Consider the following 72,089-nt stretch of genomic DNA (forward strand, 5'->3'; position numbering starts at 1 on the left):
TTCCACTCGTTCCAAACCATCGAGCTGGCATGGCGGAGTGGGTCTGCTTCCGGCCATAGCGTCATTATCAAGGGCGTAATCAGAGACCATTTCAGTGACTTGCTGGGACACACGCGAAGGGCGGAGGGCAGTTTCCATAACGATTTCCCGCCGTTTATGCCAAGGCTCGACGATGAAGTCAGAATTCGTCTTGAACAGCCCATAACCGTTACAGAGCTAGAGGAAGCAATAGATCAACTGCCATTGGGTAAAGCACCCGGTCCTGATGGTTTAGGAGACGCCTTTTACAAATATTTCAAGTCAGAAATTGCCCTAATTCTGCTGAAAGTTATTATCGAAGCGTACGAGAAAAAGCCTACGCCATTGTCATTCACAACATCGCACACTGTACTCATACCGAAAGTTTGCTGAGCCAGAAAAACGTCTGTTGGTGGGGTCTTATCGCCCGATAAGCCTCACCAACGAAGATTATAAGATATTCATGAAGGTTCTGGCAAAGCGAATTCAGTGCGTCATAACCATGCTAGTGGGGAGTCATCAAACTTGCGGTATCAAGGGTCGGAGCATAGCCCCTAATATACACATAGCGCGAAGTGTGCTTGAATACTGCGATGCACTAGGCGACAGGGTGGCAATGATGCAGCTAGATCTCGCAAACGCCTTTGACCGTGTATCTTATGAGGTTCTGTTCAGCTTGCTAGATCAGGCTAATGTGGGCTGTGTAATAACGGAGGGCGTACGAATGGCGTACGCGAACTGCACAACGCGCGTCATTGTTAATGGGGAGCTGACTGAAAGCCTACACCTACGATCTTCAGTGAGGCAGGGATGTCCTTTGTCACCCCTATTGTTCGCAATCTATCTTGAGCCCCTTTGTCTGGCTATACTAAACTCTGAGTGTATAACTGGCTTCAGGTTACTGTTAGCGCATGTTAAAATCTTAGCTTATGCTGACGACATCGCCATGTTCTGCTCAAGTAAACAGAGTATCTGTGAAGCCACGGCTGTTGAGAAGTTTTGCAAATGCGCCGGGGCGCAAATAAATTGGGAGAAAAGTTATGGATTCTGGCATGGTGACTGAGAGGAAACGCCAGACTATTACTCCCGACTTCGGTGGGCCACAACTTCGACGACGTATCTTGGAGTACCGCTGAACTCTTATAGCAACCCTGAACCATACTGGAATGAACAAGTGGCAATAGCAAAGGAAAAGGCCAGTGGGTGGCAGGGGCGACCACTATCAATGTTCTCGCGCGCCACTGTGTGTAACCTGTTCCTCATCTCCAAGATATGGTATGTCATGAATGGGTTGAGCGCCTCGCGGATCAATATTCAAATGATCCATTGGGTTTTTGCTGTATTTATTTGGGCGTCGACATGGGAAAGAACTAGTCGAACAAACTTATTCTTGCCCGTGAAGAGAGGGGGTCTCGGTCCTGTTAATTTATTTGTACGACACATCGTGTCCCGCTTTATGTTTCTTCGCGACCAGAACGATATTTTTCTTCGCACAGTTATGCAAGTTCGTTTATGTCGATTGCTACCAGGAGTTGTAGTATGCTCTGTTGAAAACATGCGTGGTACAGTAAGAGGTTATCTTCGTGAAGTTGTGCTTGCGTGCAGAATGTTACAAGTGCGATTTTCAATGCAGTACCTCTCCAATGTCACTAGAAAAAATCTGTGTAAAGATTTAATTGAATCAATGCTCCCTGTACCCATTTACCGATTGTCAAACTGCGGAGGCCCAGGAGCAGATGTGCTCCAAAGGGTTAAAAGAATGCCAGTTTACCCATCTTTGAAAACGTTCTTCAAACTTCATACCGGAACTCTGTAGGTCAAAACATGGAAGCATGATAAAGGACTCTTTGTCCCTTGGTCAACAGATTGCTTTCTATGTAAAAAACCTGATTGTTGGGATGCAGTTTTTTTCTGGTATGTGCTTCAAAGAACATTAAAGAAAGATTTACCGCTACATCCCCGTGGCATCAGGTTCTTACCGGTAGGAAAACAGGACATCCCTTATGACAGTATTATGCTCCTTGGCCTCCATAGTTTATGGAAAACAAGGACACAATTCAACAATGCAGAAGTAGTTGTGAGATCTCCACGCGAGCATTTCATTGAAGGTGTCATACGTCTGAGGGAAGTGTATCAGGCACTGCCTGATCAGCCAACTTTGTTAAATGTGTTGGATGACTTGGTTGAACTGAAAAAATTTTAACCTGCTGTGTCAGTGCAAGTGTTGCTGACAAGTTTTACTTCTTTGTACCAGTTGTGAAAATGCAATAAAGGAAAAAAAAAGCTGGCATGGCGGAGTGGTAGCGTGCTCGTCTCGCACTCCGGCGACCCTGGTTCGATTCCCGAACTCGACCAAATTCTTTCTCGGTTTTATTTATTTATCTGGTCTGACTATACTCCGTTTCACACATAGCAGTCAACGCAGCCAAGGCTGCGGCGCCTGTTCGCGCTCCTCGTCCGCATCGTAATGTAGTGCGTCAAAAGTAAAAATCACAATGAACCCAAAATTAAAGTAAATGTTGGTTGATATTGCAGTATAATAATAAAGGTGTTTTATTTTGCAAAAAGGTTGCTTTTTCTTTTATGTTCTACAAAACAGAGTGCCTTAGTTTTTTGGTTTTTTTTTTCCGGTCCCTACTGTAGGAGGTTTTCGCAGCTAGGCCGGCCGCGCAGGCCGGCCGGTCATGTCGTCTGCTTCAGTCATTCACTTGAAGCATTTCCTTCCTTCGATACCTGGTGCGCTGTTCTCTTTTCTGTAAAAATCACCGACCGTACAACCGCTGTTGGCCACTCACATGATACTCGTAGAAAATCTTATATATACCATTCCATAACCTACAGCACCAGTTTCTACACCCTTGTGAGTTGTGGCAGCAGTGAAAAACAACGATAGTAGATTACGATCGAGCAAATGGACAACTTTAGTTACAAAGATGATATTTACAAAGATTAAAAACATGAGAGCGGATGTCAACAATTAAATGCCAGCCACAACGTTCACTGACGCTGCGCTTACATCTCATTGGTGTGTAAGAAGCCCGAATTTTTACTCGTTTATATTGTTACCGCGAGAGGACGATGACGAGCTACTGTGTGGAGAACGAACAGCGAGCTTCGTCAACCTCTTTGTGCGCCCTATTCAGGAACCACGGAACCTCGTCGTCGGCTTCTCACAAAAACAATGTCAACTGCAGCGGCAAGTGCGCTAATATACGACACCATTTGTTGCGTTCGATGACCTGCGAAGCGGAATCTCTGCTCACGGCCCAAATACACAGCTTTCAACAATCCCCATCTCACCGCACTAGCTCACACCCGTAACACACCGAATCCGACATCTAATACAAAACATTACTACGAACGGAAGCACTTCAAAGAATTTTTCTTTTGACAACAGCTCAAAAGTGGAGACTTCCCGAATCAGACGCCGCTCACTTTAAAGCCGCTTAGTACGCCGATCAATGCCGGGTTGCCGCTAGCCGAGGCTGCTCGGAATAATCGACGCCGCACTGAATTCTATCACCACACAATTAATGATTCATTGTGTACCGCATGCAAAAAGTCACTGAACGCCTGAGAACAGCACTTCGCAGTCATGTCCGTCGCCAATACACTACACTGCTTTTTCCCTTCGAAACAAGTAAGCAGCGCAAGTAAATAGCGCAGTGTTTTTCAAAGTAGGCATTAGAGTTTGACAGTTTCGACTTTCTACCTAATGGTAATTATAAGAAAAATAAAAAAGAAATGAAAAAAAAAACCAGCCGAGCCGGGAGTAGAACCTAGGCCCTTCGTAAAGTGAACAAACAGGCGCGCGCTTCGTACCACTCAGCCACGACACTAGGCGGACGGATACATTTTGCTTGTTTTTTGCAGCGGACTACTTTCGTAGCTTTGGCAGCGTTGACAGCTAAGTATGAAACGGAGTATAGAAAGCTTAGTTAGGCTAATTGGTTAATTAAGCAATGAACTAAACTTTGTCCCACTTAGTTGGAGCATCACTATACGATCCCTCTAATTGGTTTCATGGTTACTAGCCAAAGTACAATTGGCCCCGTTTGAAATTCACCCTGTCTGGCGTCAAGACCATTTCGACCAATTGAAAAGCGTGACATTTCTGTCGACAACGCCTGCTTACAACGATGAGGCATTAAAGGCTTCCGCCTTAAAAGAGAAAATTGAGGAGGAAAGACAAAGGCAGGGCTGGAGATGATGGTGAGGCCGCTGAGCCAAATTGAAGAAGGGGTCCAGGATGTACTTTTTGATTGCTGGATTGAATCGGGAGGCTAGATCTGCTGTACGGCACGTCACACGGTGATTGCCATGAATCACGCCACCCGCTAACATGGAACATGGCTTCAACCCGTCAGGTGCAGAGGCTGCTCCGTCCGATTGAAACACTAGTGCAACGCTTACACTCGGTCATAAATAGTATAAAGGACTTATTACTTTTAAGGCGGAAGCCTTTAATGCCTCATCGTTGTAAGCAGAAGTTGTCTACAAAAATATCACGCTTTTCAATTGGTCGAAACGGTCGTGGCGTCACAGTGCGCGAATTTCAAACGGGCCATTTGTACTTGAGCTAGTAAGCATGCAACCAAATAAAGGCATGGTATAGTGATGATCCAAGTAAGTGGGACTGAGCTTAGTTAATTGCTTAATTTACCAAGTAGCCTAATTAACCTTTCTAGTCAGACCAGATAATTAAATAAAACCGAGTAAGAAAGTGGTCGAGTTCAGGAATCAAACCCCGGTCTCCGGAGTGCGAGACGAGCACGCAACCACTCCGCCATGCCAGCTCGATGGTTTCGAATGAACTAAGGCGCACATAGTAAATACGATGTCTTCGTTCACTTCCACCTATCTCCCTTCCCTTTCGGCGAGGTTCAGGTGTACACCAAGATATGCGAGACAGATACATTTCCTTTCCTCAAAAACCAATTTACCGACGAGCAAGGCGTAGAACCGAACGGGCGATGGCGTTCTATGTACTGCCTGGCAGCGTTGCCAGACACTGTCGCGTTTCAGTCTTAGAGGCGAAGCCTAACATCTTAACAACGCATCAGTGACACAAGCAGCAACATTGCGCTTAAAGCTTTCGCGTCACCGCACTTTAGGTCAACAAAGCGCCCCCTGAATTTTTTAACTTGCAATTTAGATTTTCTGCTGGTTCTCTTTGGTGTCTGCACCTCAGGTGCTAATAGAAAAAGCAGAGCAAAAGGAAATGGTGCTTTCCGCTTCAGGGTAGAGGAGGGAAGTAGAGTGAAATTTGGAGAACTGCAAAGAAGAATGGGAGAGGCATGTAACTGGGTTGCAAGTCAGGGCCGGTCTCCTGTCCCGTAGTTTTGCCGTTTGATCACAAAGGAATAACCAACATATCCAAGCTGCTCTCCTCAATTGGGGAAAGTGGGACACCGCGGCTGCAAATCAAAGTGGAGAGTTGGGGAGATTGGAGATTTGACTCATTGTGCGTCGCGCTGGTTCATCGAGTGGATTGGAAGAGTGGAGCGCGGGTATGGCGTAGAACGCGGTGGTTGATTAACTGGATCAGGCCACTCGCTCTCATGCTCCGAACCCGTCAGTAGCTGTTCTAGAATTGGGTACGCTCCGCCTAGAAGCTAGATCGGCATCAAAAGATGCGGCTTGAAAGGGGAGCGCATCATTTTCTCTGCGCATTCCTGAATGAGAAGTGGATGATGCTTTTCTTGTCTAATCTAAAATGGAGAGAGGAGGGGATTGGAGAGGAAGGGATTCTTAGCTATGTGCTCATACATCACCAGACATGGTGCGGTGAGAAATTCAGGGTGAACTGTAAGAGTCGTACGATACGTATAATACACTTTTTGTGACATCCGTAGATACCAGAACCTCGAGACATACCCTAAAAATCAAACACAACAGCATCAGAGGCAAGACCCTCTATTCATAATTTATGAACACCATTCTATTGTAAACGTACTTAACCATTTCGAGGAGGCCAGATCTGTTCGCCTGGAGAGAATTTTTTCATTACAAAATAGCATAAATATCTCACTTAAAATTTATGTGACGCAGCAGCCATCAGAATTTCATGCTTTATGTGCGAAAGCGAGACGCCTACCTTGCCCAGAAGACAAAATCCAAGTACAAGTAAAGCGTCAAGAGGTTTAAAATACTGTCTACCATTTGTGCAAGTGTTCCCGAAGGACACAATATGACTTTAGTCTATCTTGCCTCCTGTGTGCCGATGGTGAGCTTTGCTTCGAGAAGCCACCATCCACCTCGTGCAGCAATCGATTCTTCACGACTTTTCGCCTACAGGGGCCATATTGCACGTGACCTTAGATACATCAGAAATTGTTCCCTGTAGCAGGTGTGTGGCCGTCATTTCAGACTGTTACGTGTCAAGTCAATTTTACGTACTGTGCTTTGTAGCGCCAAAGGAGAGGCATACTTCTTCATACTATTACATAGTGCCCGTGATCGTACGAATATGCACGAATACGCACCAACAAGCCCAGCCGCAAGAAGTTCTCACACAGTGCCCCTTTCATTATAAGCAGGCCTTAAGGTAATCGCGGTTTCGGTGGTTCTCAGATTCTCCGCCAGTACTGAAAAGGGATCCGAATTTCCCTATCCACGTATCCTCCAATCACTAGAGGCCGCCTTTCGAATGGAGCCGGAATTTAAGCGGCGGTTATATGTGACGTTTTTCGTATTCTTTTTGCTAAAGGTTGTTGAGAATATAAGGATAGAGCTCGCATCGGAAGGTCAATATGGCGTAACCTTGCCAAGTTACTTTTTCAATGACTGTTTAAATTTTGTACAACTTCCTCTTCAGCGCCAAATTTTTCTGTTATAGGCTTGATCATTACTTCGACCCATGGATTAAACTGATCTGGCTACAATCCGTTATTCTCACTTCTTTCTTTTCGTCATGCACGTGATGCACTCCTGTTCACTAGGGTACGCCGCGTCTGTCCTGTCAGGTGTGAGCAATGAGTGAGGACGAGGATGTCGGAAAAGAAGGAAAGAAGGAGGATGAGGAGGATGACGAGGACGCCGGGGCCGACGACGGGGCACCTAGCAAAGGAAAGAGGCCACCGGACTCCATCATGGTGCAGCGGAAGTCGGCCCGGGGGTAAGTAAGGGCAACCAGATCAATGCTCTGGCTTTCCACGATGCGCGCCAACGGCTTCTGGAACCTAGCGATTAAGAGCAGGCTTTTACAGGCGGTTTGAAGTGTGATATAGAGGGCTTGTACTCCATTTACTTTGGTGGGAACATTTTGCAGCCCATCATGGCATATTCTCTCGAAGCTCACGCAAAAAATGGGGCAATATTAACTACTCTCTATTCAGCAAGCAGTGCTCTCTAGCAAGAATTTTGTTTTAATCAGCAAGGTTGTTGGATTCTCCTCGTGACATCAGCCTTGCGATTATTCCCCCAAAATTTTTTACAACGTTGCGAGGTTTACATAACAGCGAAGCTCGAGCGTTTGAGGTAGCGATCTGTATCCTAGTACGTCTTCGTTGTCACGCAAACAATCGCCCACTGTAGCAATCAATCGGTACTGTCCACCATGTGCTGTCCTGGGGAGAACCTAGAAGTAAATTTTTAGCAAGGTGGGACGCATCCCGCCTCAATGATCGTCTTCCGAGCGAGTAAATAATGTCTCCAGTTCAACTATCTTGGGGTCGTGACCCCTGATGAAAGCCAGTAGGACACATCACCCTGCTCTTAAGAAAGAGCAAATGTTAAAATTATGCTCTACAGCCGCTGCACACACCACATGAAGAATAGAGTGGACTATGCCAGACCCCTCTTTGCACGAAAGTGGAGGTAGCAGCAGAACCGGAGCGAATGGGGTGCACTAGAGTGGCTCGAGATCTCTATAGACCCTTGGTCGCACACGGCTGGTTGGGTGTTGGGTAGGCACCACCGGGATCTGAAATGTCCTAGTCCTGTTTTATTGAAGGGTTGTTTTCTCACATCTAGCGATTTTCCTTGATGGGTTGCCAGACAGCAGTGGATGGGTCACGCTGTCCACCACCTCACTGACTAAGGTAGCTATGTGAGAGGGTCCGTGCTGAGACGTGTAGACGACCATCTGCTGCGCATATTGTGCATCAGGAGCAGATAGCAAATGCGTAACCCTTTCGCCTAGCTCCCACGCTGCAACTTTTAAAGGGCAGATTTCGAATCTGTCAGGGTGAGAATACGTTGAGCCAGGCAAGACCTTAGCTTTCCTAGGACAGCCTCAAAAGTAACGGTTTCAGCTGCTGTGTAGGACTCGACTCGAGTAACGGCAGAGCAGGAAGCATACAGGGAAGAAATGTTGAACGCCGCTAAGGTAGCTGCGGTGTTCTTGTACGCATAACCATCGGTGAAAATATCGAGATGGCGATTATATTCTACCTCAAGCCTAAATTTATCCATTAGCGCAATAGCAGGACTCTGCACACCGCGAAAACGCGATACCATAAACGTTGGATTGAAACTCTTATATGACCAAGACGGTTTTCACCACTACCTTCAACTCAAAAGGTCACAGATTTGGCAGTAAAAGTGTTATGCGCCCAGTAAGTCCGAGTCTAAAACCTATTTCGAAGTCATTGCAGAAGAGGTCGGTCGTGGTCGGTCGTCTACTTTCTCTCTGAGGCCACCTATTGCATTAGTATCCTTTCTGAAGCCGAAGGATAAGACGTTTTGACATTGACTTTTTAAGAATTTGAATCCTCGCAGCCGCCAGTAGAAATCCACGGGTTCCCTTCAAGTGTCATGTTTGGAAATATTTCATATGTACAAACTGTGGTGCTGGCAAGATGAATAACTGCAAAATTCCGTGGCTCTCCTCCAGATCTTCATGGAGTAGAACTAGTGAGTATGGACGATTTCAGTACTGTGCACTTCAAATTCTACGGTTCACATTGAGGCACAAAAACAGATGAGGCATTCGTGTCCAGAGCTTGTCGCACTGCAGACGGGAATTAAAAGAGCGCCCAAAAAAACAAACAAACACGGTAGCGTATACCAGCAAACAAGACAAAGCCAGTCTTTTGCGCTCGTACACACTTCTCTATGAAACAAGGATTCGTTTAGCTATCAAAGCCAGCCGCTTGCGTTTGTAGCAGGGTAAATCAAATTTCAGCCGCCATACATGATATACTGACCCTCAAGGAATTTTTTTTTTTCGGAAGCAACACTACGCTAGGTGTCAGCCATTTCGCACAGCCCCGGAGAGTCCCAACTGCGCATACGGGAGGAGTGACTGTGAGACAGTTAATGCGGAATTTCCTTTCCGCAAATACAATTTTCATTTTCTTCATTACGGCCCCTCTTTCTTCTTTCACTCCCACTTCCTCCCTTCCTCTACAAACGGATGACGAGTGTCCACCGATAGATGTGCGACAGTTACTGTGTAATTTCGTTTCCTCAAATGCAACTTTAATTTCCTTCATTACGGCCTCTCTTTCTCTTTCTTCCTTCATTCTGACTTCTTCCCTTCCTGTACGGTGCGGTTCAGGTGTCCACCGAGATCACAGAGAATTATTGCTCTATTTCCTTTCCTCAAAAGCTTTGCGTTCAAAGCGCAAGGCATCGCGCCGAACGGGTGGTAGGGTTCCGTGGACTCCCTGGCAGCACTACAACACGCTATCGCGTTCCACTACTAAAGGCGAAGCTTAAGGGTCATTAATTAACAGTTAATTAGTATTTAGTCATTAATCAGTAATTTTTCATTATTTAGTCATTTGTCCTACTCAGTAATTAGTACTTAATTATGTGTGGTGTCATCGAGTGGTGACGTCACCAGTGCCAGAGAGGCAGTCTAGGTGGTGCGCAAAACGGTTTCGCCCCTACGCACTTTGGACAGTCAAAGTGACCCCTTCGATGCCGTCGCCGCTGCGATTGCCGCGCCGTTGCTTCCGCAATTCTACTCGGGACGGCCATTGGTCAAACCAGAGCCATTTTTTTGCGAGGCCTCGATGAACATCCATCCCAACACAAAATAAACTGGAGGAGATACTCCAGCTGCGCTTTAAGGCTATGAAGCTATTGACTTAATAGGTGAATGCCCTTTTATGTATTTGCACAATTTTCCGTTCACAATCACAGATCCATGGGAGTGCTCATAACACACCTTTCGATGTGGTGCGGTGATTTAGGGAAGCGCCACTGCCCTGTCATCGCATTTGGTGCTACCAGTGGGGCTTGTGAGATCAACGTTTCCCTTCCCGACAAACCTCTTGCGGCCATTTGTTAACTACCACCTGCCACGATGGGCACTTTGCTACAATCCGGTGGGAAAGTTGTGACATCACAAGATCACGTAACCTGTATGGCCCAATTGCGACCGGGGTTGCTTCTCTATGGATATTTCGAGTTTTTTTTTTCACTTATGGCCAAAGGCGCGACGCGGATGACGACTGTGGCTTTTTTTTTTGGTGCAGTGGTTTTAACACTCTGGCGTTAAAATCACGGATGAGCAAACGCTTCCTTCAGGTACACCTCGATTCCTGTGCATCAAATGCTCCCTAACCGCACTCATGTCGAGGGAGCACAGATGAAAGAGAGTAAAACGGGATTGTAAATGCCTCTTGATAATCACGCTTTGCGATATATTTAGTATTCTGCTTTTAAACCCCTCTGGCAAGTTCTGGCGAATTGAAAGAAAATGGCATACGTCCAAATGCCAAAATGTCATGTTCAATGTCGTTTGTCGGGTTCAAGACGCATTCTTGTGCATGCAAACCTGGGCTTAGCTTAGTCATTCATGACGGAATGGCCTGCGTTTCTTCTAGCGACCACGATAAGTGAGCACATGCCAGCTCTTCAACCACCTTAGGCACTCGCCATTTTATTGAGGTAGGAACGAACTTAAATGACCACGTACGTAATGTATTTTCCAGGGTTAAGCAAAGCAACTACGCAAGGCACTACGTAGCCGTATTCGAAAATTTGATTATGGGAGTTCTGGAGTTCCTTGGTGTGCAAGGACCACGTTGTGCGGTATTTGGTTGATGATCCTGTCGCGACCAGGTGCACACCAAAGCGGCAGGCCAGTCCTGGCCGTCTCCAATTCTCCGAGCGTAAATGGGGCTACCATGAAATGTGCCGACGAAGCAGAAAGTGAAAGGGCACAATTATGGAGTACGCACAGGCCAGGGATCTGCAAAGTCATCATCCACGCACGAGAGAGGCATCTAATTGCGCAAAGTGAAAGCTTCAAAATGCCTCTGATGACGAGGCGCCCCAACAGGGCTCACAGTGATGGGTAATATCCTTTTCATTGAAAAAGTGCACTCTAGCCAGCTCAGATAAGAGGCCACAGTGACCTCCAGATTTTGTTTGTGGGCCGTTGAATGACTGTATTCAGCCTATTTAAGTCTGCCTTCAGGGCTCCGTCGTTATTTTTGAACATAAGTTGCCGGTCCACTCTGCTGCCCTCGAGCAACTCCTTTGAGTTCCTAATAGTACGACACTTTACTTGGACACTCGTGAGTACGAAACTTTATCTGGGCACCCAAGTCTATATTTATGCCTAGCTTACCTTCTATTATTTTGAAGCTCGCCTGTGTCTTTGCGACTGGAACAAGTCGAGCAGACTTGCTCACGTATAAATACACCCGGTCTATGCATATGCCTGGGCCATGTGGCTTGACCCACGAGAACTGAATGCTTATTACGGCTCGTGTGTCCAAAAACAAATTCTCCAAAGGTAGCGCATAAACAAAAAATGCAAATGAAACATGTCTCAAAATGAAGACAGAAGTTAGTTGTAATGCATTAGATGACTAAATAGGAGGATTCTTCTCCTATTCTTTTTTGCTGCCGCGAACATATGATAGAATCCAACAGGCACTCAAAGCAACAAAAGCTGAGCAGAGTGTTTATATATATGCGGTGTTGAAGCAGAGGAAAATGGAAGTTTTACCATTTCCTACCTCTAACGTAGATGGATAGATGTACAAGGATGAACAACGACCGACAGATGTAATGCAAACCCACTACCTCCACATTACGCCTACCGTGCCGTACTAGCGGAGCTACGGCCATGGCTGCACTCTTTACATTTACATTTACATGTTTACATTTACTGTGTATTTATGTTGCGCGCAGCATAACCATGCGAGAGTACACCACAGCCAGCATCCACAATAGCGGCGGACATAAAACCTGTTAATTCCCGCTAATACCACGTGGTGCGTGATATCGAGGGCTGAGGGCGGAAGTTGTGCTAGGTCGCTGTTGTGGCACCTGTGGCGTCATGACTGCTGGATACGATGCCATTTTTAAGCTACTGAGTGGAAAACCGCGGAAATCTTGGACCCCTTATGAAATGATGGAAGCGAGCAGCAAGAAAAACCAAGTAATGTATATAGAAAAGTTTTTGTGCTTTTTGCAAATTATGAGAAATTAGTTTTATAAACATCTATTGCGTAGAAGATATTTCATTGCAAAGGAAATGAAGATCGAGTACTGTGAAGTCAATGATACATGAAATGTGCGCACCAATGTAAACGGGCAATCAGCCGGCGCAGAAGCTCAGTTGGTAGAGAACCACTCGCGGCATTCAGAGGTCGTGGGCTTCGACACTACTGACGGCATGTGGTTTGCGAGTTTTCTACTACATAAACTGCTATCTTTCACGTATGATGTCTGCTAATTTCTCATTATTCAAGGCCAGAAATAAAAACTTCTTCCTTCATTCATTTAAATATTTGTTGTGGACTTCACATAAATACATCGTTAACATGCCCGAAAATTCCCCAATTGCGTTTGCTGACTTACTATAACAAAGTATTGGGACACCACTTTTTAAGGCGGCAGCGCTTGCTGCCGGAGTTTGTTGTATCCACGGAAGAGCTTTCGGGTGGGATTTTCGATTACTACAAAGAGATTCTAACAAGTGTTAATTTTTCCAGCGATTATTTGTACAAAACTAAACGAGAAAAGCAGTACCGTAATCTTTGTGATATAGTTTTCCCTGAGCCCACGTACATGACCTTCCACAGTAGAGGCCTGGGCAGTGATGTTTTAAAGAGGAGTAAAGACCTTTATTTAAATTTACTCACCTGCACGCTACCAGTCAAAAAGTTTTTAGAGGAAAGGGATTTCAGTTTACTGTGCGGAAGGAACTGCTTAACTTGTAAAAAGCCGGAAACATTAGACCACGTTATTTTGCCATGCTGAGAAGGGGCTTATTGTTCGGATGTAGTACAAAGCGCAATAAAAAAAAAGGGCTACTACTCAACGCGCAGGAACTTCGTTATTTAAGCCCTGAAAGTCAGGAGGCGGTACTATTTGATCTCCTAAAGCTCTTGGGCCTCCACTGTATATGGCATTTGAGAATGGCCAAATATGACTGTGGCAAAGATGCCATACCGATAGGATTTATTTTCAAGAGCATGAATTTATTTGCAGCTCCGCAAAAATTGGCCGCGGAACCTCCTTAGTGGCTGTCAAGAGTAAAGCCGCTTGTGTGGTTGCGTGAATTCTAGTTGGATGGAGTCAGCTTTTGGCTGGTTGATGGCGGTGCCTCAATGTGTACATTTTCTATTCAAAGTATATTGTGAGCTCGGTCTTACTGTGATTGTTGTTTTGGTACAATTTTTGCAAAAGCTAGGCAATCAAAATAAAATAAACACACGTGGCGTAGTAAAAGCGTCCCAGTCTTGAATACCGCAGTCCCGCGTTTGAGTCCCATTTACACCATAATTATATTTTGTTTTTTAATTGAGGCAGCTCGAAGGTCATACCTGCGCCACGACATGACCTGGAAGGATTGTACGCGAGAGGTCCAGCTTTCGCTCCAAATGCTTTTCCTTTAATTCTGTATACTTCTTATCGCAAACAATTTTCACACAAGTCCATCTTTCAGGGAAACGCTAATATCGCTTTGCAGGCGTGAATACCTTGATGCCACGTAGGGAAAGGAAATGACTCATTTTTTTTATATTGCAGCGAAGAGATCTACATAGCAAGGTTAAGCCTGAGAGCTCTAAGTACGGGTAGGGAAATATTTAGCAGGAAGTTTACTTTGATAGAAGATCATCAGGCTGGAGAAAAGAACGCACATAGGTTACCAGGGTACTTTCGATTCTGATAGCGCAGATTCAGTCGCACTCTCAATAGCCAGGCGCTTTCTCGCTTGAGTTTACTGTTGTCTTTTTTTTCTCATTAGGCAGCCCTTCATGCTTGGATGTCGGCAAAAAGTTGCAAGACAGGTGCTTTGCTGCGTTAGGCCACTCATTTCCCTTTTGTGTGCTGTCGGGTATTAACCCGCCAGGCGTAAAACTGCAATTCGCCCACAGCTCACTGCGCCTTTGGTACTTGCGTGCGGCGAGATAAGGACGCATTCGAGATGCAAGAGCTCGGTGTTATTATCTTCTGTATTTTATTCTACAGAGTAAATAACTTTTCTTGCAGAAACTGAGCGCTAAGGGTGATACGAAATAAAGAAAAACGCAAAAAACTATCTTGTGCGGTACGACCAAGGAATGAGACAGACGAGTGCTTTATTTTGCGACGTAAAGTACTGCATGCTGCGCTGCACGACGAGAATGCGGCAGTACAGGAGGACCGCTCCATTTTCCAAGTTAAAGGTCACAGCACAGATGACGTTATTGCAGGGGCGCCAGCGGCGCCGGCGCGACCGCGAAATCGGACAGCGACAACAAGTCGGCCGCCTCCATGCTCATCACCATCGGAGGCCTGGTCGCCTTCGGCGCTGTCGTGCTGGGCGGAGTCGGCTTCATCGTCTACAAGGTCACGCAGAGTGAGTGGCCTCTTTTTGCCCCGATAGCTCGGCCAGAATATTTAGGTAAAACGTTAATTGAAAATTTGTTTTTGCTGTACGGAACTGGCGTAGTTAATGAGAGGAAACTTCGTGGACACCCGAAACACGCCCTAAAGGGAGCGAAAAGCAGGGAATGAAAGAAGAAATGGATTAAGAGGTGTCGTAAGGGAAGGCTCAGAAATACTATCGATCTCTTGGGGATTTTTAATGTGTACTGACATCGCATTCTGAATGCCAACGCATGCAGCGCACATCTGTCACTACCGCTACGTAGCTTAAAGCACGACTCTTCAGAAGGGCCCGCTGTCCAAGGGAGCCAGTTACGCGCCTTTCCTTTGCTTTCCAAGGTCCGGCTCTTCATCGCTATCGTAGCTTCATCATCATCATCATCATCAGCCTGACTACACCCACTGCACGGCAAAGGCCTCTCCCATGTCTCTCCAATTAACCGTGTCCTTTGTCAGTTGCCGCCACTGAATCCCCGCAAACTTCTTAATCTCATCCGCCCACCTAACTTTCTGCCGTCCCCTGCCACGTTTGCTTTCTCTTGGAATCCACTCCGTTACCCTTAAGGACTAGCGATTATCTTGCCTTCGCACTACATGCCCTGCCCAAGCCCATTTCTTCCTCTTGATTTCAACTAAGATGTCATTAACCCGCGTTTGTTCCCTCACCCACTCCACGCTCTTCCGATCTCTTAACGTTACACCTATCATTTTCCTTTCCATAGCTCGCTGCGTTGTTCTTAACTTAAGCTGATCCCTCTTTGTTAGCCTCCACGTTTCTCCCCCTTAGGTCAGTACCGGTAGGATACAGCTGTTGTACACTTTTCTCTTCAGGGATATTGGCAAGCTACCATTCATGATCTGAGAGAACCTGCCATATGCGCTCCACCCCATTCTTATTCTTCTAGTTATTTCCCTCTCATGATCCGGATCTGCGGTCACTACCTGCCCTAAGTAGACATATTCTCTTACTACTTCCAGCACCTCGCTACCAATTGCGAACTGCTGTTCCCTTGCTAGGCTGTTGAACAATACTTTGGTTTTCTGCATGTTAATTCTTAGCCCCACCGTTCTGCTCTGCCTGTCTAACTGATTGATCATGCTTTGCAGTTCTTGTCCTGAGTGGCTTAGCAAGGCAATGTCATTAGCGAATCGCAAATTACTTAGGTATTCTTCATTAACTCTTATCCCCAACTGTTTCCATTCCAGTCCCCGGAATATCTCCAGTAAGCAGGCAGTGAAGAGCATTGGCGAGATCGTGTCTCCCTGCCTGACACCTTTCTGTATTGGAATTTTATTGCTGACTTTATGGAGAACTAGAGTAGCTGTGCAATCGTTATAAATATCTTCCAATATTTTCAAATAACACTCTCCTACACCCTGATTCCACAATGCCTGCATTACAGCTGAAGTTTCCACTGAGTCAAATGCTTTCTCGTAATCAATGAAGGCTATATATAGGGGTTGGTTATATTCTGCGCATTTCTCTATCACCTGATTGATAGTGTGAATGGTCTATTGTCGAGTATCGTTTACGAAAGCCTGCCTCGTAGCTTAAAGCGCGCCAAAGGTGTCTGCTGTCCCAGAAGCCACTCATGTTCCTCTCCTTTCGTTTGCTTTATATGAAGATGAAATGAAGGTTGAATCTCCAGAAGCGATGACCTTGGTTTTACCTAGCGTAGTGAAGCTTTCACTTCAAAAGGTGCCCTTGTGATGTGCGATGTCATTGCACGTTAAAAAACCCTAGGTGGTAGAAATTTCCGGAGCACTGACATGGCAGAGTACATGGGCCTCCAGAATTTGGCCGCCATTGAAATTCGACCGCCATGGCGGGGAACGAACAAAGGTCTTTGGAGTCAGCAGCCAAGCGCCATAACCACTTAGCCATCATGACGGCGGGAAAAAAATCGTATCATGCCATCCGTTTGTCGCGGTGTGCTCCAGATGCCATCATATGATTCAGTGTTTCGTGCATCATAAACATACTTGATAAATGAGTGCCCATCTCACGGCAGGGATTCGAACCGGTGAACTCTAATAGGGGGAATCGGCAACCTGTAATCGGAGGCTGCGACTAATCCGCGGATCGGGCGTCCAACAAGGCAAGTGAGACTGTGATCTGACGGTTTCAAAAAACAAATTTTCTATTTCTCCAACGGGCAAGGCGTCGCCACGATCGGGCGATAGCGTTGTGTGGACTCCCTAGCAGCGCAGCAAGACGCTGTCGCATTCCACTCTTAAAGGCGAAGCTTAAGCGCCCTCTAGCTTTTTATCAGTTTCCTCACCGTCCATATTTTACACAAAATTAATTTTCATGGGAATGCAGTCAATTGTGTGTCTCCTCAGTGAGAACAGGGTGGAGTTTTGGCTGCTTTCTTTTCTCGTGGGCATATTTTGCCGCGCTGCTACGGGAAAAGTCATCGGATGCAATTTGTATGTTTTTGAAGCTTTGTGGTGTCAATAAAGACTTGGTGAGTTTTATGTGGTATGAACTAAACACTCGAAATTGATATTTCTCTGGCATGAGCCCTTGGCATGAGCGTTTGTGCATGAGGTTTCGCATTTGCGGTGCTGTGGACAAGCAGCAGTAGTTAATATCGAGATAATCGTTCAGTGGCAACTGACAGTTATTATCTGGTTTACCCGACCGCCAATCTCATTTCACGAGCTCAGAAAATTTATTTAATAAGCATTGTTGATGTTTTATTTGGGCTCAAAGATGCGTGCCATAGCAAACGATATACGCTGAGAGTACAGCGAAGTGAATCAGTATTTTCGCACTGAAAAGGCAAATACTTGTGCACAGTAGCACAAAGCTCGTTCATTACTCTGTGAGAAAAACATTAATACCTGGCTGAGAGTAAGCAACTCGAGGTTCGAATCAGAATATCTGTGCTCCATAACTAAAAAAAGAAGCTATTAAACAGATGGCGATACACTGATAGAAGTGAGGGTTGCTGACCCAGACAGCGGCACATGAACTGCGAGTTCTGCCATGCCCTTTCTACTCCGATGCGCCGGGAGGAGAAACGCCTCAGCGATCGGACGCGTGGGACCGCGGGTTCGTCAGTTTTACACATGAGCCATGGACGAATTCATCGAAACCCGCGAACAGAGGGACGCCACTTTCATGACAGTGGGTAAATTTTTCGCGAATTTAGAGGGGATTTTCACTCGCGCTAGGCAGTGCCACCGGTAGGCCTAACGGCTGCGCCGGCGCCCAGTGCCGAGGAGGCCGTTCTCCGCACCAACATGGTGAAGTCCCTGCCTCAAGGCGGCTAAAGCCTGGCCGTCATGGCTTGGTCGACGCTACCACAAGCCGAGAAATCGAATTCGAGGCAATCGGACCAGCCCCGGGACGCACATCTCCGTCTCGTTGAGAGGCGCTCTCAGCGCCGGAAACCCAAGATAGCGGCAGGCGCCACGTCGACATCTGACAATTCGACCCCGCCTCAGCACGGTCTCGTCTCACACGCGGCCAGCGATCTCCCAAATCATCATGGCGGCCCAAAGCTCTCCGCATGTGCCACCCCAACGATTTTGTCGTGAACATCAAGCCCCGAACCTCTCTTGCTATCGGGACTGCCTTCCAATACTGTTAGCTAGGCTTAGCCTTGCGTGCCTACATCGATGCTCAAATGGAGGCCGAGCACTAAGAAAGGCTTTGTGGCGGACCGCCTGCTCGGTGATTTCATGATCGAATCGGCTCAGGGGGGGATGTGCCACTCCGGAGAGATTTCAAGCACAATGACGAAGAAATTTCCTATGGCGTCATCACTATCACTAATCAAGAATCAGCGGAGACCCTTAAGAACGATGTCCAATGGAGGCAGGGGACCATCTTGGAAATTCGCAAATTTGGAACCTCCAATAACGCTGGTCTGACTTTTGCCAGAAAAGTGAAGCCGCGGATGGTAACCTACTACTCATAAATCGTCCAAGTGCAGCCCTACCTGCACACTATCCTGGCCTGCACTGCGTATGACATCGTGGGCCACAGGGCAGACTCTCTCCAAAATCCGAGGCAAGAAAAGTGCGGACTGTGTGGACTACAACGTCCTTTATCGGAGAGGGTGCAGGGCTCTCAAAAGCGCAAGCTTAAATATGGTGTTTGTGGTGGAGACTATGCAACAAACTCCAGAGACTGTACCTCCAAGTAGTGCCTCGACACCAAGATGGCTCCTTAAAAGGGCGGAAAAACTGGAGCGACGTGGAAAAAACCACGCCACCAGGATCCCTTCACTAACGATGACTCATCTCCCCTCGGTGACGTCGCCAACTACAAGAAGCAAGCACCCCAAAGCGGGCGTGACGTCAAGGGCGAGCAAGCGCCACTTCTGCCCCACACGACACATCGGTGAAGCAAGCCCACTTCCAGCACAAGCAAGACGAGACCGCTGCCTCGTCAAATGCGGCCAAAAAGCTAACACACGTGAGCGGCTCAGGTAAGGTTGCCCATTTCTCCCATCCCCTTCTCCTCCCCACGCTCGGTAGCCGATTCTCTGCTTCAAAACCTGGTAGCATCCCTCCGGGCCCACAACGCGATGCTACTTGCCAGTGTTGAACCCCTCGAAGCCAAAACCACTCCTCCCCACCGCCCAAGCAGAAGCAATGGACAGACTCGCGGCGCCAGTGATTTCGAACTCTTCTGTGGACAATCTGGGGGCCCGCCTTCAAGCCAAATTTGAGGCCCCTATCGGGACGGCAATCTAACACGTTCTTGCTAAGGTCATGGAGGCCCTTCCCACCAAGATCGCCTAAAAGGTCGTGTATTTCCCCCCCAAATCTCGCCGGACCAGTCCTCTTCAAGTTGAATCTGGCCACCCCTCTAAACTGTCGCTCGAGTAATTGACATCGAAGATGGTAAGGACGATGTCCCCTCCCAGGAGCTCAATTTCAGCCCCTGATTGATAGCTCCGGGCACCTCCCTTCTTTCCTCTAACATGTAATTCTCAACACGGCGGGACAACATTGGTGTAGGCGTTCTCCGTTGTCTAAATTGGCCTGCCCCGCCACTGTAAATACACGGAACTGCTGAGTACTACGGTCTCGCACTAAGCGGGCCGACCGTCGGCTTTTCCTCTCGACTTTTGAGTGTATGCCCGCCGTGGTGACCCTTGAGAAACCAGGAAGGGGCGTCACCCTAACCAACTATACGACACTTCAGCAGGACCCCCTTGCCTTGACTATGCGTTCATAAAAATTACATTGCAAATCTGGTCGACTTAGACCTCCGACTTCAATATTCCTATGTAATGGTGACTCCGCTCCACAAACAGAACCCGCCATTGCAGATTCTAAATGTCTACGGAACATCCAATTGCAAAATGTATCATTCTCTGACCTTTTTAGCCGTGCGCTAAGAGTTGCTGGTCGGGACCCCCTCCTGAATGTGGGCGACTTCAATGGGCCCAGTCGAGTCGGGGGGTACCGCCGTGAAGAGAAACGGGGACGCAAGTTGGCTGAGCTTGAGCCAACGTTGGGCCTCATACTTCACTAAAACCCCGTGCACGCAACCCGTATAGTTAATTCTGTGACTAAGGATATGTGTCCGGATTTTACCTTTACCAGCAGCCTTTAGTAAGCAGACTGGGTCAACACCGAGGAAACCCCCGGTAGCGACCACTGCAACTAAACGCTGCAGTTCAGACCGGACCATTAGAAAAACCCAGAACAGGAGTCCGACTCCCACACTTTTAAAGTTTGCGCAAAATTTCAACACAGCAACATCCATACTCGAGCAAGGCTACCAGTCATGGTCCCAAGAATTGGTTTCTAGCCTTCGCTCCCCCAAAACCCAAATTCTGCTTTCGAGGTAGTATCGGACGAGGATAATCAACGCCTCCACCTCCGGGTAGTACGGCATTGCCTTGTCCGCCGGTGGCGCCGAACAAAGCATAACAGTAAACTTTACGCTCGAATTATCGAGCACGCCCTGCAGGCCGCCGAGTATGAGGCCCAGCTTGACTGGGGGATCGTTACAACACGGCGACGCGGCACATGTCCAGCAGGAACACATGGCGGCTCGGCCGCGCCCTTGTCGACCCAACGCAAACACGCAGAGAAACTCAGAAATGTTTACAACGTGTCATACACAGCTTTCAGGGCAACACAACTCAGCTAGCGCACAAGTTGCGGGACCTATACTTGAGCACCACCCAGGACCGCCCGGACTGGCGTAATCATATGCTCGACAATCTGTGCGCGGCCCGGCGTAAATTGAAACGTGGCACAGCTCCGGATCAGGAGAAAATTAGTCAAATTGCTAGCTAACTTAGACGCCCCCACCAGCAAGTCTTTATTGAATTACGTGAATATAGTCTTGCTTGGGACACGTCACATACCATCAATTGGAAGACCGCTCCTGTCACTTTCATGTCCAGGGCTGGCAGGTCCATCAACACGGACAACCCCCTCCCTATCTCTATCGCCTCGTGTGCGGGCAAACTAACGGATAGGAAGGCGCACGACAGGATGTCCGAGTTTATAGAAAAGCAGTAGTAGTAAAAGACCTTTATTCGACCATAATTTACAGGCCAAGCATGTCGACCGCCTGGGCGACCAGAAGTCGCTGTTCTTCCTCTCCTTCAGCGCCAAGCCATTCGAGCCAGGTGACGATGAATAGAGAAGGCGGGGGTAGGAAACCGACTTCTCAGCAGCCGGGCAATAGAAGAGAACATGGGCCAGGTTCGCATAGATGCAGCGGCAGTGAGACAGGACGGGTCCGATCGATAGCGATAGAGAAAGAGGCGAGACGGGGTGATAACTGCATTCATTTGGATGTGCCGAAGAAGCCGAGCCTCCAGCGCCGTGAGCGAGTGATGATGGGGGGGGGGGGGGGGTAAAGGCGTTTGTCGAGGCGGAGCTCGACGTAGACCTCTTTTACAGTGCGACGAAGGGTGTGTCTCCAACCGTCCTCCGAAGGCTTTGGGACAGGGGATAAATGGTGCCCGGACATGGAAAACCAACACATCTTCGCTGATTCTGTGTTCGAATTTCACCCGCAGAGGTCCGTACAGGATGTCCTGCTACAACTCAGTCGGAACGTCCTTGACCGGGTTTAACGCCTTCACAACCATAGGGTCGAACTCTTCTTAGACTTGAAAGGGGGCCTTCGACAACGTTACTTATGAGGTAATACTCTCTCATCTTTCACAAAAGTGGCTGCGAAGGCAACACGTTCAGATACATTCGGCAATTTTTCATAAATGGCCAATCCAATATTAAGATCCAAGACACTGAGACGGCCCGTTTCGGCTTGGAACGAGAGGAACACCACAGGGTGCACTGCTCTCTCCTCTGCTACTCAATCTGGCTATGATACACCTGCCGCCCCAATCGGGTGTTAGCGCTGGTGTGCAGCATGCACTGTATTCCGATGACATCACCCTATGGGCCACGCAGGGCTTCCTTGAGACAATGAGGCCAACCTGCACCAAACGGCGACCATAGTGGTCCGATGCTCGCCGCTGACGCCCTCTAATGCTCCGCTCAAAATTCTGAATTTGGACACATACTACCCTCACCAATGAGTTACGGCTAAACTTGAGCTCTCTTTGGAGACAGGACCAATTTCTGAACAAAGTCTGGGTACTGCGGATTTTCAAACATCAACATAGACGGTCGGACACTAACGCAAGGTTTGGGACCAGGTGGGCGGATGGTCCACCGGGTTTGCAGCAAATTTCGAGAGTTGCGGTGCAAAGACGCTTTGCGGCTGGCGCATGCATTTTCGATCAGTCGAATCTTGTATTCAGCTGCTTACCTCTACCTTCGGAAACAAGACGAGGAGGCACTCGAAGTCATTCTCCGCAAAATTATTAAGAGAGCCCTCGATCTCTCCGTGAGAACCTCCAACCAGCCTCACCTGGGCATGGTGACCGCATTCCGGAAGCCCCGAAAGGCTCACTCAAGCAATCAATACCCATGTCTCTCTAATACACAGTCGGGTAGCTGCCTCCTTGCCTATGGGAATGTCGAGCAAGGATTGGCACCATACTTAGCCTACCGACTACTCCGAATTGCTCCTACGCTCGGGACCCTGCTCACCAGAGCATAGTATGGGCTCATGCTGAAATGGGTAGAGTCAAAGGAATGAGGCAGCCGACGCCGCTGCTCGGGCGCTATTTTCCGGGCTTCCTTTCTCCATCCCCTAGATCAGAATCTCAAGTTCAATCCCGCGTATATTTTAAAGACATTGTCCTTCGTTATCAGCCTCGCCATAGCCGTTACCCTCGCCCAACTAAAGGCCTGGCTAAGACGGAGGAGCGGCTTCTACTTCGTCTCTTTATCAACACTCTGCTGTGCCCGGCAGTGCTCTAACATTTTGATCCTTCCGTCACGGGCAGTTGACCGCAATCTGTGGAGAACTCTTCAGACATTTACTACATGGTGTGGGCCTAATCATCCAACCCAGCTTTTTCCCCGCACCACAACCCCACTGGGGAGGACTACGAGGTGAGCCTGCTCGGCTGGTAGGACCTGAAGGCCCAAAAGGACTTGGTCGAGCACGTCCGGGCAGCCGCTGACGCCTCTGAGGATACCGTACTAGAGGCCCCACCTACCCAAGCAGCACAAATTGATTGGTCCAACAGTGGCAAAAGAGTGGCGGAAATTGGCATGAATATTGGTCCTACACTGGCATTTGAGCAATCCGAGACTTTTTCCAACAATGGCCTCTTTATTCATGCCAAGATTGTTCCTATACTCAGCCAGTCTAGCTACCAGCATTGACCCAACATTCAGCCAGTCTATCCACAAATGGCCAACGTTCGTGCCAAGTCTATGCCCATGTTCAGCCAATCTATGAATAATGGCCCGACATTCACGCCAATAGTACGCTCACATTCAGTCGATCTATGAATAATGGCCCGACATTCACGCCAATAGTATGCCCACATTCAGTCGATCTGTCAATAATGGCCCGCAATTCGCGCCAATAGTATGCCCACATTCCGCCAGTATCAATAATAGCCCCAGGTTCGCTCCGACTTGTGCCCACTTTTCCACCCTTGATCTAACTTTTATAGATGGCATATCAATTGCAAGGCCAGTGGGAAATTGTATGCGATCGGAGGTCCCACCTAGTTTTGTACCACACCTCTTGCTGGCCAGCAACAATGCAGACATATACCGCTTGTTTTCCACCAGCCGGAGCTTGTATGTGTAGCATTTTACATATAAGCAGTCAGCAGACATACAAAAAAGAAAGAACGGATTCAAAGAAATAAATTTATTGCATCTACGGTGCCAGTACATCGTGAAATGCACTGTGCCGGAGCCGCTGAATCGATGAGTCATATCGGCACTAATCATTGCACTCCTCTTGTAAGAGAACTTTTGCAATGCCTTGAAACAAATTCCTCGTCAAGCTCTTGCACGATGACCTGGCTGTACATCGCAGCCGCAAAGAGCTGCATGATGTGATCATGAGTGTAAGTACAACCATCGCAGAAAAAAGACAAGAAATAAAATAACACATTAATCTTAGTGGCGCGCAGTGTGCGAGAAGGTACTCGCAACTTATGTTGAAAGTATATTTTCTAAATGACTCTTAATATAAATCCCCACACTAATAGCAAAATGTTGAATTGAATTTAACAATTTTTTCCCATCGTATTACTAATTTCGAATCCCAATTTGCCGTGTCACACCCTCAAATACATATTAAAAGTAACAAAAAGAGATAAATATAGTGTTTAATACAAATCAATCTATTTTTATATTTCCTATCAAAATTATATGTCTATTGCGAGCTGGTTGTTTGCCTTTTTGTTCCAGCAAAGTATGGCACAGGTGGTAGCAGCTCCTCCCCATTGAACAGCTGTGAGCGATTTTTTTCGCTATGAAATATAATATTCTATGCAAAGACTGCTTGCACAGTTTTACGAAATGCGCTGAACGCAGGAGACCGAATACACTTTTTTAAAGTAAGCAGATTATCGATGCCGCTTGGCATGCATGTAACGGGGCAGACGGAAATCTTACTTGAAAACCACACGAAATCACTCTTCCGATAGTCCATGGGTGATTAATTCCGAGACAACATGGATAAAGTTCGCTGGGACCAGGAATTCCGCTTTTTCTCGTGCGCCTGCAACTGGCCAAGACAAAGGTACCCGGCACGGGAATATTACACGCGGCCAGAAAACTGCTGCAGTGGAAGAATAAGCGCTTCTGGTACTCATCTTGCACAAACGATAGACGACCAATGTCGTAATGAACGCAACATGAGTCGGTCCACACAACACTCCGCCACGGTAATTGAAGAGATAGTCAGCGTTCGGTAAATCCATTTCATCAAAGCTGAAAAATAAAGTTCTCACCATTCTGTGCATGCCTTTGCGCTAGACATTTCGCTGTGAAAGTTGGAATTCAGAAGTTGGCGCCAGTGCTTTGTCGCTTTCTTTTTTCTTGCCGGAGAAAAAAAAGGTCGGCGCTGAGTCAAAGCGGCAATTACGCCATGAACCATATTCATTTCCGAACACATTTCAATATAAAAGTATGGTGGTACTCACAAATAGAATCTTGCAGGCCAGGCTACTGAATTCCGTCATAATTGTCAAATCGTATCGGGTGTGGATTCTCGACAACGAACAACGTCAGTTTGAGCGCGCATGCTTCGTCGGCACGCTGGTTGTGTGGCTTTTCGCCGCCTTGCTAGCTACAGGCGATACTCGTTGGGCGAGTGTTGGGGAAAGAAGGAGACGACGATGGGACAGGTTTCTTATATTTTTTCGGAGAATTTGCTGCAGCAAGAGAAACGGCAGCTGTAAAAGGGGTAGAAGAAAATCTAGGGAGGGTGGATGAGCGGCGTTGCGCTTAGTTGGGCGCGAGGGGAAAACAGGTTAGAGAAGGTCAGTGTACCTAAAATCACAAAGAAAAAAATAACTCCTAGCATGGTGAGGGGCAGCGCTCTTCCAACAAAGAGGCTCGGCCCGGCAAAAGGCGGCTGTATGGGACTTCAAAAAGGGGGTGGAGAGGGGGGGGGTGAAATGAGTGAAAGAATTCCGGAATGTCCGGAGGATGCACCATAGGCAGTTGAGCACGTGAAAAGCGGCAAGGAAACGACAATGCGGAGAGGTTGGAAGTGGAAACGTGGAGCTTGGGCATGAATTTCGTCAAAACGGCTCCAAACATTAGCGTAATCTCTGCGGTCGTGTGCCTCTTTGGTTGCAGCTGAGATAAATGTGTTACTATAAAAATACTGGAAATATAAAACAGTAAATGAAATTAGCGGGAACAATGCGTGTTCTTTGAGTGTTTCATATATGATACTTGTGGCGGACAAAGTAGGATGACATACGTCCAAGCAACACCATTCATCAATATAATCCAATGATTCGCTTCTAGAGCGACGAATACCCTACATTTTATACACACCAGTGTAGACAGGTCGGTCTAAGCCATAGTCATGCGGCCCACCCGTGCGTGTCTGCGCTAGCTCGAAATGACGCGGCGCGCTACTCACCAATGCACCTGTTATGGCTCATTGGTATTAAGGAATGTTGTCACCCAGACTTCGCGCACTTTTACGTGGGAAGCTCCCAGACACCCTTAGAGCGTGTGGGGGTAGCGGTCTCGGACTCAATGGAGATGCCCTCGACTCAGCGTGGCAAGCTCAGCGGAGACCAGCTACCAAGTGACAAGAGGTTTTTGGGCGTTCGGTGCCCAGCTTTCGCTGGTCGCAAGCCAGAGAATGGGTCGGAGCCAAAAGGTTCACAAACAAAACAAAGTTTATACAGCAAAGAGACGATACAGAGGATTTCACAATCACTAGTACAAACACATACAAAGTGATTAGTAAAACAATGCAACTCGTGCACAGTTAAACTCGAGAGAGAGTACAATATATAGGCAATATTGCACCTAAAGTGCACTAACACAAGAGAGAGATGTAAACAAATAAAACACAATTTGTTCACCGGGCACTGCGGCAGTCCGACGACCAGAGTTCCACGAAGACGCCGTCCCGCAGACTGGCGAACGTTGCCTCGTTGGTCCGATGCTGGCCGAGTGGTGTTTTCCCGGGAGTTGATCGGGCGCGCTTCGATGAAGCTTAAACGGCGGTCCGGACTGACTGATAGCGGTCAACGTCCTCTTTTATAGGCTCGCTTCCACGTCTGTTTGTTCAACGCGCCAGAGTAGGCGCGCACATACACGCAGCATCTCCCGTGTAGTTTCCCTTCCTTTCTCTCGCCGGCCGCGCGTCCTCATTGGTTAAAGTCAGGAGTCGTTTCGCGAAGGTTCCCGCGTGTTCTAGCGTGGTGCCGTCGTGGCGGCGTAGCCGACGTCCGAGTGCAGAGGAGGGGGACATGTCTGAGCGCACGCAAGGCTTCCCCCTCTTCCCCCCATCATCTGTAGAAGCGACTCGGATGTTCTAGAGGAATCTTCGTGCATGACTCATTCCCTCGGCGCACGCCGTGGCGGTGAGCGGTGGTGGAAGAGAGAGAGAGCACACTGACACAGGCTAGGCGCTCCGCGGGGGTTTCCTCCTCCCCCGTTCGTCTCGCGCCAGCGAGACGCGTCCGCGCGGCGCTGTCTTTCTTTGTTTGCTTCAAAAGTGCGCCGAATTTTGTGACAAATGTCCTATGCCAAAAAAGGACGAAACAGGAAGGAAATACAAAGAACAGGAAAGAGGCGCAACTTCCAACTTTAATAACAGGAAAGGAAACCAGGCGCTCTTTTATAGCCGCTGAGCTGCATGAGGGTGCGTGAACTAAAAAACAAATGCGGTGGTGGACGAGTGAAAACAACACTACAACACAGCACAACAAGTCATAGGGAGGTCGCTATTACAAAAAGCATGTTGATAACTCATGCGAGCGTGAATGATAGCACAGGTTGAACGATTATGAATAAAGATAAGAACTACCTCTAAGATATTAACAATCATGAAACCAATTGAAGGAAGCAGGCGGACTTTGCAAAGGGCATCTAAACGAAACCGTCCAAAAAAGCTAGTTCCTTTCTGGTGAGGAGAACAGAAGGCGTGCTAACGCAGTTGTCTTTTCTTTGATGAATATAAAAAGCCTCAATGACTTCTCGTTCGATTTTTTCTTTTGCCCTGGCTAGAAACCTGCTCTCTTGAAATTTCGGAAAACAATCTTTACACCTGCTACAATGTAAAGCTAGATTGCTTCCCGTCTTGCTTTTTAGGGTCACATTGTGCTGTCGAGCACGCTCATTGAAGCACTGTCAACTTTAACCCTGCGAAGCAAAAACGTGCGGCACTGAAACTACTGGCCCGAATGAACCTGGATCCATTAGGAAAGGCTGTCAAGAATGCTAAGACAGGACACCTTGAGATCTTCTTTTCAGGAAAAATGCACAAGCCGGCATGCCCTCTACGAAGCATTGTGTCTGAAAGAGATACGTGGCAGAAAGCCATGAGTGGATTTCTACGACGCCATTTGGACAGAATAGCGGGAGGGGATCCCTACCATGTCCGAAGCTCAAGAGAAATAGCGCAGGTCTTAGAAGAAGGAAAGCTTGCTGCTACTACCGGATTTTCTATAGACATAGTAGACCTTTTTTACTCTGTGCCTCATGATGGTTTGTTCGCGGCTGTTAGAGAACAACTGGAAGAATACGGGGAAGTAAAGTTTCAAAATGAAGTGGGGCTCACAGTAGAGAACTTTTTAGAACTCTTAGTGTTCTATCTTAATTCCAAAGCTGTTGGTTTCGAAGAAAATGTTTTTGTGCAAAAGCAAGGAATCTGTATGGGGTCGTCAGTTGCTCCAGTTTTGTGTGAAATTTTTCTGGCTTCATTTGATCGACGACTTGAATCCAGTTTTTGCGGCACAGCTGTCTCATGCATTTTTAGATACGTTGACGATTATCTTGTTCTGCTTGATGTGCCGGCCCAGTGTGAATCAGATACGCATATCGAAAACGTACTGACCGCTTTTAACTCGAAGTCAACGTCCCTGAAGTTCACGCATGAAAAGGCAGATCATGATTGTATGCAGTTCTTTGATTTACAGATTTCCTTTACCAACAACCACGTCTGTTAGATGTATCAACCTCGCTCAAAGAAGTCTCTGTTAGCCTACGAGAGCGCCCACTCCAAATTAGTAAAACGAGCAATAGTTTCTCTTTGCATTAGGTCGGCCCTAGAAAAAGCTTATCCACACAAGATCAGTGAAAGCTTCCAGTATGAGATCAGAAGAGTTATGTCAGCAGGTTACCCATTGCAACTGGTCACCAGTGTGTCTGAAAGCCTCCTTCAAAAAATGAAGAAACCGGACTACAAGCGGTACATTGGAAACAAACCTGTTCAGGTCATACCTTACCTGCATGGGTTTTCGCACAATTTGAAAAAAGTGGCTTCCAGGCACGGAGTGCGGCTGGTTTTTTCAGCCCCCTGCAAACTGGCAAGCATATGTCCGATGGTGTCAGGTAAGCGGGTCAAAAAGGCCTGCACTGTCAAACATCAAACAGTGTTCACCAAATGTACCACTAATGTGGTATACGAGATCCCTTTGACGTGTGGCAAAGTATATATGGGGCAAACGGGACAGTGCTTCAATGAGCGTGCTCGACAGCACAATGTGACCCTAAAAAGCAAGACGGGAAGCAATCTAGCTTTACATTGTAGCAGCTGTAAAGATTGTTTTCCGAAATTTCAACAGACCAGGTTTCTAGCCAGGGCAAAAGACAAAATCGAAAGAGAAGTCATTGAGGCTTTTTATATTGATCAAAGAAAAGACAACTGCGTTAGCACGCCTTCTGTTCTCCTCACCAGAAACGAACTAGCTTTTTTGGACGGTTTCGTTTAGATGCCCTTTGCAAAGTCCGCCTGCTTCCTTCAATCGGTTTCATGATTGTTAATATCTTAGAGGTAGTTCTTATCCTTATTCATAATCGTTCAACCTGTGCTATCATTCACGCTCGCATGAGTTATCAACATGCTTTTTGTAATAGCGACCTCCCTATGACTTGTTGTGCTGTGTTGTAGCGTTGTTTTCACTCGTCCACCACCGCATTTGTTTTTTAGTTCACGCACCGTCATGCAGCTCAGCGGCTATAAAAGAGCGCCTGGTTTCCTTTCCTGTTATTAAAGTTGGAAGTTGCGCCTCTTTCCTGTTCTGTGTTTTTCCTTCCTGTTTCGTCCTTTTTTGGCGTACGACATTCTTTCAAGACAATGCACCAACTAAGCCGTCAAAAAGTTCTACTACCGGTACTAAGGATACGCGCAAAGAAAAGGCAAAAAAAAAATAGTGGAAATGCGACCGGGAAAAGTTCCGATCTTTAATTTGATAAACGTGATAATTTAAAGCAAAAACGTATGCTAGAGCCATCGTTATAGAATACCCGAAAAGCACAGCAGAATAACAAAGCCATTTGCGACATTAAAAAAACCTAGCCCCCTTAGCTTCGCGGCTTCAGGAAGCAGAGTCGTTTGTTCGCTTATTTTTTTTTTCAATTTAACATACATCTACATTTTCTTTCCCGTCTGCTGCTTCTTCACACAGTAAATGTGCAGCAAGTTGTTCACGTCAACTGTTTATTTGCGATAAAACCAAAATCCCATTTTACTCAGATCGTTTCTTCTCTCCAAATGCGCCACGCAATAATTTGTGACCTAGTGGAAAAAGCGATTTATTTGTTTTTTTCTAGGGTGAGCATCCCGTGGGTGAGGCATTGTGTTCCGGATTGTGTCATACGATTCAGCGTTTCGTGCAGCATAAACTTATTAGTTAAGTTTAGCCTATATCTTGAGACACGAATTTGAACCGGCAACCTATAATCGGGGGCTGTGGTATGCGAGGTACGCGAGAGATATGCGAGGCAGTACGTTAATTAGTGCGTTGTTATACCATTCCTCGAATCGAAATTTCATTTTCTTGATTGTGGCACCTCTTTCTTTTTTTCTTTGCATACCATAATTACAAAAGACGCCGCTTTTCAAAATTCGTATACCTTCGTAAATGAATCTGACCTCTGCTCACTTTCGCGCGATCAATTACATCGCGCTTTTTATTGTAATTTCGCGTCAGAGTTCGACGCTAGCGCTGTTGTTGGTCATAAAAAAATAAATAAATAAACAAGTCCGAATATTGAAAAAAAAAACGGATTGAGAGAAATAACCAAAGATAATCACAGGGACATCCTTTGGTGTGTCGTGGAGCGGCACTGCCAATACAGGGAAAACAGCGGACAAGTAGGGCCAACGTTAAGGGTGTAATGAGGCGGCACTGCCAATATGGGGACGACAGCGGACATTTAGGGCCATCGTTGGAGGTGTAACTAAGTGGCATTGCCAATATGGGGAGAACATCGGACAAGTAGGGCCAATGTTGGAAATGGCACATTGTGGCCGTGCCAATATGGGGACAATGAAGGCAACATTGGCCCTATATAGGGCCACACATAGCCAACAGACTCCCAATATTGGGCCAACGGTTTGTGCTGCCTGGGTAGTGTTAGCAAGGGCCGGAGGCTTAAGGACCGGCTCATGCATACGTCCACGTACTTGCCTTTGAGAGCAATACAAGCTTTCACCACCACCATAACATCTGTGAATTTATCTTTGACCCGTTCAAAAATTGTCATTTTTTTAATAATATGGGATAAGATGGCGGAATTTGTCTAGTTACTGACTATACCAAAACACATAGCTCTGTCGAATATATAGAAAAACCGCAGAGAGAAAGAGAGACCACGAGAGAGACCACGATCCGTAGTTGGTAGTCGTAGTGCATGAAGTGCCCATCTCTCGTTTTCTCCCAGTCCCTGGGGAGATCGTTGCCAGCGCGGGACGAGAGGTGTTTTGTGGCACGACATCCCGATCAGCCTCAGAATATTCTGGTGTGCTCTTCGCAAGAAAGCATTTTATTTCCGTCTCGTGCACGGACAGCACTTTTTTTGTCTGCGAAAACGAAACAGCAGAATACTGTGTGCTCTTGTCGCTGCCTTTTCAGTGGTGTGGTTCCAAGGGCCTTCCGAACCAAGCGAAACACTTCAAAGCGCAAAAAAACTTTTGCAGCCTGCGTCCTACATGGATCTGCAGTAAAAGCAGAACGAAAAAAATTACTGACGATTACGTTACTTCCTAATGCGAAATTTGAGCGCAGCAAATAAGCTGTTTCACCTTTTCGATAGATTGAGGCAAAGAAATCGAGCAACACATGTATGCGCTATCACAGAATTTTTTTTTATTTTTCACACGTATTCCTTTAACAAAGACTCCACTAACAGTTCTTGACAGTCATGAAGGAAGCTTTGTGGTCGGAGAAATAGACTGATATATGTTCGACTTGGTACACCAATGCTTGATTCTCAAAGACGAGATCTATACAAGTGCCTCGCGAGGTTGTCACAGCCGTGGGACGCGTTACGAGCGAGAGGAACGGGATGTTCTCCCGCATAAGTGTTAGGAAATGAAACGAGCAACGTCTTACTCAGTGGGGAAGTGCGTGGTGGTGGAGGGAACGCGGCTTCGTACTTATCTGTTTTTTTCAGCAGCGTCTCCTTCCGCGGACGCTGTTGTCGCTGCGGCGCGCGTCTTTCTTTTCTTTTCTTCTGACCTCTTCATTCTCCTCTATATTAATTAGGCTAATTGATTAATTAAGCAATTAACTAAACTCAGTCCAACTTAGTTGCAGCATCACTATACGATCCCTTTGATTGGTTGCATGGTTACTAGGCAAAGTACAATTGGCCCCATTTGAAATTCGCGCACTGTGACGTCACGAGCATTTCGAGCAATTGAAAAGCGTGTCTTTCTTTTCTTTTCTTGTGACCTCTTCAATCTCCTCTATATTAATTAGGCTAATTGGTTAATTAAGTAATTAACTAAACTCAGTCCAACTTAGTTGCAGCATCACTATACGATCCCTTTGATTGGTTGCATGGTTACTAGCCAAAGTACAATTGGCCCCATTTGAAATTCGCGCACTGTGACGTCACGAGCATTTCGACCAATTGAAAAGCGTGACATTGGGGGCGGAGCTGGTTACGAGGCCGACGCCGACGCCGACGCCGACGCGAAACCCAGGAACGGACGCCAAAGAGCTGCGCTCTAAAATAAATGCGGTGCTTTGAGTTCATGCCTTGTGTTCTTCTTTGGTTTTCGTTGACGTCCTTCAGCGCTGCCACTAATTCCCCCTGTGCCATGTGAACAACATTTGGTTAGTACGAGGGAAGCCTCTCAAGGCCGACATTTCTGTTGCGTTTTGTTTATTTTGCGGGGCTCGTTGGTAACAAGAAGCGTAGGGAGCAACGCTATGGCGTCCGTGACACCAATCTTGTCGCACAGTTTCCGCTATACACATCTGGAATTGCGTGCCTGAGATCAATGCCCTGTGTGTTGTCTAGGGGTCCGTTCTGTTGCCGAGGAAAAATATTGACCCCAGCGCTGGTGCAGACCAAAGCGCCTTTCAAGAAGAGGAGGAAGTGTGTGTGGAAGTGTTCTAGAAGCGCACGTCCCTGGCTACGCTGCTGTTGACCCTAGGCCGCTTATTACCAACGTGACACCTGGTGGAGGTGCTGGGTACGTCGTTAATGCAACGTACGCCCCGTTCAAGCCGCAATTCCAGCCCCGGACAAATACCGAGGGTAGACACGCCAGTCCACCAGGGCAGTCGCCGATTGCATGGCTTACCTCCAGAATTTGGGCTGCTCCCTGCTTCCCATTGTTCTCGGAGGTCAAGTGCTACAACAATGAATCCTCCAGCTATAGTACCGCCGGTCCTGCTCCACCACCAGCGAGAGCCACCCCATTTCTACGGTCAACCACACGAGGATGCCGAAGACTGGCTGGACCAGTATGACCGGATGGCCATCTACAAAGGTTGGGGCGCATCCTGCAAGATGCGGCATGTTTATTTCGCCCTTGAAGACTACGCGAGGACCTGGTTTCTGAACAACGAAGCTGGCCTTCAAACGTGGGATACGTTTAAAACACAGGCCCTCCATGTCTTCAAGGACAGCACGTTGCGCAGGGAGAAAGCTGACCTGCTTTTAAAGGCCCGGTATCAACTGCCCAACGAGAGTGTGACGGTGTATGTAGAGGAAATGCAGAGACTCTTCCGACGTGCGGACCCGAGCATGTCGGAGGAGAGGAAGGTGAGCTTCTTAAACGGATGCTGAAAGGTTTCCCAAAAAAATTGAGTGAAGAGATGCACTTTACAGTTTTCCACCCTCGGAATTCGAATTTCTCATCGAAATTAGGCAGAGGAAAGCGTAAACCTGTTTTATTTTGGCGAAAAGTGCAGCAGCAGCCTCGGGCCAGCTCGCGCGCCTCGTTGCCGCCTGTGATTGGTTGGGCGCCTCGCGACGTGAACACTGGCGTTGGCTCGGTCGCCGCCGCCGATGTAGTACAAGAAGCGCATCGCGCGGTGGTTCGGGCTGTTGGTTTGATGCTTATATCACAATGGAACACATCGAAGATTACCAGGAGGATCTTGGCGTCATCCCCTATATGTACGAACCAATCGCAAAGAGCAAACCACTCCAAGGAAGCAACGATGCTGGCGCAAGCGGTGCTTTTGGCTTGAACGAAAGCGAAGCGTCAGCATATCCACGTGTTGGAAATGTCCTTTCGTAAGCATGCTTTTCTAGCCAAACTTCATTCAGAGATACAATTAATTTTGAAGCGAGCAAATGTTGTATAGCACTGCTCCACGAAATTTTCCTAATGCAATGTAAGCGGGATGCGATCGTCGGCACTGTTGTCTTGCCGCTTGTCGGTGCTGCCACAAATCTGCTTGTAATCCACACAGACCACTGACATGCGCAAGAAGTTATCAGGCTCTTTTTGCACGCAAATTTTATGCTGGCATCGCTTCACGGTCGCTGCGTGCCGGCTCGGTTCATAACACACGCGTGAAACAGAAGTTCGCGGCGCTTTGCGGAAGAACTCGTCGAGGTGACACACGTGCGCCTTCCGTTCTGCGTGCCAAGATGGTATCTGGCAGTAAATTAAAATCCTTGTTTAGGCGAGTTGCTTCATACTGCAAGCCCTTGTAGGAATATCTCCATCCGTTTGCGGCCGCCTTTATCGTGCTGTTCTCAGATCAAGCGACAAGTGATTTTTTTTCACTAACTCGATGGCCTCGGGCTGCAACCGAGCAGGCCGAATCGCAAGGCTGGCTGTAGCACACGTGGCGCACAATTATATATTATTATTAATGAATGAAGCCATGCTGCATTCGACAATTTTTTACGACTACATGTGTTATTATAAATGTATTCCTGGCAGAACACTTTACTGGTATTGGCTGCATTAGAACTTGAACAGACTTGTCAGCACTTTTACATAAGTTCAGTGCAGGGTCCTCAGCAGCATCTGCCAGTGGCATTCGACTTGTTGCACAGTCCTGATTTGTATTGCTGTTTGGTGTGCATTCTTGACTGTCTGGTGTGCAGCCTCCAGGTGTGATGTCATTTTCCATGCACTTTTGATTTGCACTATCGTCTGATGTGCAGCCTTGATCTTGCAGCAATTCGGCAAGAACCTGAAAGGCATAAGCCATATGATGTTATTGTTGCAAACAGAACAAAAGTGTGCTTCAGTATGAGTAAAATCTTCTGGTTTATTTCACAAACCATTTTGTTGATTGGCGAGCTCCGTGCAAAGTGAGGTCATTTATTATATACCGGGTGTTTCTTTAGAAGGTCCAAAATTTATTTTTAAAAATGGGCAACTAACCATGTATTAATTTTATCCCTGGGGCTATATTGGGGGATATGGAAGACACCAGTAATAGGCAGAAGGCTTCCATTAGCTCACTAAACTGCATATCTTAATTAAATTTTTATTTTCATATTATGTTGTATTTGCAGATTTTGAGCACCTCCTGCAAATACTATAGCCACGCAAAAAATATCTCTCTAAAAACTTACACCCTGGCAGGCAACTTCACGCGCTAACACAGCGCCAGCGGGCGCGTCCGACGTAGATCGCTAAAAAAAAAAGTACGCTTTGGGGCCGGACTGCAAGCGCCATGACTGCGCACATTGGGCTCTGACGAGGCGGCTATCAGCCAGGCCCCAGGCGAAACGAAATTGAAAACGAACCGCCGCGCGCCCGTATACCAGAAGCATCTGCAAAGAGTTTTCTCGGCGCTCCGAGCACGAAGAAAAAGTGCCGCGTATTACTTCCTATGTTCTCGCCACTGAGGGCTACGCATGAATCCTAGAATATGTGAGCTCCAACATAATTGAGTAAAGAGGCTGCATATAACGTCTTTTCACATGCTCGCATACCGAACGAAGTTCTCTGCTCGGGCTCGGTGCGCAGTCTCCGGTTGTGAGGCGCACTTCGCGTCGCTCCAGCTCTTGCTTCAGCCAAAAAATTTAAGGCCGAGCTCTGATATGAGTAATGCTGTACGAGATGCATGATGCATGCCTGCAAGCATAAAAGTTAAGCACTTATTTTGTAAGCTGCAGTTTGCTGCCGTCCTGACGTTCTCATTCCAGCGCCGTTCATCTCACTACTACCGAAAGTCTTGCATCCACGAAATAACGCGCCATACACTACACAGAACACCGGTTTGCGCAGTCAAATTCTCATAGAGTTAATACACAAATTCCTACCTCGAGCTTCCTCCTTTTCGCGAAAGCTGGCCTCGGTGGCGGTAACGAGCTCCTGTGCGCGAAGACAGACTGTATTGCGCCGGATTTCAGTCGAGCTGACTTTGTTGACAGGCCCAATGAACGCATTATCGACAGGCTCTGGTTATAGTCGTCATCACGAAAGTGGTCAGATCATAGCACTGTAGTCTTTGAGGGCTTGAAATCCCTTCGCTTCAAAGCAGCGACCCACCTCGCGGAAAGCTCCTTATTTTGCGGGAAATAATGAAAGTCCACATCGTCGCGGCCGCTGGTGTTAGCGCAGCCGAAGGCTGCGCAGAACGCCGGCATGATGGTTCACCGCTTCACTCGATGCTGCACACGTTTCTGTACGTCACCACAAACATAAAAACGCACAAATAAAGAAACACACGGCAGCTCGAAGCAGCTTATGATGGCACGCACGCAGAAACAAGCACGGTCGCGGAGGCTGCCAGGCGACGGAACACCAACGTTTACGTCACCACCCCACGGTTTCCGGTTTCGGCTCGCGTCGTCAGTGTCATCAGCAGCGCTCGGCGGACAGCGGGGGGCGGAGCTACCGCGCAATTTTAAACGGCGATTACGTCGCTCCTAAGGGATTAATGTGCAAAAAAATTTCACCCGCATCCATACGTGAGCATCTTAATGAATTCGAAAATCTCTTCAGCTTCCCTTTAATGAAAGGTGTCAAATAGCAGCTGTTCACCGTGCTGGTTCGAAGTCCTCCAGTGACTCTTGCTGACTTCGTAAAGGAGGCGAGCACTATCGAAAAGTCTTTGGACATGAGGGCCCGGCAGTACGACCGTACAACAGCGTCGATGCTCACGGCCACTGTAGAGGGCGCCACAGTGAATTCGGCGGACTCGTTATGAGAGATTATCCGATGCGTCGTGAGGGAAGAACTGGCGAAGCCCTTCCCGGACAAGGAACAGCCGCAGGTTGGCACACTTGCTGACGTTGTCCGTGAGGAGGTGCAGCAGGCTGTTCCCGGTCCTGTGCAGCCTCAGCCCCCGAATCTCAGCTAGGCCGCCGTCACATGCCGTTTTATTCCATCTCAGCCGAACCCACGTTACGACACACCTGCCGCCGCCGCTGCGCGTACTCCACCTCCGCAGCCGAATTCTCCAGTGCGGGTAGGACGCCGCAGGATGGATATCTGGAGAGCGCCAGACAATCTGACGCTTTGCTACTATTGCGGTGAGGCTGGACATGTTTGGTGCCGTTGCCCATACAAGGATATGGGCCTTCGAAGATACCCCGTCGGTTGCCATCGTCCGATGTATGGAGAGCGACCGCAGGAGATCGCAGACTACATCTCGCAAGCGGACTCCGTACAGCGCCGTTTCTCTCGATCTCCATCACCGCGTCGGTACAGTTCCCCAGGACGAGGCCAGTCTCAAAGTCCCCGTAGGGGAAACTAGATGCAGCAGCCTCTCGAGGTGGGGCTGCTCAACGACGAAGTATACAAGATCCTCCATCGCCACAAGACGGTTCTCAAACAAAGCCGAATTCCGTAGCCGTGTCGACGATTCCTGAGCCCACGTACCTCAAAACTAGCCGATGTCCTGACGCACCACTCCGTGGCCACGACGCCATTCCTGGATGCCGAACTCCTTCAACGCACCGCGGCCGAGACAGAACGCCACGACATCCCCATAGTAAGACACCATCAACTGCCGACTTGGAGATTTCGGTTGACGGCGCCGATGTTACCGCGCTTGTGTATACTGGTGCCAATTATTCTGTACTTAGTCGACAATTTGCCGCGGCGCTAAAAAAGGTAACAACCGCTCGGGACGGCCCCCAGATGCGTACTACAGGGGGACATTTGGTTGCACCTACGGGAACGTGCACGTCGAGGGTAACCTTGCAAGGCCAAACATTCTTGGCAACGTTCGTAGTGTTCGCCGAGTGCTCCCGGGACGTCATTTACAAATCACCGTCATTTACAAGTCCGGTAGTCCACACGCAGACGCAGACTGCTTGTCTCGTTCTCCTCTGCAACCAGCTCCGGATGACGCTGCTGACGACGATGAAGTATTCCTGAGCGCAATACATACCAACGATTTCGCCGAGCATCAACACGCCGACCCCGATCTTTGCGACGTCATTCGATATCTTGAAGGTGCCAGCAGCAGAGTCCCTAAAGCCTTCAGGCGCGCTTTGTTGTCTCTCTGCGTACGTAACGATGTTCTCTTTAAGAAGAACTTGGCTGCCAACACTAGACCATACTTGCTGGTCGTCCCCGTGTCCGTACGCAATGAAATTCTTCACGCCTGCCATGACGAACCCGCTTCCGGCCACCTCGGGGTTGCTAAAACACAAGCCAGAATTCAAGAAAAGTACTACTGGCCTCGCCTGGGCCATGACGTTGCATGTTACGTCCGCACTTGCCGGGATTGCCAGTGCCGTAAGGTTCCGCCCGTGAAGCCAGCCGGATTCATCAAGCCCATTGAGCCGCCTTCACAAGCGTTTCAACAAGTCGGCATGGTCTTGCTGGGGGGACCCTTCCCTACATCAAGCTCAGGCAAAAGGTGGATAATCGTAGCCACTGATTATCTCACGCGTTATGCCGAGACGGCACCCTTCCGGGTAGCACCGCCCTCGACGTAGCCCAGTTCTTTGTGCATAAAATCGTCTTACATCATGGTGCTCCACAAGTTTTGATTACGGACAGAGGGGCTGCCTTCTCCTCTGAGCTCCTGCACCATATTGTAGTTTTTAGTCACAGCAGTCACCGTAGGACGACTTCTTATCATCCCCAAACTAACGGACTGAGGGAACGTTTAAACAAGACGCTTGCAGACATGCTTTCCATATACGTGGACGTGGAACATAAGACCTGGGACGATGTCCTGCCCTATGTTACGTTCCTGTATAATACAGCCGTACAATTAATTAACCACCAATATGACGCCGTTTAGCATGGTCTGTGGCCGTCAGCTGACGACAACACTGGATGCCATGCTGCCCCATGACGACGATCACCCGGATGACGACGTTGCATACTTCATACAACGCGCCGAAGCTGCCCGCCAAATCGCACGGCTTCGCATTCAGGACCAACAGGGCCAGGACGCGCAACGCTACAACCTCCGGAGGCGGCTTGTTGAATACCTCCCGAGTGATCTTGTCTGCGTTTGGTCCCCGATCCGACGACGTGGCCTAAGTGAAAAGCTCTTGCCCCGCTATTTCGGTCCTTACCGGATTGTGCGACGCCTTGGAGTCCTGAATTATGAAGTCTTCTCTGACGGGATTCAATCAACAGTCTCGACGACACCCCCGCCCCGAGGTGGTCCACGTTGTTCGGCTGAAGCCCTACAACGAAAGGACGCACTAACTGTTCTAGCGACCACCCCTGCGTTCGTGCCGGCATCGGATCGATGCCATCGGAGGAGGGGGGCTAATGACGCCAGCGCTCGTGCAGACCAAAACGCCTTTCAAGAAGAGGAGGAAGGGTGTGTAGAAGTGTTCTAGAAGCGCACGTGCCTGGCTACGCCGCTGTTGACCCTAGGCCGCTTATTACCAACGTGACAATATGTGTCCATAAATCGGCAATACAAAAGCGTGTTTTCTGTGCAAGACGATTTTTTTTTCTCCTACGCAAATTTTGAAGAGAAAAAATTATAAAACGAAAATATGGGTGCTGGCTTCCACCATTGCCGGTATAGTGTTGTAAACTTGGGTACGCACCTTAGGAGACGACATCAACGTTACTTAGTCTACGAGATCCTGAACAAGCTTCGTCAGGCAAATTTCAAGGAACTTGAAATCTCATCCTGAGTGGTTAATTTATCGTCAAAATGACAGGAAGACCTTAAACTCGGCATTTTAATGCGGTTTAATTTGCCTGAATATATTACCTTACCTAGCTGCTGGCATAGTTCATTGGGTCGTAATAGTAATCTGTATGTTCTTCGAACACGTTCGAGGATAAAATTATTAGTAAACATAACTGGGTGAGGCATGGTTACACAGATAGTGCACGTGGCCCCTGTTTTAACGTCTGGTGGTCTCATGCTCCCATCTGCCTTTTTTTTTGCAGGCGAAGATAAGACTACGACGATCGCCGACACCCCGAGCAAGTATACTACTGCCTTGCAGTAGTTGTAGAGCAAACTAATTCCTTATTGGACAGACCAAGCAGCTGCGTTTATTGAATTACAGGTGTCACAGTATCCTCAGAAAATGATAAACATTGCAATCGTAATTTTTTTTTGTTACGTGGTTGCAAGCGAAAGAACAAGAGGACATCATGCCATAATGAAAGGCGATTTATGGCTGCGGGCCTAACGCGAGTGCTGCGTCTTTCGCCACTGCCCGGTTCTTCGTATTCCAGGTAGCAATATCACTATGAATATTATTGATATTTTAACCTATGGTGAGCTCCCTGCGGACAGAATGGCAACTCTCCCTATCCACTGAAAGCGATAAAGGGATTTGCAGCAGGCAGCCTTCTCTCATAATCGCGGCTCAGAATCAATTTTTAGCAAGGCCAGTTTGAATCTTGCTGATTTTTTGAGCAATGCCTTTTTGGTGTGTTATCAAAAGAAATTAGTAAAATACCCTTATTTCTTCTGTTTAGTTGTTTGTATTGCTCTCTTAGACAGCTGCGCGTTCCAGCTAGAGACGGAGAGGCAAAGTATAGAAATCATTTCCTTTTCTAACTGACTGTCTACTCTACAAACTAAAAGTTGGGTGCCAGAAGAGGGACGACATTTAGTTTATATTTAAAATAATAATACACGAAATGAAAAAGGGATAATGATGCTTCGTGGGGAAGATGTTCGACTAAATTCTTGCTTGCCATATACGATACCATTTTGAAGCGCCATATAACTCAACGTAGTGCTGAAAACCATGTAACCCTCGCGTGACCCTCTTGGTTGCCTTTCACCGCGTTGTTAGGATCGCGCGATCAAGAAAGTTTTACTGGGACAACGTCGTAACGTAAAAACGTTCTATTTTATCGAACTGATATGATGACATATTCCTGAACCGAATATGAGAACAGCCCCCTTGCTTATTGGAAATAGTATTGTTTTTTGTTTTACTTGTGTTTTTTTTCACATTTTTTCACTAGCTCTCGTGAGCGGAGTGTGAGGTTCGGGCCGTTCATACTTCGCACAGATTCACCCTCCCGCTTTTCAAACTCTACCCTCTAAATGTGCGGGCCTTCCACAGTGGCGATATCTCATTTTCTCTCTTTTTCTCTGTGCTCTTATTAAAGGCACGACAGGAGAGGGGAATACGAGCGAGGAAGATGGCCGCGCCGTGATGGTCTTCTTCCATAAGGTCGCCCCACAGAAAGGTTCGGTATTAAACCTATTAAGTTCTCACAGCGGCTAGCCAGTGCGCCTCGCTTAGGAAACGGGCACTGGTCACGTCAATTCTCCACAGGCACTATTCCGTGCATAGCACATGCCGCGCATGAACTCAAAGTGAGCTTTCAGGTTCTACTCAAGCCCAACATTCACTGCAGTCGATCTGCATTCTCTCGGCTGCGTATTCCGCCAGCATCAGTGTTTATAGGTATGTCGCAACTGCGACTACTACCTGAACCTTGCCGCAAAGAGGCCTCCAAAAGATCTTCTTGAAAGGCGTTCACCACTCCCTTCTTTCCGATTGACTTAGGCTTTCTTTCTCCTCTTGATGTCAGAAGTGCGGAACATGCCTGAGAGCTGCTTTTAGTGACCGGCTGTTTCTTTGCTGTCATTGACGCTTTTATTTTTGTGAACGAGAGTGAAGCGCGCTAAGCATGTCCGGTTTGTACTGTCGCGAATCTCTCTTACGCTTAGCCCGGTAGCAGATAGCGACAAACTCCACTTCTGCTGGTACACGGCGGCCATTTTTCGGAACGATGTGGAATGTGTTCTGGAGCTTAGTGTGCTCCGGGCTACCCCACAAGCGGTGACTTTTTTCTTTTTCAGCCGAAAGCTTGGAACCAGTTACTTTTTAATCATTTATTTCTAGATACTACAATCACCGCACGGTGGATTTAGCAGGGAGGTACAAGCATGATTTAAAACAATGGCATGCTAATTGGATTGCATAGCAAGGAAGAGCTTAAAGAAGGCTGGCTCGTGTAAAAGAACAAAATAAGGACCAAGAAGAAGTCATATATTCTTACCTGCTAGACAACATCACCAATTACCTGAGCTCCTATCCTTTATCACTCTCATCGGCTTAATCATCGTTATCGCTCACCTGTGTTATCAATCTGAAATGTTCCACGTCTTCAAGAAACTCCTCTGCCAGCAGCTCAAACAACAGAATCTTTTTACCTTGATTCTCTCGCATCACCTACGCTTAAAGGAATTTTCACAGTGCTAACATGTTCTTTGTGTAACAGAGCGCGATTGTATGTAATGGGGAGAACGACCGTGGTCTTATACAGTGGAGAACCGTATTTTTGACATAGGGTGCGAGCATAACTCTGCACACTGCAGCACGTACATTCGTTGACTTCTTTATAGCGTCGTTTTATAAGTTGTTCTAAAGACTATCAGTGTGATGCTGATAACAATAGGAGGAGAATGATCTCTGGCACTTTTGTATCAGACTAGGCGACAATCTTGAGTTCAGCGTTTCGTTAACAGATCACGATTGTTAGCCGAAAGACGAAGCATACACATTTAAAAGAAAAGCGCCTGCACACACTGAAATTCGTAGGCTGCTAACTCTCAAGATGCGCAAAGGGCCCACTTGCCGAAAGGTGCAGACTGGGCTCCGGCTTGCTTGTGAATGTTTCATTATTACTATCATTATGAGTCTGACTATTCCTGTCCAGGACATAGGCGGGTGGTATACCTCTCCAGTAAACTCTATCCTGTGCCAGCCACGCCCGCCATATCTTGGCCCATTTTGTAATTTCATCCGTCCACCTAACTTTCTGCTGGCCCCTGCTGCGATTCCTCTTCAGGGAGTCCAGTCTGTTACATTTAACGGCTATCGGTTAGTTTTTTTTTTGCATTGTGGGCTCTGCTGAAGCCAAATTTTTTTGTATCAATTTTAATGCCATAGACCTGTGTTTGAGCCTTGACCAACTACGCTGTTTTCGTCTCTTCACGTTAGGAGTGTAATTTTTCTTTCATCAGCTCTCGCTGCGTTCTCCTCAATTTATGTTGAAGCCTTGTCGTTAGCACCAACGTTTGCGCCCCTTTCAGTGCCGTTAAGATATAGCTGCTGCATATGAAAAAAAAAACTTAAGGCGAAGCGAGCCGGCACATTTTTCAAGCTAGTCATTAAAAATAAAAGGGATTCACAATAAAATAAAAGAGATAACGCTGGTGATGACCATAACACGTTTCGCTGGCCGAGGCTACATGGTCTTAACGCGAGTGCGACTTCAGGGAGCCTTGAGAAAGGAGAGGAGAGTGGCTTCCCAGAGAGCGCGAGTTCCAAAGGCTGACTGTGCGGTCGAAGCAACGCTCCCTGCTAATTTCTTGTGCATGTGTCACTAACTGCCTCCGTAAATCTGTGAACGCTCAATACCGATTTAACAGCAAGCCTAACCCAATGTCTCGATCCCTGTTCGCAAGGCACCACTCGTCAAAATTAGATTTTCAGTTGCCGATTTTCCACAAAACGTGAAAAACTGAGATGAGGAAAGTCGGAAGGTGACACTCATCCCAGGAGCGCAGGTATTCTCATTTTGGCTTTGTTACTGCGTGCCGGTAAGTTCGGTTTAAGGGCCCTTTATTTATTTACAGATAATGCTGTCTCAGGTATGAGACATTGCAGGAGTGGTTATATAGAAATGAAGGCCACAATACATAAGTAGGCACTTGTTTCACAAACTGCTGAGGTGGTAGCTGTCTTAACGAACCATCGAGTTCATTGCACAACTCAGCTGTGTGCGGGAAAGAAGAAAATTTGCGGCATCAAGCGATGACGTGAATGGTATAATGTTCATTGGATCGGTGCGGCGGGTCACACGTGCAGGATGACTCGTGAATGGTGAATGAAATGGCAGTAGCTACGTAGAATGACTTGTGCACAATTTTGTGTACTATGATACGCCGGTCACAGATCCGCCGATGCCCGAGGGCATTTAGTGCCAACACATGGTAATGACTTGAAGGGCAAAAGTTGCGGTCATAGCGGTTAAAAATGAATCTGATGAAAATGATTTTGTGCATATAGTGTGAATATGCTTATGCCATTTTAGGTTGGGGGAGAATACAATGGCAATGTACCTGAATTCGTAGGCGCTTTCTAATGTGTGTTCCGCACTGCCGTAGTCAAATTGCAAGGGTTGGTTTTTATTTGTAGAGGTCACTGACACCGTTTTCAGAAAGTTGACCTTGACTTGCCACGTTATGCTGCAATCATAAAAAAAGAAAACACATTGTTTTGCAAAGCCTGGTCACTAACACTAAACACATTTATATACAGAACACAGTCGTCTGGGTACACACGAAGCTTAACAGGGGTGTTAGAAATAACTTGTATGACATCATTGATGTATATTATGAATAAAAAAGGTCCGAGAACGAAACTATCTTGAACAACTCATCAAATGCGAAATGATAATGAGTGTTTTTGATTGTAGTTAACAAACCTGAGTCCTGTGGTGCGAGTAATCTATAATCCATCCGTGTAATTTGTCACCATAGGAGCCTGTAAGAAAATTGCGGTGGCCTTCTGGTGGAGCATCTGTCTCGCATTCGGGTGGTGCTCGGTTCAATCCCCTGTGCCGCCGGGTGCTCATCCGTTTTCCAATGGGTAGAAGATTTCCCCCGGCCCGGTGTTCGGCCCTTCTGAGGATAGATGTTCGGAAAAAGGTTTACCGACCAAACCGTTGCGTTGACGGGCAAGTGATTCACTCCGCCGTCAAGCGACCCGAAATCCGCCTCATGCAGTAAAAGCCCACATGTGGCCCCTTTTTTGTCGTGGTCTTCTACGAAGTGCTTGTGTTCTACGACAAGGTCACCCCAACGCCACCATCGACTTAGATATTGTGCTGCTGCAACCATGGATGCATCGTCCCTCGCTTTGCTTGCAGTTCGGAAGGATGTCCGCAGAGGAACACAGCAGTTCTTAGTCTTCGCGGAGGCCCCGGATGCCGCAGATCAAGGTATGTCACCTGCTTAGCAGACAGCGAGAAATCTCGAATTCACGTATCGAAACAAAAGAATACGAAGAATGCTGAGCAGATTTTGCATACGAATGGATTGTCAATGGCGGAGGCAGGTTGGACGAATTCTCTTTGGGTGCTGTAATCCCAGGAAAAGAAAGAAAACGATGAAAAACAGTTGATTTCCTCATAAAATAATTTCCCCACAGATACCCCAGTCTGCCCCTCGTTGCGTGGAACATAACGTACAGGGTCGTCCACTCTTAGTTAGAATGCGCTAGCGCATGGCCGTGCTCTTTGGAGGGTCACTGCGTCCGAAACGGCTGCGCATCGAAGCGAAGTGGCAGATGACGCGAAGCACCACGTCCAGGTGCAACGTCTCCTGCGCCACTTTGCTGCGATGAGCGACTGTGTCGAACGCGGTGGCCCTCTGAAGAGCGCGGCCATGCGCTAGCGCATTCTAAGAGTGGACGACCGTGTACGTCATAGAAGCACGACATCATCGCTGCAGAAGCATTCGCATATGTTCGCTTGCATAGCGTCGTAGGGAGAAGCCGGAATAGTTTTAAAGACATTATTTTAACCACTTTCGTGGGTACCACAAAATTCTGACCATATAATATTGTTTTCAATAAATTGTATTTCAGTACAGCTGAATGTCGAAAACCGTGCCCACAGAAACGCGGCAAAAAAAAACGGCGATTTACCATGCTTAGGCTGGATGCGAATAAGGTTCTTTTGCGTTTCGATTTTCATTCTCTCGTTATCTATTCATTACCTTATACCCATAGATTTTTGGAAATCTCTCTAATTATTTAGGCGGAGCAATGCAGCGGCAGTCGATTCGCCACTGCCCTCCTATGGCAGGTGCAGCCGCCGCAGGCCGTAGTACGACCCAGGTTGCTTTTACCTAACATCTCGCGACTAATCATTCACTGAACGTCCATCTGCCAGTCTGGACACTTCGCTCAGAATCGGACGGACAGGTTGTCACGTGACCAAGATAACCCACTTGGCAGCAAGGCGGATGGCACCAGCCATAGAGCTTTTGAAAGTCGCAGATGGCAGCGGGCAAACGTGGGCGAAATTAATGAGTGCTAGCACTCTAATATCCCCACATTATCAATCTACGTGGCAGGCGGGTCAGCTGAATTACACGGTCTTGTGGCGTCATCTCGACACACAGGGACGACACAGACGACTCAGCTGCTCTGTGGAAGCTCAAGTGGTAGCACACTAAAAAGATTTGCTGCATTTAGATATGTAGTGTGTTCGAACCGTCTTCCCGGAATGCCCGCAACTCCCCGCCACCGCTGTTCCACTGATGATAGTTCCACTTACCCCGTAGGCGATGCTTAAAGTTGTTTATTACTTAATTCCCATTACTTTATGCCTGTATTTAATGCCTGCTTCCGAACCAATCGTGTGGGCAGATTTTTATCACAGCTCAATAAAGACCCATTGTACAACCGTTGTCCTTTTTGCCTCTTAATCGCGCAATATGTGCTGGTGGACTCTCGTTCACCTATGTTCGTGTGACGAAGTCCCGCCCGGAACTTGTGCGTAGCACCATTTGAAAATCTCCCCATAATGTCAATGCATTGAAATATGGCCTCCGATGGGGCTGAAGGGGTCGCCGAGTGTGGCAGCCCTGTTGCCGTCTGGACAAAGCGCTTAATTGTTGTATGGAACACAAAATATATAAAGCCGTATATGTGTCAGGAAGCATCGATAACGGTTGTCAATGTCCCTATATTTTTTCCTGTACTTCCCGCGCTGCTTTAGTATTACTCTGTCATATCAACTGGACAAAATCTCCACCACTGTGAGCAGTCAAACGCCTATCTGTTATGCGGCCCCACGGTATGCGTCCTGACTGTGACCACGGGCAACACCGGCTTTTCGAAACGGAGTATCGCAGCTGTTATGATTAAAGAGCGGGGATAAGATCCAGTTCGGCCGCGTTCAATGCTGCCAACTTGTTCCTGGCCTACTCGGCCCGATACTCATATCTTATTCTACCATGCAGCGGAGAAGCAGACCTTCAAGAACTACTCCGGCAGCAGTGACAACCGCCTGGATGTCCTGGACAATGTGTGAAGATAATGTGTGCGGCATCCGACCTCCACAACTAGGCGTCGCTTAAACTGAGAGCATTCTCTTCCTCTAAACAACGCTAACATCGCCAGTGGCCTCTCGGAATGTATTAATTTTTCCACGAACTTTTCGCGTTCACAACTGTTTTTCTGGTCTAATGCTTCCTGAACCAATCTAATCTGCTGTTTTAATAGCAATTGTCTTAGTCATATTCACTTTTACACTTAACTGTTGCAATGAAACCTGCCGCCTGAGCCTAGATGAAGTAATAGTTTTACAGAGCATACGTGTCTTCACGCAGGCTTCATCGCTGATTTTGTCGTTCCGAATGTGACTGTGCCATTTACAAATAGCCTTTTAGAATAAAGTATTACCAAATTTGAGCACTTTTTCTTTAGTACGTCAGAGAATCTTTTCTAAATTTTGTGCGTTGTGTTTTAGTATTTCTTTTTCATCTTTCCTTGCTATTTCACACTATCAGTGAACACCAGTTTGACAAAATGGGCCAACTAATTCTCGTTGCCCATTCCTTTCTTTTCCCTTCCGGGCTCCATCGCATATTTTAAGCAGGGACGCCATCCCATGAAAAACTATGGGCTGAAAAATCCTAACAATCAAGATTTAAGCGCTAACATCAAAATGGTTTTCTTATTAAGGCAACAAAAAACACGAAGATTACTCTTTTAAACTCGTGCCTCATGGGTGAACTTCGAAACTAAGGAAAGTGTCTACTCAACGTGTTTGGCATATTTACACTCTAAAAAGTTCATCTCCATCCCATAAGAGGAAGCGCTAACCTGGTGAATTCTGAGGTTGGGATTTTGTATACGTCAAAAGGCGCTTTCTTTATAAGAAAACGTGAGAATACACTGACGGCCACAGGATGCCGCGCATTACGCTTCACTGGAGAGAGCGCTGTATTTGTGGCCGCATAAAGAAACGAAAACATGCGATCTACCGCATAACTGAAAATAAATTGGGGGGAGGGGGGGATCATTTATTTATTCTCTTTATGTTCGACGATGAAAACTTATCAGCGACACATATGTCGCAAAAAAAGACGCTGTGGACGAGTGTGGCGCTGGTGAACGCTGTCATCAACTGGTTACATATAACAAAAACTCTCCAAAGTGGAATGTTGGATATCCACCGTTATACCTCATTTGGCAGAGCACCGTGTTCGAGACATGGATGTCATGGGTTCAATTTCTATTGGAGGCATGCTGTTTTTTTCTTTTGCTTGGTAGCCAATAATTTGTTAGAAATTATTTGACTATAATACAAGTTCTTCAATCATCAACTCAAAAACAAATTCTCCGTAAGTTTTTTTTTCCTATTGCGCCTCCTGCTGGCTTCCTTCATCACTAAGTAGTAACGATTCCTTCACGTCCTCGCCCTTGTCTACATACACACAGTTTTTGTTAAAATTAAGCAATGAACCAACTATAGCGCGAAAGCGCTATCGGCATGGCGATGACATGGTGTGGCTGAGTGCAGATTCCTAAGAACAACACTGTACCCTCAAAGCTTTATCTCCGCGGTTTTTTGCAACTGCCTTCCAGAACGCACGTAAAACCTTAGTTAAGAACCTATGTTAGCTACTGTAGTACTTTCGGACGGCCTGGACCTAGGCGAAAGGAATATTTTTCGGACTGCTTGTTTTTTCGCCTATCTCGCACACGAGCTACATTGTTTGTAGCCGGCTGTGCACCTTTCCCACAGGGTGATCTTTAGCTTAAGCCAAACACACTAGTAGCCTTAAAGTTTCTTGTTTTTTACCTCATTATTTTAAGTTCCTTGAAAACTATACTCCAGAGGTGTAATTCAGGCTAAAAATATTTGAAAACGATTACATTCTGCAAATTGTGGGTCTAGCCTCAAAACCAATAAACTCGAGCAGAGTTACATAAGTCCACTTGATGAATGATTTCAGGATACTTCGCCTGTAGGGCTCTAAAAGATCCCGAATCAAGCAGTTCATGCGAACACACACACCTGTCAGTGCCGGGCTTACGGCACACGCTTAAAAATGGGTACACGTTTCGTAATTTTACCACTCAAGGCTTCACCGGCGGGGAAATGAGATCATAGCCTGCGAGTTGTGTGTGCTTCTCTTGTGTCCCGTCTACGTTCTGCACTGTTAACGTCAGGATGGAAAACCAACAAGCGCAAGCTGCTGTTCACGCCAGCATCGAGTTGAACTGAAGCCTTTATTGGAATGGGCTGCTATCCCCACTTCCCCTGCAATTTGCTTCCGCGCATCGTTCGCAGCGATCGGGTACGAAGCCCTCATCCTGGTCGTGGAAGCCGGGCGCAGTAGTCACTGAGCCGCGGGTAGCGCTGAGCGGCTCTTTCGCGTTGATGCCGTGTGGTTGTCGCGTCCATGCTCATAAAATGAAGCTACATGCCGGACGCTTCTTGGGTGGCGCCAAAGATGAAGTTGCGAATGAGTCTATGTTCTGGAGTCTGGAGAGAATCCGCCTTACCATCCTGCTCCTGGCCTTTGCGTGCTTTAACCAAAGATCGCGCCGGGCTTGCGCTTCTGTTTCTTGTCGGACTCTGTAGGGCTGGTTATATAGGAATAGTTCGGGGACGTGAACTTTCCTTCGCATCAGCTGTCTCAGCTTTTGGATGCACCACACTCTACATTCACCACGTGTAGTAGGCACTTGTACACACCTAACAGCTTCACTGTCTTGAGCCGGCTGAGACGGAGGAGCTTCAACGCAATACTTACGGGTGCCTGAGAGTTCATGAAGGATATGGGAATCTAATATCTCCGTCTGCTGGTAATCAGAATCAGATCATTTTATATCAGACCAGATGTGAAAATATGGGATAAAGGGGAAGCTGGTTGAATGCAACTTCACTACGCTTCATCCCCAGCCCCAAGAGTAATCGCTTGCAAGTTTCAGTTACAGGACACACAAGTAACCGAGGGAATACCGTCGTTCCCTCACAGCAAGGTTGCAATGCTTAGATGTCAGAAACAATCATCACTCAATCTAAATTTAATACATTTTATACGCCATAAATTTCGCGTAGAAACGGAACATCTCTGGAGGTTCTAAATGAACATTTAAATGAAACTTGTTAGTGTACTGAAATATTATTCGCACGTAACGAACACGTTAGAATTTGAAATGTTGAGTGTGACGGAATAATAGCTTGAAAATGTGGCTGTCTTATCGGGTTTCACATCTGCGTGTTCCGAGCGAATGTCGGTGTGTAAGATGTGCACAATTCTTAGTTGACCATTGAGGGGCACTGCACAGGTTTCTTACGAGGGAAGGCAAGGAGGCTTATGTTATCATCCGTTTTTCTCAATCAGCCATAGCGCGATACCTGACTTTCCAAAAGATTCTCGCGGAAAAGGAGTTTTCCGTGTTCATGACCGAGAGTTTGGGGAATGCAACCAGGAAGCTTCTCTGCAACCAAACAGTCCCTACTGAAAAATCCGGTATGAATTTTAAACCGGAACCACATACCGGGTTATTGTACAGGATTTGCGATACCGGATTACCGGAATATCCTGTATAAAACAGGACAGTCCTGTATAATACAGGACTCTCCTGTTTTGTACAGGATACTCCGGTAATCCGGTATCGCAAATCCTGTACAATAACCCGGTATGCGGTTCCGGTTTAGAATTCATACCGGCATACAGGACAGTACTGTATTCTATAGGCTAGGCCCGTATTATACAGGAGGGCCCTGTATCACAGGACAAAGGCAGGAATAAAATGCTTCAAATATATCCCACTTGGACTAAATCTGCCCAAAAAAATGGGGCCATAAGTGTACATGCCAAATGCTGCAATATACAAAGCCTCAGAGACTGGTAATCTGCGTTTATCAGCGACTCGTATTGCAGTCGATGTGCAATTGTGTTATTTGCTCCCAGCTTTTACCAAGTATTGGTAGCTTGCTGAGTATTATAATGCATCAAGAACTTCAAAAGATGTTTATTTTTTTCACATGTCTTGAACCAGCTCACTGAGGTAATAATTTAACTCTTTGCGACGATCTACCGGCGCTGGGGTCTCTACAGGGTGCTGGCCAATGAAGTAGTCAAAAACACCTGCAGAAAAGAAAATATGATCGGTAGTACGTAATGCCCCCCGCTTATCACTTAATTGGGCACCGACACACAACATAATGCATTGAGCACTGTGACATGCATCTTACGGCCAATGGCTTGTAGCTTTTCAGGGGTCATTGGCTTTCTGCCCACTGTGGAGGCTTCTGACTTCAGGTTCCGATGGCAAGCATGCCCTGTAACGCTCCTTTCCAGGAGTTGTGGAGTCGTCCAAAGGCTGCGTCCTTGCAGAAACGCGAATCTTTGGGTACCATAACTGCTGCCCACGTTGCCGAAGGAATAAAAATTCCATTCCCGAGGTGGACCTGTAGGCAATAATTACAAATGCATATACCAGTAGCACAAACGGGGCTCTGAATTGCGGGCCCTCGTGGGCCCACACAAGCCACAGACAAGCCAGGCGTCTCAAGACGCCAGGCCCTGAGCATTGGCAATGCTCAGTATCGTGAATGCACCTCACGCCTTCCATATTTGAATCAATAATGTATTGCAAATCTACGTCGTAACATTTTTGGTGTGTAAACAGGTTGCTCGGACGATTCCAATGCTTGCGTGGTCATCCTCCATTATTTACGGCACATACCGCAGCATCGATGCGATGCGTGATGTTTGTTCAAAGTCTTGAGCCGCTCCCCCTAAGGACGCTTATCAATGATTGCTCTCGCACATATACACCATATGCCTCTGTAAAGAAAGAATACAAACTATAAAAGTTAGTTTAGTCGTGTTATCATGAAGGACAAGCAATTTCTGTATGTAACTGAAAGAAAATTTTGCGCTATTTCGTCCCTCTACGCTGTGCAATCTACAAAGTTTTAGTTAAAAAGACACTGGTCAGTTAGAACGTTTGTGTTGACGCCGAGCATATAACCGAGACGGAGGCAGTACTTAAAGAACAGAGTGCTTTAAAATGCGTACTTACGTCCTAGCAGCACGACGTCGCTGTCATAAAATCCGCCTTCAGCGCCGTGGCCTCCACCGGTCAAATGTTCACCACTCACGTCTTTCGGAGCGAAGTCATTCATCACTGAGACAAGGATGATAGGGTTCCACCATATTTGCACTGGACGTACGCATAAAAGGCAATGTCATCTTTGATCATGGACTGATCAAGGCAACAAGAAGAAAGGCGCAAAAAATTGTATAACACAAATTCAACGGCAACGAGCGAGTGCCAGCGTGTTTTCGCAGCTACCTTCATCGCTTGACACTCAACCTAGCCCCAGGGGAGAAGAAAAGCCTGTTCCAAAGAAACGCAGGAAAGGTGGGGGAGCACTTCTGCATGAAGTCACCGCGCAGCGACCTGGCGCTCTGAACAAGCGGAATCGGAACCTCCTCGCCACTTCATGGAAGCCTCTCGGGGAGCGTGGTCGGGAGGGCGGCTTAAAAAAAATGTTCTGTCGTGGGTTGAAGAGTGAGCGCCTCCGCACCGTTTCGGGGAACGGCACTGGGAGGGACAGGACAGACACAGAGGAGCCCAAGGGGAAGGAACAAAGGCCGACAGAAAAACCAGGGATGAGCAGGTTTTTGGTTGCGACCAACTCGGACCCAGGAAAAGCAGAGAAGGCGGTGATGAGAGAAAAGAAAAAAGCTTAAAAGAATTGCGCAAATACGGGTTAATCGTGTAAGGTTTCCACAGGTGGTTTTTGTTTTTATTTTGTTCTCTCGAGCGCTGTATCTTTTAGCTAGCACGAAGCGTCGCTCTTAAAGGAACACCCCAAGCTGCCGGCTCCGTTGAATTAACCTTTTCTTCGTCGATAGAAATGTTCTGGGCGATTTGTGATTAGTATGTCTTCCTGATAGAGTGAAGGGTGGGGCCGCTAGCGATGGCGCTTGGACAAGTTGCATTATCAATGGGCAATCACTTGACGAAGAAGTGCAAAAAATTCCTGCACGAATACCAAGTATTTTCTTTCTTCATCGATGCGTCGCTACAGACTGCCGCTAGCGAACATTAAGAAAGCTGCTGCAATGAACGCGACAGTAACAAACCTTTTGGAGCCTCTGGCGCAGACACCGGAGGCTCGCCATGTTTATCAGCCAGTAGTGAAGTTCTGCACTGTGAAATCCAGAATAATCTGCGCAGGACTTACGAAGGCTGCTGGCGGATGTATACCAGCCGTTTGCCCGCACACAGCCGCCCTGGCTTTGTCAGGGTGCTGCACGGGAAGCCAATATGGCGGTTGACCGCATTTGCCCCTTCATGCAGCCCCCGCCTTTCATGCACAAACTGCATGTTTTGCCACTGCGAAGCTCACGCTTAGCCCTTTTCCTAGCCCTTTCAACAAAACCGTGTATGTGTTGATTATCGCACTTATGCGCACGATGAACCCCCCCCCCTTCCCCTAAAAAATATCTGCTGGCGTACAACAGTCAATCTGCAGACCAAGCACCAAAACCGCAGCACATATCGCTCTGAATACAGGCTGGAATGTCCGGTTTGAGCTCCGTACCGGACAAGTCTGTCCGGTTTAAGCTCCGTACCGGACTGGTCTGTCCGGTTTGAGCTTCGAACCGGGAATGGACTGTCCGGTATGAGCTCCGTACCGGAGCGGTCTGTCCGGTTTGGGATCGATACCGGACCGGTATGAACCGGTATAGCCATCAAACCGGACGGGTCTCGCCGGTATGAGAGTGATACCGGACCGGTATGAAACCGATATGTTCCGGTAAAGTCCGGTTTGCCGCGATACCGGATTTTTCAATAGGGGTGTGCAAAAGAATATGCTTATAAATACACCTGGTGTAGAAATAGCGAGGGTTTTCTTCGTGAAACGCATCACTGTTCTGTTCATGTAGTCAAAAGCCTGGACGACCTTGCTACTCTGCTATAACATTTCTCCTTGCAAGTGTTTGTGTATTCTTTTCAGTACTGGACAATTCGTCTGCTTCCCCATCTGGATATACTCTACTAGTTAATGAATAGCCTATGTCGCGTGGTACATATTTGCATTTGAATATCCCGTCAGCACAGAGCAGATACAATGAATTTTGTGTTTTTGCTAGAAAACATGAATTATGCATTCACAGCTATCATGCTGACAGAAACATGGTTTGCAAGCGATCAGGATGTGCTTCATCTCGGAGAACACAGCAGTATTTTTGTATAGAGGAAAATAAAAAGAGGTGGTGGCGTTTGTTTATATTTCAAAGAAGGGATAAGTTGCGAATACACTGAAGAATTTTCTCATTCCGAGCCTGATATAGAAATAGTTTTTTGAATCAGGGAGCATTATTCTTGTCCTTTATAGGCCCCTGATGGTCGTGTTGGAAGGTTTTTATTGCGGTTCGATGAATGTTTTTCATTTGTCTCGGCCCATAACTTTACATTAGTGCTTGCGGAGACAGCAATACAGATATGCTATAAAGAACTTCCAATGAAATCGGCCTATCCAGGGGTCTTGATTCATATTTCACAACAAATGTGCTCACTGGTCCTGCGAGCATAACTGCGTGAACTGCTACACTTATTGATGTTTTTCTCGCCAATATGCCACAAAAAAGTGTACGTGCAGGTACCATTGAGATATCTATCAGTGGAAAATTGCTAATTTATCTAATTGCAGAGGAGAGAAAAGATCTTGGTTGCAAATCAATAACAACAGCTTTTATTTTCAGAACATAAATGCAGACACTTTGGGTCGGTTTAGGCACCAAGTAAGGCAAACAAATTGGGAAAACTTATTCTCATCTTCTTGCGTGGACAGAGCGTATAACACGTTTAGAGGTGTATTTAGCTCCCTGTATAAAAAGCATTTTCCATACAAGAACATTCTGAAACCCAGACGAGCGTGTCCGAAGAACTAATGGAGAATCCGCACATGTTGTTCGTGTGGAGTATGACCTGGCAAAGCTAGTCTCGTGACAGCACTTGCTTGTAGTGTTTTTCTTTTAAATACAAAATTTCAACCATCATGAACAGCTACTCCAAACCAAGTGGCCTGAATGCGACTCTTGGAAAAGAATCAGCATCGTCACTTTTGCATATTAATTAGCAATCCGCAAGAGGTAAAGAAGAAATTTTACATGAGTTTCTAAATGAATTTTAGTTCAATTACACAGCAGTTACGATCACAGGACATGGCTTAGCTATCATGAAGGTTTTTCTTTTAGCAGTTATCATAACTTTCACCTGAATCGAGTTGGTAGACGGGGCGGGGGAGTTTGCTTGCTAGTGTTGGATAGCATGCACTGTGAAAAGGAAGATGAAATAACTGCGTCAACAGCTCATTACGAGATCGTTTCTTTGCGCACTTGCAGAATTCTATTTGTTGTTGTTTATCGTCCTTCAGACGGCAATATCGATGACTTTTTTTAATATATGGAGAATGTCTTTGAATTTCCACATGCTTGTGGTTGCACTATTTTTGTAGGTGGGGATTTCAACACTAATATAGACGAAAATTCTCCCCAACGAACTCGTATGTTGCTTATTTTGCAATATTATTTCCATAAAAATGTCATTAAACTGCCCACACGCGCAACTCCCTCGTCAGCTACAATGTTTGACCTGTTAATTGTCAGCAAGTCAACTGTACTTATATCGGCAGGAGTCATTGACAGTTCCCTCAGTGACCATCTTCCAGTTTACGCAATTTGTACTTATGATGTCACACATACTAACCCTGGCATGAAAATAAAAAAGAAAATGCAGCATATTAATTGTGACACGTTAGATATTTTCAGAACTGCTGTTATCAAGTTTGACTGGAGGCCTGTACTGAAATATACAAATGCTAATGAAGCATTCTATTTTTTCTTACAACAGTTCATTTTAATTTATAGAGAATGTTTTTCATACAAGACGGTTAAAGTAGCTAAAAAGGCTCTCAAGCCCTGGGTCACGGCCCATATTCTTAAAATGATTTCAAAGAAAAACAAACTATAGAAGAACTTCCTTAAAAGTCGCGACTTAGAAGTCTTCTTAGTCTTCAAACAACATCGGAATAAACTAAATGCTGTCCTAAAGAAAGCGAAAAATGACTGCCACATCAACCTATTTTATGGCATCAAAGATCAAAAGATCGTTTGGAAAAGACTAAACACACTGTTGTGTAAGGAGCAATGCAATGTGCCTGCAGTTTAAGTTAATTATTGATAACGAAACATTTACCGGTAAAGACCTAGCTGGCAAATTCAATGACTACTTCGTTTCGCTTGTAGATTCTGGGCATGATCGTAGTGCTATTGATTGCATAGACAATTATAAGTCCAATACTCTCTTCCTTACTTCGTGTGACGACACGGAGGTACTGTCAGCCTTCAGGCGTATGAAAGTTAGTAAATGGGAAGACCCATTTGGAATTAAAATGCAACCAGTTATGCATGTTATAGATATTTTTTGTCCAATTTTAGCTTACATTTATAACTTAGCTCTAGATACAGGTGTATTTCCTTTTAAAATTAAAAAGGCAAAAGTGATTGTATATTACACAAAGGCGGTTCTAAAGGTGTTCTCAATAATTATAGGCCTATATCTATTTTGCCAATATTTTCCAAGGGCATAGAGCGAATAATTTTTGTACGCCTGTCTGATTTCCTTCAAAAATATAATTCAATTACAAACTTTATTTCCAACGACTCGTTGGGGGTCATGAGGCAAAAAAAGCTGCCATGGGCAGCTTGAGGGCGCCTGATGCCCGTACAAGGCAGCAGCATATAGCCAACACAAAATTCTGAACACATGTGCAGTTACACTTTTGAAATTGACTGACCGAAACACATTCGAAACACATCAAAACACAGCACAAAAAAGTATACAGTACGAAAAACATAAAGGCAATGAAAATACATTGAATACGATTAGCTGCACAAAAACTGGCATGAGAAAAAAATTTCACGTGTCTGTTTCCTATTACATGCGCTTAAGTCAAAATTTGCAGACAGTAATTTGTTAAGCAAGCACGGCAAGTTGTGCGTGAGCGACTGTAGCATATAATTTGTACGTCTGCGTGGTATCAGCCATGTCTCAGATCCACGGGTGCGACAATCACTTTTCTGTTTCTGCAAATGCGAAAGGAATTTTATGAGGCTCTTAAACTTTTCATCGGAAAATAACTATGAGTACAGTAGACGGAACTCGTAAATTTTTTCGACGCTTATTATGTTATACCGTGTGATCAATGGTGCAGATGAATGTAAATAGGGCACATTTGCAATGCAACGAAGTGCTTTCTTTTGAAGAAGGAGCAGTATTTGAATATTTGTTTGTGTGGTTGTGGCCCAAACCAGTGTACAGTAATTTATGTGAGAGGGAAATAGTGCATGATAAATTTCAAGTTTTGCTCTATCTGGAAGAAAAGAAGAAAATGACGGCACCGTGCTAGTGCGCCGACTGACGTAGATAGTGTCCTTGATAATGAATGAATGTGATGATTCCACGACATGTCAGCAGCAAATGTCACGCCAAGTATTTTATATTTCTTAACAATTTCTATGGGTGCGCGCCCCCAAGAACCAACGTTTCTTCTATCTGTGCTAATATCATTACAAAGAAACAGTTCGGATTTAGGCAGCACTCATCTACCGAACTGGCACTGCTCGGACAAAAAGAATTCATTCGCACGAGTATCGAGTACAAAATGATCACTTTAGGAATATTTTTATACTTCTCAAAAGCCTTTGACAGAATAAACCATACTACCGTTCTCTTAAAACATTCTGCATACGGTATTAGGGATAAGATGCTTAATTTAATTTCCAATTACCTCAGTAACCGCGAACACTCTGTTACTGTTGATAATTTTCACTCTGCTTACAGGCCTCTTAAACAGGGAAGCTTACTGGGTCCTCTGCTATTCAATATATATATATATATATAATAACGATCTAATAAATATAGATAAAGAAGTTGAATATGTAATGTATGCAGACGACACCAGTTTCTTTTTAACTGGCTCAGACGTAAATGGCTTAGTGGCAAAAGGAAATGAAGTCTTGGATAAACTGCATCTGTGGTCTATCAAAAATTCTCTTTTAGTTAACTCAAGTAACACAAAAGCTGTATTTTTCAGAGCAAAAAACACGAATTATAACTTAGAAAATCCTCTGAGATTAAGGGTGAATGACATAGAAATAGCTAAGGTAATCAAATCCCTGTGTGTTTACTTTGATGAATACATGCTGTGGGATGCTCATATTGAGCATCTACAGACTAAGTTGTCTGGTGCAGTCGGAATTCTTAAAAAACTGCAATATATTATACCTGAAAGAGCCAAGCTTCTTTTGTATATCGCACTGTTCGAATCCAATATAAGATATTGTAACTTAATCTGGGGCAGCACTACAGCCACCAATAGAAACAAGCTGTTAACGGTACAAAAAACCGCGCTGAAAGCAACAGTAAATGTGCCTTCTTTTTCGTCTTTTGGGCCTTTATACTCAAAATATAATATAATTAAAGTTTCCTCGTTTTATGATTTTCTCCTCCTCCAACTGTACAAATCCTTAACCGAACGTCGAATGCCGTTCTTAGAAGAAACTATCAATTTGCGCGAAAATACGCACTCCCATCTAACTCGCCATCATGAAGTCCATGGTAGAGAGACTGTGGTAGATGGTCCTTGGCGATCACAAAATGAACAAGGGAGGGGAAAACCTCAGGCGCCTTGAGCCAACGTTTCGACAAGAGGACTTGTCTTCGTCTGGGCAAAGCGTTCGTCATTGGCAGGGATTAAATAGGGCCTTCGCCCCGAGGAGGAGGGCCCCGGGTGGGGGAAGGAAAGTGGTGTGAGAGGGGAGGCGTGACAGGAAGGGGAGGGAGGTGAATCTTGATTCGTTAAGCTGCTATAGTGGAAAAATTTATATCCGGGGGGTGTGTAATGAACAAAGGTTGTGAAGGGGCTGCGACGGGGGGGAGGCGCTGGGTGGACCTGTAAAACTCAGATAAGAGGATTAGTCAGCGTGGCACAGGGAAAAAAGAACAAGGCAAAGAAAATAGGCTGGCACTGGGAGGAGAAAGAAAAGGGGGCATTTCTAAGGAAGGACAAGGCAGGGGGGCGGGGAGGGGGGAAATGGCTCGAGTTCAGAGAAAGCCAAAAGGGGGGGGCGGAGGGGGTAACAGGGATGTCATGGTTTCGGAGAACTAATAGTAGAGGATAAGGGGAAAAGAAAAGAAAAAAAAACTGAACAAAGGGAGAGGTTAAGAAGGCCGGAAATGTGGTGGAAGATATGACGTGGGAAGGGTGCAAAGAGCGATAATATACTTATGCGAGGTTCTAGGAAATGGTCTGACCACGTGCAAGACATTTGTTAATTTAAAATTATGCTAACCCTGCAATGTACCTGAGAGATTTCAGGTTTCCTCTGGACATGTTAATCCCTGTTGGTTGCAGTGTTGTAAATTTGTGGATTAGGAATGCTTCTCTGTATTTTCTGTCTCTAGTCGATTTGAAGCCTGACTGAAGAATGAACAATTTTAGTTAATCGAATTTGTGATTGCGTTGATTAAAATGGGTCGACACTGCCTTCTGTTCATTCCGTGTTGTGTCAGCCCGGTGCCCGTTTAATCTGGCACTCATTGTTTGCCCGGTTTCTCCAATATATTGTTTCTGGCAGAAGGAGCACTGGAGCATGTAGATAATATTGGACGATGTGCAGTCAAAACTGGTCTTTATATCGAAACTGAAACCACTTGCCGTACTTTTAACCGTAGTGTCCCTTTGTAAATGTTTGCATGTCTTGCATCTAGGTCGAGAGCATAAAGTTACTGTCCGTGGTGGTTTCTTACCGAGCCTAGCATGCACCAGAATGTCCTACAGGTTTGTGTTGCGTCTCTATGTTAGCCTTGGTGCGTCGGGAAATATTTTCTTGAGACGGTCGTTACCAGTTAAAATGGGGTGGTATTTCCGCAGAATATTGTTTATGTTTGGAAGCGCGTTTGAGTATTTTGTTATAAGTGCAGGAGGTCGTTGACCGTTAGCTTTTGTTCGTTTTTTAAGAACTGCATCTCGTTTCAAAGTGGTTAATGTTTGGAAAGCATTATTAAGGGTTGTCTGTGGATGGTTTCTGGTGATTAGTGTGTTTTTTAGCGAGTGGAGGTGTTTCAGGCAGTCGTCGTCGTCGCTACATATTCTTCTGAGTGTCGTTGCCTGTCCTACAAATATACCTTCTTTGCAGTGTATTGGAAGATGGCTAGTGAAATTCAAGTAGTGCTGTCGGTCAGTAGGCTTCCTGTAAAGGGTGGTTTTGAGCTTTCTATTTTCTACACTAACAGTGGTGCGTTTTCGAGGAGTTGCAGGTGAATTTAATGCTGGAGTGGCATGAATTGAAATGTGTGACGAATGCCTTCAAGGTCTCAGCCCCATGCTCCCATATCATGGAAATGTCGTCTATGTAACGGATGTATATATGTGGTTTTTTTAGAAAGTAATTTAGAAGTTTACATTCTAGTAGCCTCATAAAAATGTTCGTGTAGGTGGGTGCGAAGGGAGTGCCTATGCTTTTTCCAAATACTTGAATGTAGTAAGAAGAATCGAATTCAAAGTAGTTGAGTGTTAGTACCAATTCAAGTAGCGTGAGGTATACTTCAGTTTCGTGCGGGTGAGGACTTTAAGTTAGAATTTTGTAGAGCGCGTCCATACCTTCATTTATGGAAATATTTGTGTACAAAGCGGCGACGTCAAGTGTGACAAGTTTGCCATCTGCTGGGATAATGGAAGCGTCCTTCAGAGACTCTATTATGTGGAAAAAGTGCGGTGTACTCTCGACAAAGGAAGGGAGGTGGGTGGGAGTATCTGCAAGATAGTTGTTCAGAAAAATTGATAAGTTCTCTGTGGGCATGTTATTGATTGAAACGATAGGTCTGCCGGGGATATCTGCGGTAAACAAATCTTCTGCGGAAACCTTTTGGATTTTGGGAAGTAGGTAAAAGTGTCCTGCCTGTTTGTTTAGCAGATTTAAGAAGTGGTAGTCGGACTGCGTGATTAGTTCCCTTGATAATAAGTTTGCCAGTTTGTTGAGATTCAATTTGCAGAACTCTGAAGTGGGATCTGAATCTAATTTCCTATAATGACAACGGTTGTTGAGTTGCCTAAAAGCTACTCTTTTGTATTTTTCGGCCGGCAGGATAACTATGCTACCTCCTTTGTCTGCAGGCTTAATGACTATATCGGTTCTAGAAGCTGAGTGGTTCAGAGTAGCCTGTTCCGTTGGGGCAACGTTTCTGCGTTTTCGAGCTTGCTTTGCTTTGTCTATAATTTCTTTCGAGACAGATTTAATGTACAAGTCTAATTCGGGACTCTGCTGCGCTTCACGCGTCCACGTGCTTTCGGCTTTGAGAGGGATGGGATTAAGGCTGGTTACTTCAGGAGGGTGAGCACGTGTTGACCACGTGTTACAGGAAAGAGCTAGGTTAGGAATCGGAGTGATTCGTTTTTTCGGTAAAGAATTCCTTAATTCGCAATCTTCGAGCAAATTCTGTGAGATCTCTGTGAAGTTCATACTCGTTAAAATTATTATTAGTTGGACAAAATGCAAGGCCATGCTTCAGAATTCGTTTGTCGCTATCACTTAGGGATTTGAAAATATCGACAATGTTGCTGTCAGTGTCCTACGGCGGAAAAGGCGTATCTTTTGTCTGTATCGATATTGGCGGGCGGTTGTTAAACTGTCCAGATGTATTCGTATCTAGCGAAATTTTATCTCTAATTTGTTTACGCTGTTGTTTATCGTGCAGCTTGCTTTCCTTTCTGGCTACAAAATCTGCTAGTGCCTGGCTTTCGTCCGAATTGAGTTCTATCTTACTAAGTTGATCATCGAGGGAATTTAACTGCCCTTGACAATGTTCTTTTAAAATAGCTATGAATGAAAGGGATGAGTCATTTGAAACATTTTCCCATCGAGCGAGCAGTTCAGGCCTGAGCGCACCGAGGGAGTACTTAACATTAACTCGAAGACCTTTGGCTATTGTCCTACGCGGCGAGTAGGACTTGTAAGTGTGTAGGTGGAATCGGTAGTTAATTTGTTCAGTGGCTAGTTTTCTGGCGACCAGGAAAATTCGTCTTTTGGGTTCGGGGCGATTGGTGCTGCCAGATGTAAGTCATCTGCGCTTGTTCCGAGTGGACCTCTTGATGGGTGTTGTGTTTTTAGGGGACTTCTGTTTGGGGGTGGTATCGGTGTCGAGGTCCGCGTTGGTGAAAATCTGAGTTCTAGTGTGCGTCACTATTCGCGTAGGTGTCTGTGTGAAGTGGTGGCTTTGTTGTTTAGTGGCTACTTCCGGTGGGATTCCTACTTGCTGTTCCGCTGGTGTGGGATCCACGGTTTCCGTCTGTGTGCCAGCGTCGCGAGTCTCTGGAGTGAACTGTGTGGAGGTGTCCTGGGTCCTAGCGGGGGGAGGCTGTGTTCGTTTCTGGTTGTTGTCGCTTTTGTGGGTGGTCTGTTGTTGAGTGTTGGCCAGAGTGGGAGAGGGAGCATCAGTGGGCTGTAGCGTCCGCTTAAATGTATTTCCCAGCCGGTACTTTATGTTGTCTGCCATTACTTGGACGCCAAAAAAATTAGGGTGAAGTCCATCTCTGCCCAGGAGTGCCTCAGGGTCATGATGGATCTGAGCGTGATGGATGATTTCAACGTTTTTTTTGTAATGTTCCATGCCCAGCAAAAAATTGTTGAGCTTAAACGAGTCCTGTGCATGAGCTGCGAGTTGGCGGGATTGTGGCATGTGTCTGTGGTGCAAGCTGACTACCCTGGGAAGCACGGTTGTCAGATGCAGTTTTGTGTTTGATCTGTTGGCATGGACCTCATGTACCAGTGTATTTATGGCCTCAATGGTCTGTTCCGCACTGTAAGGTTCTGCGCTAAGGTGAGATGCTATGCCGAGATAGGGACCTCCCCTAGTGTTAGCCAGTTCCGCCTTTTTGTTACTTGTACTTTGCTGTTTAATTTGTCTCGAGTGCCTGAACTTGTATGCAATGTAAATAGCTGTACATAAACTTCAAGTATTCGCCTTACCCCTGCGTCTCAACTCACCGTGAGAGCGTCTCTGACGGCGCACCCCTGGTGTAGAGATCAAGCTTCAGTCTTCAAGTTAGATAAACCGGCTCTGGCGGGGCACCTCTGGTAAGAGGAAAGAGAACCTGTGAAACTTTACTGGCGCAGTCGACAGGATCCTGCGGCCATCGGCAGACGGTGCAGGAAGAAGACTGAAGGCAGGGAGAAAGGCGACGACAAGGCAACAGGTCAGCGTTCGAGAACGGACCTGCAGGGAGAGACAGCGGTAAGGACCACGGCAGTAGTCCAACGACGCGAGACTGCATCCGGTCGAGAAAAGCAGCGCGTCGAGAACTCGGCGGTCACCGGCGGGTCACAGCAAGTGACGACAACGTGCACAGGACCAGCGGCGTGCGACAGCTCATCGCAGCGTCCGGTGAAAGTGGCGGTGGACTCCGACGCCAAGGAGCTGGCAATGCTGATCGACGCATCGAAACTGTGAGTTTCCTTCGTCCCATTGTTCACGTCCCGTATAACATCCCTCACGTATAACATCCCTCTGCCCTGTGGAGGGCAGTACGTTGGATAGAAGGGACGATGTATCAATAAAAGGCTGAGCGAACACAGCTATAAAGTGTCAAAAGTAGTTTCCGGTCACCTCGGCATTCATTGCCGGAATTGTGAATGGGCAAAGACAGAGAAAAAAAAGTGCGTACTGCTATATCATGAAACCAAGGTCATTGCCAAAAATCGGGAAAAAACTGCGAGGGAAATTATCGAGGCCTACAACATATTCAAGCAGGAAAATTCATGTATAACCACTCCTTCGCTAACACTACTGCAAAAAGAGCTGTCACTCCTGGTGGCTGATAATCTCCGCTGATTTCTAGCGCGCTTCTGTTACTGTTGTCACATTTATGTTTCTTTTTGTTTTTTTTTTGTTTTTTTAGCACTTTGTAAACCTTTCCCTCTCTGCCGACATCTATGTATTTATACTTGTGGGATCAGCAATAAACTCTCAGTTGTTATTCAGCGCTGTGTCGTCCGTTTTCTTGTATTTTGTGCTCGTCTTCGTTCGCGCTGTTTATTCAAGATGCTTAACCAACTAGCCCGCCAAAACGTGTTAACGCAACTTATTTCTTGTTCTTCGGGCGTTCCTACGGGGTATCTTCTTGATCCGCTTCGTGTTATCTCCCTTGTGGCTTCAGCAACATGCAATGCACGTTATTTCGGTTTTTGCAACCGGCGTAGGGTCATTCCTCCAGAGGTGGTGACCTTGTTTGGCTTCATTCGACCGTCCGTTGGTCATGGAAGAAGAATTTGCAGGATTTTACGCTCCGAATGGCAGCGCCAAGCTCGCCTGTATCGAGAACTGCTACGCAGTTTGCTCGCTCGGCCCACGCTCCAACACCAGTGGCGGCAGTACCTCCGGATCGCAGACACGACCACCGAATGGCTATGGCATCTGCTGCTTCCCCGGCTTCTGCAAATGGAGAACAATAGGCGGCCCCCGCCGGAGAGCACCGTCCATGTTCTTGGCGATGTTGAACTTCCTGACAACGTCCGCCGTGTACTCGGGTGCGGACCCAAGTTCGCCGTAGAACCACGGAAGAACATCCGTGAGCTGCTTTCCATGGTCAGAGCGGTTTCCTCCAGAGCCAGCCCAGCCGATCGGGACAGATGCACTCTGGATGGCGTGGACGTTCTGTCAAGACCAAAGAAGGATCCCAGGCGCTTGCCTATAAGGGAGACTGTTGATTTTCTGTGGGGCAAGTCTCTAACCCTGTTACAGTCGGATAAGGAAGGGGGGGTTCGTTGTATTGCCCAATGAATGTTTCCTGTCCAAAGCAGGCGAAGCTGTGTGCGCCGTGTTCAGGGAATGCAGTACGGCATCTTTACGGAAGGCAAGGAGCCGTGCAAAAAAAGTTTGCAACGATTACAACCTCACTAAGCTTGGTCAGGACATTGCGAATAGCGATAAACTAAGTCTCAATATGTTCTTTTCTGCCAAAACGGACAAGCCTGACTGCCCGCTCCGTGTGATAGTCTCAGAGAGGGGTACTTGGAAGAAGTGCCTCGCTGAATTCATTAAGCGGCAACTCGCCGTAATCTCTGTTGACGATCCTTTCCAGGTAAAAAATTCGGACCAAGTAACTGACTTCCTGACGACGCACAATGCTGATGAACTTTTAGCTTTTTCTATTGACGTGAAAGACTTGTTCTATTCGATTCCCTATGACGAACTGATAACCAGTGTCAGTGAATGCATTGACCGACATGGCGTGGTTGCCTTTCAATTCATACTGGTGTGGCACCACAGGGACAGGGACAGAGACAGAGTGACAACAACACAAGAGCACTTGTGTTGTTGTCACTCTGTCTGTGTCCCTGTCCCTGTGGTGCCACACCAGTATGAATTCGTACCAACTCGCCCAATTTTCAACCCTTTTGCCTTTCAAAACGCTTCCGGTATCTCTGTAGCAAGATTTCTGCATCTGCTTTCCTTGTACCTGCAATCAACTTTCGCTGAGTGGAACTCACCCATCTTCATTCAAAAAAACGCCATATGCATAGGCTCCTGTATCGCCCCCATACTCAGTGACATTTATCTCGCCAGATGCGATCGACCGTGCTCTCAACGAATGCCTAGGGAAAACTAAGGTTGTAAAAACATTTAGATTTGTCGACGACTACCTTGTTTTTGTTAAGTGCTCTAGACTGGAGTTTGAAACCGAGGTGTCTCGTAGTCTGTCCATTTTTTCTGACGCTCTCTCCCCTCTTGAGATCACTTATGAAACCACTGTCCACAACCGCAACAAGTTTCTAGACCTTGGCCTGTACTTCACTCCTAGCCACGTTTGCTGGGCTTTCGAACCTCGAGGTAACAAGCCCCTTCTTCACTATGCCCCTAAGCCCCTTTTTCCCCTTCTTCCCTATGGTTCTTGCCATTCCAAGCTCATTAAGAGGGGTATCATAGGGTCCTGTTTGAACAGCTCATTAACAGAATCCTGCCACCACAGACTGCACTCTAGCGTTTCACAACAGGTAAAAAGGTTGCTCTCGGCAGGTTACCCCCTAGAACTTATCACGTCAGTAGCTGAGTCGGCCCTAAAGAAGAGCAAGTCATCAACCAGCTACACGAGACGGCCAGGAATCGGACAACAACCGCAAACGTGTCGCTGTGATTCCATATCTACATGGAATTTCACACTCCCTGAAAAAAGTGGGGAAAAAGCATGTGTCGATGTTGTGTTTTCCGCGCCTGATCGTCTGGCTGGTTTGTGCTGATCTGTTAATGAGATCACAGGAAAAGTGGCGAAGTGCACAACTAAGCACCAGTCACGCTTCGTCCCTTGTGATAAGGGGGTTGTTTATAACATCCCTCTGCCCTGTGGAGGGCAGTACGTTGGACAGACGGGACGATGTATCAAGAAAAGGCTGAGCGAACACAGCTATAAAGTGTGAAAAGTAGTTTGCGGTCACCTCGGCATTCATTGCCGGGATTGTGAATGTGCAAAGACAGAGAAAAAACAGTGCGTACCGCTATATCATGAAACCAAGGTCATTGCCAAAAATCGGGAAAAAACTGCGAGGGAAATTATCGAGGCCTAAAACATATTCAAGCAGGGAAATTCATGTATAAGCACTCCTTCGCTAACACTACTGCAAAAAGAGCTGTCACTCCTGGGGGCTGATAATCTCCGCTGATTTCTAGCGCGCTTCTGTTGCTGGTGTCACATTTATGTTTTGTTTTTTTTTTTGTTTTTTTGCACTTTGCAAACCTTTCCCTCTCTGCCGACATCTATGTATTTATACTTGTGGGATCAGCAATAAACCCTCAGTTGTTAGTTAGAGCTGTTAGTCCGTTTTCTTGTCTTTTGTGCTCGTCTTCGTTCGCGCTGTTTATTCAAGACGATTTCTTTTTTGTTCTGTTCAAATTGTGAACTAAGTGCTTTGTATGTATGCTTCATATGCTTTCATTATCCCTGCCGCCGATGTAGTTTACGGTAAGGGAACGTTGTCAAGCCGCAATACTGCGGTTTTTTTAATCCTCCTCAGCCATGTGATTTTCTTTACATGTCTGGAATAAAGTTGACTTGATTTGACATGTAGAAAATGATAAATGAAAAGAATAAACTCGACAACACATTTCTGAAAAATAATAATGTGGATGCTTCAGGGCATTTTAAATATGCCTAAATCATTTAAACAAAAGACTCCAGAATGCAAAACGCGACTTCTTGTCTGAAATTTTTGACGGTACAAAAATTCAAACATTTACGGCAACAGCTTTCTTGAGTGTCTATTCTCGCAACCACATCTTTGATTTGAAAGAGTTAACTACCCCAGTAGCACAAGGTGGCGGGCCCATGCGGGTCCGACATGGGCAATGAGGGCTGGTGGCTGCCTGCAATAAACCCACATGGGTCCCCCGTGGGTGCATTGCTGGCACAAAACGCTGGGGCTGCCCAATTCGTGCCCGGATGGGACCCTCGTCGGCTAGGCATGGGCTTAAACAGACTGGGCAGCCCACCTAGGTCCCACCGCAGATACACGCGGGCTAGGATGCGGGCTCTATTATGGTAAAGCGCGGGACAACCCCAAAAGGCGCGGCCCGTACACCACCATGAGGAAGCCGCAGTGTTTTTGTGTGGGCAAAGAGCTAGTATTCCCGCCTTCATCCGACATGGGTCCCGCGTAGGAAATATAGGGGCTAAACTATGGGCTTCACAGTAGCGAATCGTTTCAGGCACGCAGTTTAGGCTGTCTTAGCAACACCGGCGAAGGTCCCGCGTGGGCTGGGCATGGGCACATTTGTCATTCCGACGTCTTCACCGCCTGTATTCTAAATCGGGTATGAAAGGGGTAAGCATGGGCTGCGTGCAGTTCATGTGCATAAAAGATGGGGCTACATGACGGTGAAGTGCGGGCACACCCAACAGGGGCTGCGTGCAGCGCCCTAACGGAGCCACTTGGGCTGTGTGTGGGCTAACACCAGTATTCCCGCCTGTAGCCTAAATTGGTCCTGCATAGAAAATATATGGGCTAGGCATGGGCACAATTGCGATTCCAACATCTTCCCCGCCTGTATCGTACATATCTGGTAGAAAAGGCCTAAGCATGAGCTGCGCAGTAGCAAAACATACATTGTGTGCGGGCAAACGGCTAGTATACCGGGTGTCCGAGCTAAATGTAACCAAAGTTTTAAAAAAGGCGAAGTGTCCTAGTCCAGTGAAACCACCTCAGGGTTGTTCATAGTCGCGTGGCCTAGTCTTGAGTATTTTTTTCGCTCTTCAATGTTAATTAATTAGTTAAGTTTAGTTAGCTAACTTTTTAATTATTAATTTGAGGAAGAAAGTGTCAATGCAAAAAGTTTTACACCACCTCGAAAAACCGCTAGTAGTGCGGTTTCCGTCAAGTTACGATTTGCGTAGCTTCATTTATTGGCCTTAAAAGAAGAGTTGTCACGTGACCAGCTGCTCGCACACTTCACTGTCCGAATGTGCACCCAAAGTTTCATCGAGGAGAGGACTTCAGAAAAAATGGATTTTATTCTTGAGGGCGCGTCTTGGGACGTTGAAGTGGCGCAGTTGTCATGTGAAAGCTTTTTCTTATTGTGCGGGTTATGGTTAAAGGCCGGTAAAAAAACTACTTTACGTAAATATTACTTTGCTGCAAATGTCTCAGTAACCTGTTTCTCAAAGCGATCTACAACTTTTCCATTGACACTTTGTTCCTCAAGTCAATGATTAAAAAGCTTGTTAATTAAGCTTAACTGGTTAGTCAACCTTGAAGAACGAAACAAATACTGCAGACTAGGTCACGCGACTCTAAACAACCCTTATTTGGTTTGAGACGGCTAGGACACCCCGTGTTTTTTAAAAGCTTGGTTACATTTAGGTGGGACATCTGGTATATCCGCCAGCAGCCTTCGTAAATCCTGCGCAGATCACTCTGGGCTTCACAGTGCAGAAACATCATACGCCATTAGCGAGTTGCCGGGCAAAACCTATCGGCAGTCCCACGTACACTAATTGTACACAGGAAGAGTTGACATTCTCGCATTTAGTCTGCCTGCATATTCTACATCAGAGGTAAAAGTGTTAAGCGTGCCCAAATAGCAAGACCTTGCACGTTTCACTCTGACGAAGAGCTGCTCTTTGAACGCCGTAATAACAAAAGAACCCACTTCTGAGATTTTTTGGTGCTTCTTTTGCGTTTATCGCATTGTATTTTTTTCTGGTGTGCTACGGTCGCCGCGGAGATAGCTGCCAGGATAAGGTTTCTTGCTTGTTTCAATGCACTTCAATTACGCCAGCACTGCAAGCGCTTTCGTCGTCTCCATGCAACATGTGGCTAATGGAATTCATGACTGGTTGATGAACATAGCGAGCCTCCGGCGACTACGCCAGAGGCTGCAAAAGGTTTGTTACTGTCGCGTAACAAACCGCGTAAAGTCCTCATAATATCGGCTGTCCTGAAAACACTTAACCTAGATCGAACTGTTTGCATTCTGACGAGGTTAATTTGACGCGTGAGTTCCCGCAGCTCTCTTTCGCGGTCCTTTTCCCGCTCTTCCCACTCTCGCGTCTCTTCATCGAGCCGTTTTTTTTCCATCTCTCTTTCATGCTCTTCGCGCTTCCTTTTTTCTTCATCCTCTCGCCTCTTTTGTTCCCGTGCCTTCTCTAATTCCTCCCGAATGTACTCCCAACATCCGACTATCTCCTCCGCGTCTGCACCGCTTGCCTCAATTGCCTCAATTAAGAGCGGTTTCCAACGGATAGACCCACAATCGATGCCCAATTTCCCGCATATCAAAACCAAGTCGGGTTTGCGCAGCTTTTTCCAGTCCATGTCTGCTGCCAGGCGACGGCTAGTCTCTACTAATGGTCAGAGACGATTCCCAGGCAATCTCTGGAGCCACATTACATTACCTAGGTTTACTAATTTCCAAAGTTGTATAACCTGGCAAAACTCAAAGAGACAAGACCGTGCACTTACCCATACCGGAGCCAGGACGCCGCGCAGACCATCCCACCGCTGCCACCAGTTGATGTGCTCGGGGATCGGGACCAGGGTCTTCACCGCATTAGGACGAAGCAGGCAGACTACGGAGAGAAGTCTTCAGGAGGAATAGCGAGCTTGAAGGTTTATTTTACATTTTGTACAGTAGCAAGTAGACCAAAGTCAGAAAATGGGGGAGGATCATCTGGCACCCCACAGATTGCTCCTTAAATGCAGTTCACATTCCCCAGGCACCCAGCTAGGGAATCTGATCTCTGATTGAGCGTCCAATGGGCCGCTAGCGTCTTCTTAGGCTCCGCCCTCCCCACGTGCCCGCGCACACCGCACAGACACACACACACACGGGCAAGGAGGAACTTGGCGTCTCTCAGTCGCGAACTGTTTGACAAGGCCCGAAGGTCGTTGCTGATGTGCGATGAGCTTGATCGATGGGGACGCGAGCGCTGACCGCTCACACCGGTGACCTCTTCAGGGACAAATCAGCCGTGTCGCCGCCCCGCTTTGTCGGCTCCTCAGGGCGCACGAGGGAAATGAGTTGGTGGCGCCGTCGCCCCCGCCGTCGTCGCCACTGGGTCTCTTCGGTCAGTCCACGGGCAGTACACCGCGCTCAGCCTTCCCGGCGAAGGGGAGACGCCTTTGTGTACGCCGACGCCGTCGCCAGTAGCTGCCCCACGCAGTGTTTCTTTTGTCACCCCCGAACAGCAGCGCTTTCCGTCGCAGTAGCCTGATGACGCCGGACTGGCTCGCCTGTTTCCGCTGCCCGCCCCCAGGAGCGCAGTTCGGCACCAGAGCTGCAGTCAGCACCGCCGGCGAAGGGGATTACAGCCTTTGTCTGCCGACGCCGTCGCCAGAAGCCGCCCCCAGGCACCCTTTTCCTTGCGTCGTCTCCGAAAAACAGCAGCGCTTTCGGTCGCATACCTGACGGTGCCTGACTGGCTCGCCGTTCCCCGCTGGCTGGGCCTCCGATCATTACAAGGTGGTTAAGGCAAAAACAGAGCTTCGGCTTGGCTGTCGTGACAAATGTGAGAATGTGGCAGCAGAGCTCCCTGCTTTTTATATAACAACCCGCCTTCATTTCCGCAGCCCTCCACTACGGCGTCTCTCATAGCCTTAGTCGCTTTGGGACGTTAAATCTCATAAACCAACCAAACCAACCAACTTTTTTATGAAAAGCATCAATAGCAGCAACAACCGGAAGCGCCAATCTTCTGAGCACCTGGAAATGATTCGTTGCACTTAGATCTCCGAAGCACCTTGTTAGGAAAGCTACAAGTCCAGCCTCGATTCCGCGGATGACATTGCTATGCAACCTAATTTCGGCTGATTACGCCAATAATGTTCCTCCCATCAAACCAATATCCGCTTCAATTTTTCTTTCACATGTCTGCACTTGCCAATGAAGGTATAATGCTTGCCTCCCGTGTCTTCTCAACTTGGCATGAGTCATGCATACATTGCAAGACGCCAAAAATTGGGGTGGAAATATTTTCAATCGTGAGTAAC

At 46.8% G+C, this 72,089-nt stretch overlaps 1 protein-coding gene across 1 annotated transcript; it reads left to right on the plus strand.

Moving 5' to 3' along the window:
• Positions 1-6,992: 6,992 nt before the first annotated feature.
• LOC149326436 (uncharacterized) lies at positions 6,993-47,539 on the plus strand. Its single transcript, XM_089563329.1, has 4 exons — positions 6,993-7,135; positions 14,628-14,773; positions 45,368-45,439; positions 47,469-47,539. Exons 1-4 carry the CDS (start codon positions 6,993-6,995, stop codon positions 47,537-47,539), a joined length of 432 nt encoding a protein of 143 aa, XP_089419455.1.
• Positions 47,540-72,089: the final 24,550 nt, after the last annotated feature.

Source organism: Amblyomma mixtum, chromosome 10 (assembly GCF_055824585.1).
Source record: "Amblyomma mixtum isolate Tamu chromosome 10, ASM5582458v1, whole genome shotgun sequence".
NCBI lineage: Eukaryota > Metazoa > Arthropoda > Arachnida > Ixodida > Ixodidae > Amblyomma > Amblyomma mixtum.

What these genes read in the sequence shown, in the direction of transcription:
- LOC149326436 (XM_089563329.1), top strand. Translation starts at nt 6,993, where the DNA reads ATGAGTGAGGACGAGGATGTCGGAAAAGAAGGAAAGAAGGAGGATGAG. An exon ending in CAGCGGAAGTCGGCCCGGGG is followed by an intron (nt 7,136 to 14,627) that starts GTAAGTAAGGGC and finishes ACGTTATTGCAG; the next exon opens with GGGCGCCAGCGGCGCCGGCG. An exon ending in CGTCTACAAGGTCACGCAGA is followed by an intron (nt 14,774 to 45,367) that starts GTGAGTGGCCTC and finishes CTTTGCTTGCAG; the next exon opens with TTCGGAAGGATGTCCGCAGA.